Raw genomic sequence first — 70,745 nt, 5'->3', positions numbered from 1 at the left:
AATTTTAATCTTTTAACACATGGGGAATTGGATTGAAATACTTGTTACCAAAATAAGATATTTATTTTATAAATAATTATTTCTATGCTTGCTATTATTCTAGAATAACAGTGTAATAATTATCTTTGATGTGAGTTAAAGTGAAAGAAAATATAAAAATTATATTTTTTATTTTTAATAAAATTATAATAAATAAAATTTGATTTGATGTAAAATAGATTGATTTGATAAATGTTGAGGATAAAGTGGTAATTATATTAATATGTGATATAAGATATAATCTGGAATAAGAGTTGTATTTCATAATATTAAAAAGTTATTCATAAAGTAAACGAGGACTAAGGATATTAAAATTATTAATGTTACGATATTCTTAAGAAAACTATTATTATTATGTTTTGAAATATTAATGAATTGCACACAATTTATATAGAAAATATGAGTTTAATTATTATTACTCATATTTAAAAGGATTTTTTTTATGCAAACAGAGCGATTCCTACGATCAATGTTACGTGAGCCAAGTTAGCCGTCCTTCTCGTACTGCATCACATAATGAGAGCGATATATTATGTTGGGGTCTTTTTCCATTTTTATAAAGAGCGATCCAACTATTTCTTTATCATGTCATTATCATGAGAATTGAGGATCGTACAATTTTTTTTATCTTTTCAGCAATAAAGTAGAAGATTGTTACTAGATATAGGAGATCGTGACCTAACATTTACCATGCCCTAAGGTTGTGCAATCGTGTCACATTCTGATGCACTATTTAGAAGGGAGTAAATAGGTTTTTATTTCTTTTGTAGTTTTTTTTTTTTTTTTGCCTACAGTAATAACTATTTTGTTCCGCTACATGAGATATTAAAAAAGAATAAAAAATGATAAAATAGAATAATAGAATAATATTATACTTAGACCCTTAACTATAGCCCATTTGTATGTATACTTCTTAACTCATTTTTCATGATACATTGATCATTTTAATTATGAATTTTTTTATGAAATACCACTTTCATTAGTTATCCCGTAGATTTGCTTATTAAAAAATAGCCTGTGAATGTCATCCGATCAATTTTAAATTATTTATGGATTATTTGATTGGGTTCTGCCTAGATAAAACCCGAGAGGAGAGACCGATCCACTGATTTTGGTCGAATTATAACCTTGGTTTAATTTATTTTAATTTGATAAGCTTGGATTTCATTTTATACCCTGAGGGTTTTTTTATTTGCATCCAAGTTAAATCTAAATCATAAACATCACTAGCAAGTTAACTACATCTTCATCATGACCGTCATAGCTCTTAAAAAATGTAGTTACTATAGCCTTACAAGAAATTGAAAAACTTAAAAACTCAACAACCACCAAAACACCACTACTAACTTCATCTCTCATTGAACTTAATATACATAAAGTTAAAGCTTGAGATCGGAGAGGTTGCTAGTGGCGTAGAAGTGAGAGAAGAGGGCAAGGGCTATGAAGAGGGACATATGCCAACAACTGGATGAAATTGATATGAGGGAAAAGACGGTGACAGCAAGGTAGAGGAAAGTGGCGATAGATGAGAGAGGGGATGGATTAAGGCAACGATGAGGATGAAGTCACGAGTAAGGATGACAATGACGACAAGAGGCATACAAATGAAGTAAAAAGGGGGAAGAAGAAAAGGAAGAAGAGATGAAGGCTTAATTGATAAAGACAATTTGTTACAACTTATGAACAAATAAGAAAAGTGATGTGATAATCATTACCTTTTATCATATTAAATGGTATTTTCAGTTAATTTTATGAAGTATTATATAATATTAGGTATTATTATCGTTTGCCCCCTACTTAGTATGTATTTATCATTCCACCCCATTTTGGGTTTAATCCTTAAAAATACTGAGTTAAATTTAACTTAATAGCATGCAGTTGACAGAATGTAGAATATTCTATTAATTTTTTTAAAAAAATTAAATACTTATATTACCCCCTCACTTGCTCCTCTTCCCTCCCTCTATTTTTGTCACCTTGTCTCTTATATATATATATATATATATATAATTCTTTCTCTTCTTTTCTCCTCCCCGCCACTGCATTGTCACACCACCGTGCCATGGGGTCAACGTCAATGCCACCTAGATTCATCTTCCTCATCTTTTCTTTCTTTCTTTCTTCTTCTTCTTCTTCTCATTTTCAGTCGATAACGGAAGAGTTCTTAGGGATAATTAGAGAGGAAGAAGAGATTGTGAGGGTAATTTGATCATTTTACACCAACAATTAAGTTAACCAATATACATAATTACCTTTGGTTAACAAATTAATATTATAGTGTTTATGATGATTTAACTCAAAATACAAGGTCCAATAACAAATACTCATAAAATAGAGTGTAAAATATGATAAAAGCAATAAATGGTGATTTAATCAATTTGTTTAGAATACTTTAAAATGAAAAGTGTTGTGTTGGTCATATTTAAATTCTAATCATCTATTTTAAGGAGAGAGAAAAGTATATAAAGTGGCCGTGACAACATAGGGGGTTATTAAGTTTAGAAGGTACCTATCATGATATTAAAGCTCAATCTCATACTATTGCTTTTAACTTTTAACACAGAGTAGGACCCAAAATGAACAACATTTCATTTCATATATGAAGCCAGCCCCATTCTAAAGGAAATAGATCCACAAAAAAGAGGCCCAAATTATTCAAGGTAGGCAGCTTTCTATAAAATATGGCCATATTTCCATATCCCTACTATCCACATAATTTATCTTTCTCAAGCATTTTTCAAAAGAAAAAAAAAATATATATATATATATGTATGTATGTATGTGTGTGTAGCTTTTGCAAGCAATTTCTTCTTTCTGATATATCAGACATTTTCTTGTTTAAACATTACATTTTTTTATGCATTAGATATGCAAATTTTTCAACTCTAGATAAACTCGCATAGCTTATGCACCGAAGGGTTGTTTGGTGAAAGCTTTACTAAATGCTGCATTAATAAATACAATGTCTAATCTAAAAAATATTGTTTGATTTTATGTACTAAATTTAAAAAATAGTATTTTAGAAAACTAGTTCAACTCAGATGTAATCTTTTGACATCTACTTGGTTGAAATAAATGCCAAAAGACTATATATAGCTAATTGTATTCTCTTTCGTGATGGCAGCACCGAGCTCTTCATAGATGAATTTGAAGGTTGTGGGGCTCATCTGAAAGATGCGACAAAACTCATCTTCGGGGAAGTCAGGATGATTGAATCGATCTTTCACCCATAGTTGTTGATGGTGACCGCAACTGCCACAAAAAGGGGAAGGAAAATTCTATGTCTAAATCGAAGACACAACCAACTAAACACTTGTTTACCAAATACAAAAAACCAAACATGCGTTTAATAAATATAGCATTATAAAATAAAATCAATCAAAAAATTCATTTGTTTCTCTAGATACAACATGTAGCAAAACATCAATTTCAAATATAGTATTATGAAATGCAATCAACTAAACAATCCATTTGTTTATCTAGATACAACATCTAAAAAAATATATTTCATAATACATATGTATTTCTAAATATAAAAAAATCAAACAACCTCTGAAGTTATTTTATACTTGTATAGTAATTAAACAACAGCTTATCTAAATACTAGTTTAATTGACAATCATTTTACTCATTCTCTCCATCTCTTTCTTTTCTCTTTTCTCTCCTCTTCATATCTATCTATTACAAAAAAAATATTTTAATTATTTGCTAAAATATCTCTACACCACCATAATAGCCTAAACCGATAAAACTAAACTAATATGAAAATTATTCCACATGAACTTCACAATATCCAAGATAACATAGTAGCAACACTTGATTATAAAAACTATTCCCTTTTCATCTTAAAAAGCTAAAGAAAATAAGATGGACATATTATGTTATATTAGATATTAGGACTTCTAATATTGAGCCTTTAGTTTGTATTTAGACTATCTTTTTTCACAACCATTGTTCGTTGAGCTTTTTAAAAAGATGATTATCACAAGTCCACCATATGAAATTATAATTTATAATTTTTTTAAATATCTTATATTTTGTTTTCGTTATCTTTATATTTTATGGATATTTATTATTCCACATGTGTATATTGCTCTTAATGCCTTAAAAACTACTCTTCGCTAATTTTAACCTAATAGCATCGGGCTCCATTTAATATTGATAAAAAAAAAATTAAAATACGATTCTCGTTTGACTTTAAAGACGATCATATTTCGTACTTTCTATTTCAAAATTTAAAACTTTACTCGGTGTATTAAAGTTATTTTGAAATTATAGTTAATTTAACCTCAACTATATGATAACTATTCGTAGAAAACTAATATTAGGTATTTTTTTAGATATTAAAAATAAAATATAAGAGAGAAACGATAAATATTTATACAATATAGTACACCGAAGTTTTCTCCTTCCCCCCTCCCCTAGCCTTAACGCTAAGCGAAGGGGAGGAGTTCTTTTCTCCGTTGGCACTTGAAGAGTTAACGTTCTTCTCATTCCCCTTCCCCTTCGTATGTGTCTCATCCGCCGACCTTCACTAGGTCTCCGTCCTCCTCTCCCTTAGCCATTTGGCAAGGAGGAGGGGAGTCGTTTTCTTCTTCCTCCTCCCACTTCTTTTTCCTCTTTTGCCCGATGGCCTTCGCTGGTAGCTGGTGCTTCCTGCCTCCCTATCCCATCCTTGTTCTCCTCTTTTTCTCCCTCTTTTGCTCTCAGTTGGCTTTCGTCGTCGGCATCGTTAGTGCTACCCTCTTCCCAGAGCCAAAGCCTGTGCACGAGATCGTCTCTCTCTTTCATCCATTGGAGCCCGCGGTGGCCAACCCTTTCCCACCTCACTGGACTCGGCCTTCACTATGTCATCGCCGACACAACCTCTATTGCCGCCACCTTCACTTATTGAACCACTTTGATGTGAGTTTCCTCACGTCTGATGGTAGAGGTGGTCTTCTTTTTGCCAAGCATTTTTGTTTGTTAGAATTTGTTGCTCTTCGTTTTTGTAAAGCTTGCTCGTTGTGAATTCTCTTTTAGTGGGAGGTTGTTCATACACTGTTTGATATTTTGGCTTAGTCAGCATCATCATTTTATCATTTTTTTTATTGTAGTTCTTGTTACTAGTGTTGCAGGTTTGTATTTCAGGTCTACTATGGTGTTGATTAAGCTATAAAATGTTGAATCACCTTTGCATACGCTACCATTTCAAGTTATTTGATGCTTTTCTTTGTGGCGCTGCTGATTAAGTAGGAGGCTTATTTTTAAGACTATTGTCATATCCCTTTTATTTTTTTGCAAGATAGTTTGATACCGTGCTTTTTTGTGATTTAGGCTATTTGTCAGCCACGTGAATGACTTGTAAAAGGGTTGTCACCCTAATTTTCTTTTCTTTTGTTGTATTTGTGAATCACCGGTCTATAAACTTTATTTCAAAAAAAAAGAGAAAAGAAAATGGATAATAATAAAAAAATGTGAGCCATTTTTATTAATTTATCTAATTATTATTAGATGCAGATATATAATATTCCTAAATACATATAGAAAATGGATGCAAGATCTTTTCACATGGATTATAGCCATCAGACCCTTTTTTTATTTTATTTCATATCAATCCTTGTTTGATTTTTTAAACATGGATAATTGTCTTAATTACAATATAAAACTTATCTATATATTTTTACTACGTGTTGTCATCACAATTATTATATATCTATCAGTGGCTTGCTTAAGAAAAGATGAAGAGCGTTGATTCCAGTCTCAAGATTCCAACATAAGTTAAAAAGATACAACTACGTGGATGCAACTATATAATTTATCAATTAATCGTTGTCGAAGATTAACTTATAGTAAATGAAAACGTGTCAAGAAATGCGATTTGTCAGTACACCAGACCGCTTCCACCACCATATTCCCTCTCTGAGATCTCCACCTCTTCCTTCATCCTTCTTTTTTCAACGAAGTCGATGATGACCGAGGACCCGCCGGGATCCTCGCCGGCCACCGGCGCTGGGGCCGTCCCCCCCGCTTCCTCTAACCCTAATCCTATCCTCCTCCGCCCCCGCCGCGAGCCGTTCGAGCACGGCCTCCTCCCGATCCCTAAGCTCGTCTTCTCCGACGGAACCCTAACCCAAACCCTAGCGCCTATCAAGGAGAAGCTCCTCCACAGGACAATTCCTAATCCCCACCGCGTCGACGCCGCTGCCCTCGCCGACGCGCTCCAGATCCCTCTCGATCACGCCCGCCTCGCCCTCGACACCCTCGCCGCCGTTCTCCCATCCTCCGATCCCGACCTCGCCGACGGGGACGGCTCCGCCGACGTCCGCGACCTCCTCTTGTTTCTCTATATACAGAGTTATAAGCGTCTTGTGGCGCGGGGGCATAAGGATTCGCCGGTGGCCACCGACGTGTGGCCGTCCACGTCAGCGTTTGATGGTTACCTCTCCGCACTCTCGCCGATCCAGGTCGGTTAGGTCAATTTTTGTTCAATTTTGTTCTTTACTTCTTTATAAGACATTTTGACGCAACAGCTGTTTGGAATGTTGATGGCTTCGGCTATACAATCTGTCGGGCTTGATCTGGGTAAACAAATCGTTGTGGAATTATGGGAACTTTATTTTCTAGGAGAAGTAATTATGGACGATGTGAAGAAAGATCATTATTTTCTAGACACAGACAAAACCATGATTGCTTTCAATAATTCATCACTGTCAACATTTTTCTTGCTTCTAGTTGCTTAAGTAACTGTAAAACATATTCCCAATTCTTCGGAAGATTCAAAACTTAACCATCTTAACACTAGGAATCTACCACTTAATTTATCATTGACTGTCTGTAAAAATAGTACACTAAAAGCTCTACTGCCAAATCACAAAAAGTGGAAACCATGGAATTTCTGATCTAGATTGGCCTAAATCTTAATAAACCCCAAATAATCTATTCTACTTTTTGGAACTTTCTAAATGCTTCATCTTGTTTGAAACTTGCATTTGTGCCTCTGATGCAACTAAACTAGCCTAATTGTTCCTATTTAGCCTTGAGATTTGGACGATCAAAGAAATAAGCTGGGGATAAGGTATCCCCGGAGATTCCACTTTCAAACACAGCCTTAAGGTTTGAAAGAGAACAATTTTCTAATGCAAATGTACTACAGAAAAAGGAACAAGAAAACAGACTTCAACACAGGTCATCAGGACTAGGTCATGCCCAATTGATTGTGTAGTATTTATATGTTAAGCAGTTGTCTTTGGCTTCAATCATGGACACCAGAAGAAACATATTTCTTGCAGGAAATGTTAAGGACAGAAAAAGTACCACTCTGGAATAAGGAGAACCACACTGAGAAAGAATAAAGGAGAAGTGAAAGGGAGAGAACATTGAGCTTCAAATCATAAGAGACTGTGAGTAAATGACAGCACTTCTAGGGGCATGAGAGAAAGAAGAGATAAGTAGGAGAACAGGGGAAGATTAGGGGAGAAAAGGCCCTTGTGTCTCAGAGAAGGAAGGGAGCAAAAGAGGGAGATTACAATATGATGGTTCTATAATTTGGGGATGTAGAGAGAGAGAGGAGATGATAAGGGATTTGGATGACTCTATTTTTAGCGGCTAGACAAAAACAAAGAAAAAAAATAGACTACAGGATTCTGTTAGCGGGAAGTCAACCTGCTGAATTTAGACTGCCTGAGGTGTCTATTATGCTCCTTTAGATACACTAGTAGGAAATAACTCTAGCCTTAATGAAGAGTTGTTAGGCTTATTTTTGGAGGCAATTAGGCCTCTATTTCGATGCCTTTATGAGTCAATAAAAGATATATCTCCTCGTTTGGTTCCAAGTGGATCTGTAGTCCAAAGCTGATTCAGTAGCTCAATTTGGTTGGTTGGGACAATCCACACATCTTTGGATATTCAAACCATTAAGTGGCTTACTTAACTGATCTGACAAAACCAAAACTGTTCCAAATTAGATCAAACTGAATTTAAACATATTGCTAATTACTAATTAAAGTTAGAGGTACATTGATGCCTAAGTCACATTATTAGTTTTTAATTATGCACTTTTCTTATTTTTAAGGGAAATCTTCTACTAACACCCTAAGCTTAGTAATTGTGATTACAAGTTAAAAACTTCTTTTTAAGCTATTTTAAACTTTACCTTTTCTGTTTGCCTATAATTCTCATAAGAAATCCTACTCTTACTTTGATTAACAGACCTTAACCTTGATTATGGACTATTTAACTCTTAATTGAAATTACTAAAATACCCTCGAGAGAAATGTTCATGAAAAAGTTTGGTTTTTGTAATGATATTTTAGGCAAGAGTATTTTAGAAGTTAAGAGATAAGGGAAAAGGAGAAGGGCAAATAAGAGTATTTTAGAAGTTAATCTTAGTATCCCTAATAGAACATTCTTATTTTCATCCATTATGTTAGAGATTGTTTTGGTTTAGTTATCCAGTGTCATATAAAAATTATAGACAAAGTAGAGGGCTTGGTTAAAAAAATCTTGAAGACAAGGTGTTTATCACAACATTATTAAAATGTAGGGTTTTGTTTGAAAATTTCCCTGTTTTTAAATCTATCACTATATTGGTTTCAAGTTTCAACTGTTTAATCTCATGGATTGTGCTTTTTAGAACCTTCATTTGCACCCTAGAAATAGATTGCATCTATTAAAAAGATTACTTTCTTTCATCTCATATCTTTTCTATAAATTTGTCTTGTCATTGCACCTTCTTTTTTCATGGTATGCCATGATTTTTTGTTCTGTGGTAGGATTTTTTGGTGGTTCTGATAGATCCAAGGGCTCTGATAGTATTGTTTAGAGTGAATCTGATGTCAGAAAGATAAGAACCATCTGCGGAAGTGGAATACTCTCTAGTGGGATCTAGAAATGATTAGATAAGGGGAGAAACTGTGTGGTAATTTGCTGACCTTCTCTAATAGAGATAATTTCAACCTCTCTTTATTAGGAGAACTGCCAAATTGGATAACTGGAATTTTTCTGTTTTTTTTTTGTTTTATGGTAAATATAGATGATTTTGGCTCAAGTTTCTTAAAAGCTACGCACTCCTCTTAATCATGTAAAATTGCAAATAAATATTCTTCATTGCCTGTTGCTTCTAATGTCTAATGATGGTTACTCATTGCTGAATTGGCCTTTTCTTTAGATCACAATAGAAATGTGCATGATGATTGATGAATGCTTGATAGGGAATTCTACTTGTGATACTCTATGTAAGCATGATGCTTACCTAGAGACTTCCTTAGAGTTCATTGAATATTAATATCAAAATACTTCCATGATTTGAATTGTCAGCTTTTCATCTCAAATCTGCTGACACTAACAAATGTTCTGTATCTTTTTTACATCTTTCTTTAATATTATTGAGTTTTCTATTTTTTTAATTACATTGATTAATTTTGTCGCTGGTTGCAGCTTGTACGCAGTAATAGTCGCCGTTTTATGCCTTCACAAGCAGATGAAGAGGCTCATCAGTTATCATATTTACAAAAGCATATGGCTAATATACTTGGTCTTTTGGCAGATGCTGTTGAAGGCGAGGGCGATGACTCTCTGGTTCGTTTGAATTTTCTGCTTAACCTTTATTTTCTGCCAACGTTCATTCGGATCTGATATTAAATTTATCCATGGCATGCTTTAAATACTTTCCATGTTTTTTGACTTATAATTAATCTGTCCAAACAGCATTTCTCTCTCTCTCTCTCTCTCTCTCTCTCTCTCTCTCTCTATTTTTTTTCCAGAACTTGTATCACGTCTGTATAATGAGAGGAGGAAATTACATTAAATCACAACATTAACTTATCAAAAACTTTCCCTTTCTATTTTATAACCAAACTAGGACTCTTTTAAGTTTTAACTTAAAAATCAACCAAACCCAAGCAATATTCATCTAAAAACAAAGTAAATAGCTAACAATCACGTCTCCTAGATTTTAGGACTTTTAATCAAATAAGACACTTTAAAATCAAATCTAACTTTTAGATAAAAAGTACACCCGAAAATAAAAAATAAATGCAAATCTTATTCTCATCGGGTGTGCCTTTTTACTTGTTATTTCTTGTCATGAATATAGTACGATGATACTATCCAGCAGCACAATGGGATATTCAACGCTTTCATTTGATTTAGTAATGCTCAACCAATGAGTCAGTATCTTGTTTCTTTTCGAAATTTCATTTGTATACTAAATTTATCTTGTATACTACTATTTCCTATTAATGTTCTCAGATTTTGCTGTGTTTTTAAGCGTATTTTGCTAATTTTTTGCTCGTTCATAGGTAGTAACACTGGAAACTTTTGAACACCTTGGGTTCCTCATTCAGTTCTCTGAAGGGGTTTCCTTGACACAAGCAGCCACCTTTTTTGCAAATTCAGATCCAGATATGCCCGCTGCTCCTGTCCCAGCTGCCCAAGTTCATGATTGGGTTTTGCAGAACATTATCGCTTCATTAGAGCACACAGCTGAGAAGGCTACAGCAAAAGAAAGCAGTCCACAGGGAGCGTCAGATTCGGATGTGACTATGGCTGATGCCAGCACAAGTAACACAAAGATCCAGAGCAGTAACTCATCTACTGGTGCTTCTGCCCCCAGTAATCCTGCATATTTGAGAAACCAGACTTTTGTAGAGGGTTTTTCTAAAGCTTCTGTGGTCAAGCAGGCATCTGACATCAAAGGACACTCTATAAAGGTTTGTTGATTCCAATTAAAATCTCGTTAATATACTTTGACTTCATAATGCTGGAGCAGGTTAGCTTTGATGCCTTTTCTGTTTATTTTGCATAAAGTTGTGCATTCTTAATTTGATGGTATCTATCATCTAGTAAGCATTCACGCAGTATTTTGGTTAGACCATCTACTTAGTGTTGATATTACTTCTTTGTGGGGCATATTGTTTTTGAATAAAAGGTAAGCTGATGATCATGAGATCTTTAGCAAGAGAATGAGAAGGACTCATGATGAAATTAATGCCTTTTGAGAGCTCTATTACCATTATATTTCTAAAACTTGGGGTCATTTTTCAATGATCATAGGCTCTGTGTTATGATAATAGCATCTATAGTAATAGGGTGAAGTGGTATACATCTTGCCCTCCCATGGCACTGCATTGACAGGGCATCATACATTGGTCTCATTTGGTGTCAAAGACTCAAAATATTATCCATTGCTCATTTGGTTATCAGAAAGTTCTAATATATAGTGTGCTTAATATTATATCTCCAAATATATTGATATTTGTTTTTTACTTAACTTGCAATGATTACATAATTTAATCATAAAGCTATTTGCTTCATTGTTTTATTAGCGAATGTTAGAATATAAAAAGATAAAAATCACCATTCTCTAACAACTTAAGTTTTTGGAGTAGTTGGTAAGTTATTATAGTTGCAGAGCAAGAGATTCTGAGTTCAAAATCCCCAGACCTATATTATCGATAGTTAAATAAACTCATATAAGTCAAGTTCACCTTTTGAATCTATCAAATGCCTCACACTTGATAGTAAGAGGAGATATTAAAATATAAAAGATAAAGACTGCTACTTTTTAAAGCTTAAGCCCTTGTCATGCAAGCCCCTTTTAAAAACTATTTAATATAATTTATTGATAGGTTTAATATGGGTTTAAAATGGTTGACTTGCATTTATAGTTTACAAATTTAATAATAATATTTTAGTTCTATTTGCATGACACATACTCAATTTTTCTAAAAAGAATAAATTAATAACCACCTCTTATTTCAAATCCTCTCTTATCTATCTATATTTTCCCTCTAGATAAATACTTTTTCCTCCAAAGATTTATCCGCAATAAATTATAGAGAGGTTGCGGGCCTGTGAGCTTTTAAGCTTGTAATAATTCACTTTATTTTTTTAAAAAATTTACAATATTAAGAACTTCTTAAAAAGTTAAAAGAAAAATAATGTAGCCTTAAATGTGAGCTTATAGCCAAAAACAAAGAAAAAATAACAAATTTATGTTATTATTTTGAAAAAAAAACAACATTGGCCTTTCATTATTTTAGAAAAAATTTAAAATATATGTAATTTGTTTTAGCCCGTTTGCGAGCTTAATACACGCTTATGAATTGTCTGTGGGCAATTAAAAAGCTTTTTATTGATAAAAAAATTAATTTTTTTAAATTCTATCATCAAAGTCAAAGGACATTTTGGTCCATTAATTTTTAATTTTTTATATCACCTATCCTCCAAAACCAATATATTTTTTATTTTTTATACATCACATTAAAAGAGATTATTATACTTTAGCCTAGTTCATAATCAAACACCATATTTTTTTAGCTTAGTTTAAGTTACTTAAACCATGACTAAGAAATGGAGTAAACTAGCTATATTTAGGATTTAAACTCAAATCAAATAGACCATAAATTATTAGAGTAGCCATTGAGTTAACAGTTATTGTACTTAGTAGTTGCATTAAAAATAGTTGAATTATTGGCTTATAACAAATTAAATGGCTTTTTCCACATGCTGTAGAACTAAATGATTTTTGAAGTCAATATCTGCTTAGCCACATTAAATTTCATAGCATCATTATGTGAGAACATGGGACTGAGGCGCTAAACGTATCCTACTTTTCCAGCACATGTAAAATTAACAAAACATTTTTGGCTGGAACGAAAGTATGTCATTTCAGCCAGCTTTTGATGCAGTGTCTTGTTTTCTGGAACAACACCTGGGTTTTTCTTTCAAAAACCTTCTATGCTCTTTACTTTTTGATGGACTACTGTTTAACTTTATGTAAAATAATTGTCAATTCTTTTCTGCATAAGAACTTTAGAAATTCTGAGATGTTGAGAACGTGAAATTTGAATCTAGTCTGTTTCTAATCTGAAGATGCTTGTTATGTTGCAGGTTCTGAATTGTCATGATTCAGTAATCTACATATTAGCACCTTTGAAGTATGCCACGGTATATGGGTGCTCTGATGCAACTATCATTCTTGGTGCTATTGGTAAGGTATGTCTGATGGTTGGACCTTCATTGATCTTCCCTTTGATAGATAGTTCGTCTATCTTCTTTCATTTCCTTCCTACATCCCGTATATTTACTAAGTTTTGCAATGTACACACTGAAGTTTTCTACTCCATTGTCCCAATTGTTCTGGTTCATGTTGCCTGGTGCTGATGATTTTGTACTACAATTTTCTCTATAAGGTTTACTGGTGTGGAACAACTATTCCTACATTCAATCATTCAAGCTTTCTTGAGATTCTAACGTTGTACTACTAGATACTGCAATAATGAATCAATTAGACCTTCAACATTGAAAATATTTCTGAGAATATAAAGGGTGACCTTTCTTATGTTTCACCATCTTGCAATGTATAGTTGTATACGTTTGCTTTTGGAGTTCTTAAATACGTTTTTGCTATTAGAACTTTGTTTCTCATACAACTATTATTTATTTCTTCTGGACATTTTTTTCTTTATGAGAAAACTCATGCATGCTATCTTGATGGTTTATATCTTATGGTGATGTGACCTTAAGCAGAGCCCCCAAGTAGTTTGGTTAGGCTCTAATGCATGCAAGATCTAGTAACTTGGTGTAAAAGAATAGGAAAAGTATGGGAAATGATATAAGAAAAAAGCATCTTAGTGAACGAGGTCTTCGCTAAATTGTGTCTGTATTTAGTTTTCTTAAAATAATTATGAAAAAGAATCAAGAGAAATTTATCAAAACCGCTATATCTTTTGTTTTTATTATCATTCACACTCTACCGTATTGATATTTATCATTCGATTTCTATATTTTACTTTTAATTCCTCAAAAACACTTAGAATTAATTTTACCCTAATAGTGGCCAATGAAATAGATAATATTTTGTTACTTTAAAAATAAAAATAGAATACCGAAATACCCCTCATTTGACTTAAAGATTTAGTTATCCATTTATTTTTACCTTAACCTAAAAAATTTATTCAAGAGTATTAGGTCATTTTGCATTTATAATTATCCTAATTCATTTTTATAATAATGATCATTAAGTAAACCAACAGCAAGGTGTTTTTGAGGCATTTGAAGAAAATGCGAAATATTGGAGGGTGTGAAGTAATAAAAGCAAAATATAGGGTGCTTTTGATAAATTTCCCCAAAATCAATATTTGTTTAATTCTTAATAGACCCAATATATCAGAAATATTAAGAGGTGTAAATGGGATATAAAATTTGAGATAAATTAAGTGTTATAGTATATTCGACGTTATCATGATACGAGCATACGACTTTGTCGAACTTGGTTCATTTTAAAATACAACCAATACCTTCTTCATGAAGAAGATCTTTTTTGTAAAAAATTACTATGAAGTAATAAAATTCATAACAGTTTGCAATCAATCCCGTTTGCTCAAGAGGCCAAAAGAAAGTAGGCTTGAAAATGGCTTGGATATTATTTGTCTGATCTGGCTTTGTTGTCCTAGTTCTTTTGGATGTGGATTTAAAATTTCTTACTAATGTTGATTCTAGATCAGCATTCACACCCAGAATAACTTTTCCAGATTTAGATATACAGTGAAGTACTTTATGTAGACATAGATCCACATGTTAGCAGATGTAATGCATTAAAAACAGTGCATTGGGGAAATAGTATACACATTACTCTTCGCAGTGCTATATATTTAGCAAAAATATATTCTTATTCATCCAATATCTGTTTCATATCCATGTTTATAACTAGTAAATACTATTTGCAGCTTATGTATCCACCTAAATTCTTATACAATTGCATGGTGCTGGAAAGGAAAAATGATATGGATATTGATTTATCACTATGGGATCTATATCTATTATCTAGTATGTTTTACCTCTTGAATCAAATTTATAAAGAAAAGAAGAGACCATGAAGCACCAAGTGGAGGGGCTCTAACAGTAGCTTGATATTTCAAGGATAGTGGAAATTTTGAAATGGATTTCTTCCATAGAGAATTACTTTATTTTGTTCTTATATGAGGTTGACCGGATCATGTTTTCTCTTCACTTACACTAGGACTACATTATATATCAATTGATAAGGTGATCCAGTTCTCTAAAGAGCTCCTAAACCAGTATCTGTTCTTGAGTAGTGTGAACACATTTTCTTCTATTATGATCCAGTTATTTTGATTGGTTTCTTTTCACTTAATCAAGTTTGTCCTTTGTTATTTATTTGTCCTTACATGTGGATATCTATCTGTCATGTTCCTTTTTTGCTATTAATTTACCTAAGCTGTAATTTCCTATGCTTTAAATATTCATGATTCTTCCGTGTTTTCAGGCTGTAAAAGTGGAACATTGTGAAAGGGTACAGGTTATCACAGCTGCAAAGCGCATTTGTATTGCCAATTGTCGTGAATGTCTGTTTTTCTTGGGGGTAAATCACCGACCTCTCATTGTCGGGGATAATCATAAGCTGCAAGTAAGTAATTATGTTTTTTCCCTTTCGTCTTGTAAAGTTTCTAAATTATTTGTGCAGTTTTACTTGAATATACTTTTAATTATCAATATTTGTCCTTTTGTTGAATTATTTGTTAGAGAGGAGTAATCTTGTAATAATATAGTGTAATATATCTGAAAGCTTGGATTTTTTTTTTCACTTCACTTCTCAGTATAGAGAACTTTTCAAATAACACCCTATATTTTAGTGACTGTGTGATTGACACTCTGTCTTTGTGCTATTTGTGATCCGACTCCTTGTTGCTTGTCATTTTCTTATGATTACAAAAATGTCCTTAAGAAAATTTTTCTTAAAAACGCATGGACTTTGTTATGGTACTTCCAGTAAGGGTATTATGTAAGTTAAATGAAAGGAAAAAAGGAAGACAATGTATCTTAAGTATTTTAAAATGTAAACTTAGTGTCTTTAACAAAATATTCCTATTTAGAATTTTAGATACTGTTTGTTAAACACTGGTTAGGTTAAAGCCCAAGATGTCATATAAAAATTATAGGCAAAAATGGTTCGAATAACAAAGAACTCAAAGACAGATTTAACCATAAAATCACTAAATTGTAGGGTATTAATTGAAAATCTCCCCACTGTATAAGAGAGGATAACTACTGTGGAATAGTCTTTTTTTTTCCCTTTTTCTTTCATCGAGGTCCATTATAGTAAATTGGTGTGTTGCTGGGATATCTAACAGTAAAGAGAGATTGATCAATTTATGCAGCATACACTAAGATGTCTAGAATATCTAGCTTGGTCCTTGTTTTCCTTTTGATCTATTGCAGAATTGAAGGAAAATGAGAATATGTGTACAGGGAAATATTTGGATATGAACTGTTCCAATGCTGGAATTGTCTGAATTTTATACTCTGATATTTTGTGTGATATAATACTTTAGATAGTAAATTCACGAACTTATGAATATACACTGATTAAATAATTAACTTGCCAGAAATTGCCACTGATGTTTCAGTGAGGCTAAGTTCAACATCTTAAACAAATCTGAATCTGTACTACTTATTAGTTGGCAAGATTGACTTTGTTTTCTTTTACAGGTGGCACCATTTAACACTTATTATGCAAAACTGGGAGAGCATCTGACTCAAGTTGGTGTGGATTCAACCATCAACAGATGGGACCAGCCCTTTGTGCTGGGAATGGTTGATCCCCATGATGCATTATCGCATCCTGCAGGGATTTCTGATTCTCAGGCTGAGTCTGCCACTTGTCTTGATCCTGATCTCTTCACCAACTTTTTGGTATGTTATGGACATTGAGTGCTCATGGGATGGGAAATTCCGTCATTTCTGGTTATACAGTTGCATTTTTTTTCTTCATCCTAGATGTATCTTCTCCTTTTGTTCCCACCAGCAAATTGGTCTTTCTGTTTATTCTTTCAATTATCCTCATTCTCTGCAAAAGGTTAGTTATCATAATGGTTAATGAGAGGTTTCCATTTATCCTTACATAAGAGCCATAATTATCTACAAATTTAGATGCATATATCAATCATTACTGTTGGTCACTGTTAAGGATTTTATGGTGTAAAATATGTTATCCTCTTCCTTTATACTTGTGCAGATCCCTAGCTGGTTTGGGACCGAGTCTCCAGAGTCCACAAAGTATAACCCTTTTCCATTGCCTGAAATATACTGGGCATCCCAAAGGAAAAAGGTATATCTTCTGGAACATTAATGTGCGAGTCCAAGAATATTGGGCTGTCTTCATGTGTAGGAGACTTCTTTATGCTCTATCTTTAGAAATAACTTTCCTACTTACTAAGTTCTAAGTTAACTTGCATAATTGTTTCTTCAATAACTTTAGTGCTGGATATTTTTTGCCTTAATATTTACATTTTTTTCTTCTGAGCTTATCAAATAATAAGTTAATTTTCTGCCGAAGTAAATATTTATCCATCTTTCGTCAATGAATGCTGGTTGTTTTTTTCCTATGCATGCTTCTTGCTTCCATGGTATGACATTGATAATAATTTTCACTCACAGCATTCTATTTTGGATGAGATCCAACAAACTACACGGGAACTACAACTTGATGAGAATCGGAAACGGGATTTGGCATGTGCTCTTCATGTACAATTCAGAGACTGGTTATATGGTAATTATAGCTTTCTGCAGAGTTTCTATCATTCAAATATCTCTAAATGCATGGGGTTTCACCTATCTTCATATAACTTTTGTAGGTTAATATTTATTTACCAATCACGGACATCAGAATTTTTCATCATAAATATACATTGATTAAAGTTCTATAAACTCTGTTAGTGCTTAGATGATTCTGTATTTGGCATGTTTCAACAAAAATTTTGATGTGGTTCAACAGTTTGGCTGAACACTTCAGAAACACACAGAATCATCAATACCTCTTATTTAAATGCAGATATTAATTTGTTGCCCAAAGTCTTGGAGCCATAAACAATTCCCATTTTGCCTGGTGCCATCTAAAATTTAATATGCCAGTTTGTTGCATTAACTATATAAGCAAGCATCCTAAACTTGCAATGAATATTAGTTTGCCTCCATGTACTGAGCTGATTGACAAGATAATTGAACACTTTGTACTTTTTTTTGCCACTTTTTGGCTGTTTCCTTTCTCAATAGCAATGATGGTTCCTTAAGTTCAGAATACAATTGAATAGATAAACCAATCCGTCCCTGAATGAGTACACCTTATTTATATTGTTTTTTCTTATTTCTAGCCTGCATTAGGTTGTTGCACCAAGCTGTCCTCGTAGATGATCTGATATGTTGTTTCCCTTGGCGATTAACTGTATCACCATGCTTTATGGTTGCTTATTTCCTATATATGGAGTTTCACAGTTTCCCAAGGAGCAGGGCTAAGGCCCACAATGTATCCTATTCAAACATCTTCTACCTTTTATCTTTTTCTTATTTTTTACTGATCTTTGATAAATATGATGACCTTTCATTTTCCAAAATAATAAAATCTTTCCTAGAACTAATTAGGCTGAAGAAATGGTTATGCTAAATACCATTTAAGGAAAGATTGCATGTACCCTTTTATTCCTAAAGCTAATTCAGGGATACTTCTCTACCCATCTTATTAAGTCATCAAAGTTTTGACCAGAGAATTTGCACTTTCATGAATAATCTGCTTCTTCTTTTTTTCCAATTTTGCTTCACATGAGCAGAAGATTGACTGAACTGCAATATTACAACATTTTTTTTTCAGCTTCTGGGAACATCCGCCAGCTTTATTGTCTTCAAGGTGATTGAATTGACGGCATTTTTTCAATCCAGAAGTGCAGTTCTACACCCCCAGGCTTCTGTAAACTAAGCCCTTATTTGTTTACTGCCCCATCGCCACACTTTCCATCCAATTGCAGTCAGCGAAGTAACCATTTTTGTATTCTATGACTGGATTTTTGTGTCTTCACAGTTTATAACGGTTGCCAAGAGAAGAAATGTAACTGTTCATACTTTTTGTCATATATTCATTTATTTTGACCGCCTTGGTTATAAGTTCTGCATCTAGATGTGATTTATGAAAGATGCAGGTAGCTATGCTAGGATTATTTTGTATGCTGTGAGGAAATAAATTGCCCTGCTTAGAGTGACCAATTTATGCTTTCTTTTTGTAGGGCATTAACTGTATCAACGTGTTCCAGAAAACGTTATTGATGGATGATGAAATCTATTTTAGATGTTAATCTCCTGTTTATCCAGCCAAAGATTAATTTTTCAGCAGCAACTTATATTGGCTTCTTTTTTGGCTCAAGTCGTATCTCCAAACTGAAAACAGGCAAGAGTGGTGATTAGTGTTTTGCATCCATACCCTTCAAAACCTTTAACAGTGATACTCTTCAAGCTAAAGAGCTAGTTATATACGTACCGGAAATTTAAAAGGTATAAATGCAACCAAATAATACAAGGGATTTCGTAGGGTATGGTATACACGCAGAAGAAAATCCAGTGAACGAGTGAAATACGTAGCAGATATTTTCGACGCAATAAAGTCGGCGCGGACTCTAGGCCAGCAAACGACTACCAGTTTGGCGCAGTGGTCTTCGACGAGCGACAGCTATCCAATACGAAACGAAGCCTTCTTCTCCATCTTCCATTTCCGACCATTTTAAGGATAACGCTACTCTCTCTCTCTCTCTCTCTCTCTCTCTCACAGCCCAAAATGGCGGCAGTCTCTTCGTTGGTGTCACCCAATCTTTACCAAAACCCTAACCCCTGCATCAGAATCCTAAACCCATCGTCTCGACACGCCATAGTAGTCGCCTCCCCACTGAACTCACGACCCTTCGTTTCCCCCTTATCTCTGTCAACCTCTACTCCTCGACATCGTCTTCCGAGGAGAAGCATCTCGATTTCGGCCGTAGCTACGGAGGAGGCCTCTCCGACGGAGGAGGGGGAGGCGGCACGGAGGCTCTACGTGGGCAACATTCCGAGGACGGTGACCAACGAGGAGTTGGCCAAGATCTTTGGAGAACAGGGATCGGTCGAGAAAGCTGAGGTATGATGGTCCTCTTTTCTAGTAACTTGTTGTTATGGATCCAGTTTTGGAACTTAGGAGTTGGGACCTCAAGTGTGATGAGGTAGAAGGAGACAAAATTGGGTTTTTCTTGATTATTCGGAAGAAATTCATATGAAACAACCTACGTTTTGATTATTTTGAGCTGTTTTTTCTTTCTTTCAACAATTTCTTCCCTTCCATCCAGTCTCTTCGATAATGCGGTTTTACCTTGTTCAGCAATGCCGGAAGCTCTTAGATTTGGATTCTTTCAGTGTTTGTGTAGGAGAGGGCAAACGAGATTGTGCAAAACATTTTACGAGATCTCCGTTGAATAGTAAAGAATTTGAAAAGGCTTATAAGCATTGTTATGGTTAGGATTTATTACCAAATTGAATTGGTCTGGAGTTGTTTCAATGGAAGGGCATATATCCCAGATTTATCCCAGTCCTCTCTTAAACGTTTGTGTGCATGTTTGCAGAAACTTTTATTATTTAAAGTTTGCTCACAGAACATTGTACCCAAGTAAACTAGTTCCAAACTTGTTTACAGGACTAAGTGAATTCTCATCCACGTGGATGCCATGTAAGATAATTTGTACACATACAAGAATTGATGTCTAGGTTAACGATTTTTTTAATCTAAATCACTTTTCCTGTGAGCAATTATAGGTGAGCGTAAATAGCAAAGGATAAATATATATATATAAATCGCTCATTGAATTAGCGGTTTACACAACAACCTCTATTTTATCACATGTATCAAAAGTTGCCATTTTGAAAGCAATTTCCTTGGACATGCTTACTTAAATAAGTTTAGAACTCACTTATTTGGGTACAATGTTTAGTTCCATGTATGCACTTTGCATAACACCTTTTATGTTCATGATCATGTTTGTACTATCACATCACATTTGACAGTAGGCTCAAAGTAAATTGCAGAATAGTGGTATAAGTCCTTGTTCTGCAACTTGAACTGTGAAATCCCAAGAAATGACTTGCAGCAATCTGCAGTGAATTTAACAAAGGATCATCTAATGGATTGGCTCAGTAAATTTTGTGATGCAGATTCTGTATTCTACCCGCAGGTTATGTATGACAAGTACTCTGGTAGGAGTCGGCGCTTTGCATTTGTCACCATGAGCACAGTGGAAGATGCAAATGTTGCTACTGAGAAACTTAATGAAACTGTTAGTTGCAACAGTCTACGAAATCTTTCAAATGCTTAATGAATATATTCTAATCTTCATACTAGTAAATGTAACTATCATTTATCAACAGGAGATTGGAGGTAGAAAAATCAAAGTAAATGTAACGGAGAAACCATTGGCAACTCTGGATACCCCCCTTCCCCAATCAGAAGAATCTACTTTTGTTGACAGCCCATACAAGGTTTATGTTGGTAATCTGGCAAAGACAGTGACATCTGATGTGCTTTCCAAATTCTTCTCTGAGAAGGGAAAGGTCCTTAGTGCAAAAGTATCACGAGTTCCTGGAACCTCAAAATCTAGTGGTTTTGGTTTTGTTACATTTTCTTCTGACGAAGATGTGGACGCTGCCATTTTATCATTTAACAACGCTGTAAGTAAACTTTCTTTTACATAAAACTACATTGCATGGATAATTCTGGGTTTTACACATTCCTGTCCTTAATAACAAGTCCATGTGATGCTTTTTTCTGTTCCACATGCTTTAGAACAAGTTGAGATTTTCTTGATGCAAACAAGAAGTGGAATCCTTTAGCATATTGACTGCTAATAAGTATTGAACTGCTTGCAACCTGATAGTTGTTATCCCCTTCTCCTACATTGTTCTCAATTCACTGTTATGTGTCCCTTGACAACTTTTGGACTCCTCACCTTTTGTAATGTTACCTTACTAGAATTAGGTTGTTGAAATAGTTATATTGGCTTCAGTGGACTATTAGGAAACCAGGTGACCTCCCTAAACTGTTCACAATTTCACTGTTTTTTCTCCCTTTTGGACTCCTGTCCATTTGCAATACGTCCCTCCCAGGATAGGCTATTACAGTGTCCCTCTGGTTCCTGTGAGCCACTTTAAGTCAGGCAAACATCTATTTTAGTTCAGCTTAATTCTCAGGTAATATTCAGATATTCGCATTTAGTTACTAGTGATCATACTTTCTTCAGATATATGTCCTCAGTTCCTCTATAGTTGCAAACTGCTTCAAATATGCATATACTACCTGATATCAAAAGTGTAGGGAAAATAAGCCAGGCTTTATAATGGGGTTGTCTTCAGGTGTTGGAAGGGCAGAAGATTCGCGTCAACAAAGCGTAGCGACCAACTAGTGGTCAAGCACTTCGGAGCACTGGAGTCGGCACAACCTTCTGGAAGCTGATCAAATACTGTATCCATGAGATGATAATGTGCTTGTAATTAGGGCAGCTTTTTGAATGAAGTTAGATCATTTCATGAATGTTTCTGTAGGTCCTCACAGAATTTTGAATGCAAATATTGGCTTTTGAGTAGTTAATTATCTCAGCATGCATGGCAACATTTGCAGGCAGTCATACTGTCTAATGAACAAAACTAGCCAATTGTTTGTTGCATCTTTTATGATTCATTCCTTTGCTACGCATCCAATTTGTGCAAGTTTTTGAAACAAAAGAAATACTTGGACTGTACCCTATCAAAATTAATGTAGAATACAAGTGAAAAATAAGACCTTGATTTATGATTACTGCAATTTATAACAAACGTGCCAAGTACAACGAGAGCATGATAAATGCCCTCAAGTATAATCTTGAGCAAGTGTATGCTCAGAGCAGGGACAACAAACAAGGATGCGGTGACAGTGAGGTAGATGATACAGCTTCTTGCTGCAATGGTGGGGCCATCAAGTTACAGCTTCTCTCCAAGGAGAACAAGGATATGAAAGGCTCAATGGCCTGTAAAGTTTGCAAAGTAAATGAAGCATGTATGCTTTTGTTGCCCTGTCGACATCTTTGCTTGTGCAAGGATTGCGAGAATAAGCCGAGTTTCTGCCCTCTTTGTCAGTCCTCAAAGTTAATTGGCATGGAGATCTATATGTAATGCGACACTTGTCTGATGGAAACTGGTTAATCCATCTGTCTATTTTGAAACATTAGTACTTAATGTTGTGAATATACTGGAGAATTTGTTGGCGTTGTCATTGAACTTGACATTAATGGCTGTTTGTAGGTTGACTTGCGCAGTATGTATTGAGTCGAGACTGCTACTGATTTGAAACTTATTTCAAATATCTTGAGGATGGAGGCCCCCAATATCTTCAGGCATGTCTAAATTTTTCATGCGTTGAGCTTAATTCATACAAATCTCTAGTATTTGTCTATCAGTTCACTGTTGAGGGGCTTAATTTTACTGCTGTTAATTGAAGTTCTGGAACTGGAAATGATATTAATTTGTAGATGCATTCCACGATTCAACAACAATCCGGTTTTGCATGACGTAAAAATGAGAAGTTGATTTATGATCCACCTCTCATTAAAGAAAACCTTTGCTAATCATTTTCGAAACCTTTTCAAGGCTACTAATAATCTCAAGGCTATCAGCAATTTGGAGCATCAGACTTGTTTAGCATCTTCTAGCAAACCCTAGAGCTGACTAGACCGTCCAGCTAAAAGTAAATACTTTCCTTCACATTCAATCTGGAAGACAAGCATAAAAAGATCATGTTCAGCAATGTGATCCTCTATCTCAAAGTGAAAGATATCCTCTTTAAGCATGCTCGTTGGACGATAGGGAATGGTGTTTCTATTCTATCCTTATTAACCCCTAGTTACCTTCTACTAATACTGAGAATCTTCAGCTACCCAGCTCTATCAGTCTTAATGGCGGTAGTCTCTTCAAATTGTACCCTCTTCAAGAAAACTAATTGTTATTGTACCCACAAAGAAAAAGTACTAGAGTAATTAAGCCCACAATGATTTGTTACAGTGAAAACTAATTTTGTGAAACAATGAAGTTGTATTTGAAATAATTAAAGTATGTAGAATAATGAAGTTGTATTATGAAATAATTATGTGCAACAACAACTAATTTATAGATATTTTCTAAAATGTTTGCGTACAATAATAAGATTTTTGATATAAAGTCAATATAACTATGGATCACTAACTACGGATTCCATGTTTAATAAACAAAGTATTCATAATTATTAACTATGAAATCCGATATTAATATATATATAGAATCTAAAAGTACCAACAATGAAAATAAGTGAAAGCTAATTTTATGAAACAATAAAGTTGTATTTGAAATAATTAGGAGTATGTAGAATAATGAAGTTGTATTCTGAAATAATTATGTGCAACAACTAACCTATAGATATTTTCTAAAATGTTTGTGTACAATAATAAGATTTTTGATAGAGTCAATATAACTATGGATCACTAACTATGGATTCCATGTTTAATAAACAAAGTATTCACAATTATTAACTATGAAATCCAATATTAATATATATAGAATCCAAAAGTATGAACTATGAAAATCAGTTAGTATACTTAATAACTATAGAATTTATAATTATACTAATACTTAATTTTATAATAACTCTAAACTCAATTTACCAAAATAAGAACCAAACAAGCATAAATCTAAAATAACATATGCATACATAGATACAAAATAGAAGTCCATAGATACAGGATGAGAATTCATATGTACAAAATAAAACTCTAAGAAAATTGGTATGCTTTGATGAGTACTAGAGCTGACGGTGCAGCACATTAGCAGACACTTGATTATTTGCATCAATATGATTGTCCTGATAAGATATTACATTATGCCTCACTTTTCTACATTTTGAGCATCTCTTTCTTTTTATCTTTGCATTCTTGTCTTAGGATGTTATTTTTTTCTCTCATTTTCACCCCAGTCTCACTCTCACTAATGGAGTTAGCAATTTGATATCTGGGATTGCCTCGTCTAGCTATATATTTTTTTTGGTGATATTATTAATAAAATAGAGTCATAGTAAGTTGCTAAATAGCTTTCTTTTGTAAAATAACCATTACAGTAATCATAAGGAAAGAAATAAGTATCGACTAAGTGTAGAATAAGTATAGAGTTAGTATGGAGTTTGTTTTTCTACGGGAGAACTCCTTTCTCATCTTATCTCTTGTTAGCTATTACTAATGAGTATAAAACTAAAAAAGGATAAAAAAAACAACATTTAATATGTTGCTGATGGTGACTTAATCCAGTTATATTTAAATAAAATCTTACTATAACTTACCATCGAAGATATCCTCAAAATTGGTGTAAGAGCAAATTTTGGTATTTTTATAAAAATTTGGGTGAAGCGGTAAAGAAAATTTAGAATAGTTAGTAAGACAAAATTGTAAAAAAAAAAAGTTAATTTATGGTGCAAATCGCCCGAAAGAGTGCAATATTTTTCTTCATCAATAATATCATATGAAAGGAGTGCTAAGCTAACTTTAGTGGGGGAAATACAATTTAGTTCTAACCTATATGGAACTGTCTAATGTTAATTTTAACATATAAAGATGAAAATGCCCTTTTTGTTTTAAAGCATCTAATTAAAAAGTATTTTTTCTTGGGAGAATTATTTTGTCTTGTGCTTATTTACTCTCAATCTTAATCACTTCTACATATTAGATATTACAAATGTTCTAAAACAAGATTATATAAAGAAGGGCATTTGCACTTTAAAGCTGGTCTAGATCTTAGTAATAATAAGATTGGGTTCATGAAGTGAGTACATTCTCTGCACTAAATATGCACACATTTCTATAATAAAGTGCATAAAATTTATATATATTTTACCTACATGAGTTAGGTGACATAAAAAATTTAGCCACTATTCACTCAAAGTTCTTCAAGGCCCATGAGTGAGAATAAGAGTGACAGCAGCCTGCCCAATCTCACCTGGAATAGAACTGACAAACTTGTATGTCTGCCCTTCACACCACCTTCCTATCAAATCCCCAAAAGACCATATTCAATCTAGTTTTCCAAAATTTAAAGAGAGAATTGATTTAAAAGTAATGCAAAAGATAAGGCATAAACTACAGTAAACATAACTAGAGTTGATAGGTACCATTTTTTATAACCAATAAAGTCATAAGATTGACTCCAATTCTAAATAATTATTTGGTGGCTTGGTAGCTTCGCTCAATGGCTCTACTTAGTTAACCGCTTAGCTGTGCGGTTGGCTTGAATATATATTATTTCTTCTCTAGGATAAGATGGGCTTCCAAGCTAATTTATTTACTTATTCGAGAGAAATGAGAATACTAAATGCCGTGCGGTTGAGTAAATTAGAAAATGTCAAATAATTATCTATTGTTAACTTCTCTTTTATCTCTTTAAATTATGAGCAACACCTAAAGAGAATAGACAAAAAGAAAGAGGCAAAAGTAAGTTCTAATGATTATTTTTTCCCATCTAAAATTAAAAAATAAAATAAAAAAAATTACTTTTCTTCTTTTCTTTGGCATATCTAAACACATGAAACACACGAAGAAAAGTAAATATACTCTTCCTTTCCTTTTCAAGCCCCTCAGGAAATCTATGTAGCCAATAGCGTGTTAGTAGTTATATCTAAATAGGATTGCATCTCAATAGTTTAACAGTTGGCGTTAGAGATTTTGACCAAACTAACCCTCTCCAAAATTTTATTTATCGATATGATAGAGACCAAACCTCAAACTTAATATCAAATCTATCTATATATTTTTACCGGCTAGGGTTTCATGTCATCAACCCAATAGTAATACTAAGATGCTCAACTTATCAACACTTTACTTTTAGCTAAAATTGTTAAACAACTTAGTGTTTTTCGTTGATCTAGTCAGCATTTCATCTAGAGCATACCAAAACAAAAATCTAAGGCAAGGAATTAGTAACTTAGGTATATAGATATTATAGATAAAATATTGAACATCACCCATCTATTGGTTTCAACATTGATACGATCACCGGATCGACTCACAGAGACATTAAGCATGATGAATTGAATCTATTTATCTTTTAATTAATTCATGATGTAAGCCTCTAAGATAAATTTAATTAATTCATGTGAGTTTAAGACAAGTCCAATTAAGTATATAAGACTTTAAGATAAGTCTAGTTAAGTCAAGTAAATATTTAATGCAAGTCCAATTAAGCTATGTAAGCCTTTAAAAAAAAATTTAATTCGAGTTGTTTAAGTCTTTAGTACTAGTCCTAATAAGACTTATTGTATCCGGCCTTTGTATATAGAAGAGTTGAGCTCTTTTATTTAATCATCCCAATATTGAGAAATTATTCTAGACTTCGAATTTTTTTTAGAGAGAATGGACTCTTGACCCACGTTATCAACATGGACCATGAGGTTGGTTGGCTTACTACGATGGACCACACTATGGAATTCAAGTTCGAACAGCTAAGTTTGATTTGACAAAATTTTATATAGGAAATTGCTGGATTGGACCTATTTAGCAAAATAGGTTTTTAGGTAACATAGCATGCCCAACCACCACAAGGTCCAACTCGTGTCATTCCACTTGGAAGGCGTGGAGTCATATCAATTGACAGAGCGGACTCGACCATTAGAGTGTTACGTACCAGAAATAGATTGATCCGGATGTAAAAAAATTATAAAAATTTAGGTGATAGTCGCATCACGAGATAAGATTCTGATGGCTCTAGTTTCACCAAAATCAAATATCTAGATAAAAAGATATAAAAAATAAATACACGGAGTTCTTAGCTATTTTAACTCTGTCATTACTTTTTCCGGGTCTTATTCACTTTAAAAACTTGAATATAAAATTAAGCATGTTTTGCCACATCACTAAAAGTCCACCGACTTCCACGCATTCTAATTCAGTGACTTATCGCCTTCACAGTCAAAGAATTGGACAGAAGAGACTTCCAAATATTACTTATGTGAAACTTCCACCTCTAACACTTACCAGTTTACTTAGCTTAAAATAATATAATAACTTTGTACGTAAGCTTTAAAGTGTACAGATATGTAATAAAAATAAATTAATATATAAATAAATAAATAAGTTTAGCAGGGGTAGTTTGGTCAATAGCCCGAAAACAAGAAGCAACTTCATGAGAAAAGACGTGGGCATTATATAATCCAAGCAATGATTGCCACGTACTATTTGCAGTACAATTATTCTGTAAGAAAAGACACGGGCATGCAAGAAGAACATGCCATATATCCACAGAACGAAATACGTCGCATTCTCACCGTGTTTATATATGCATTGATGCATATCAAGTCACTAATTGAGTTACTATATTCTACAATGATGTAATATAAGATATAATTTTAGTAAATTATATTCTACAATGATGTTATTATAGTGTTATACTGTTATTATGAGATAACAAAAAATAATTCTCACGGGGAGCTCAATAAAGTTCTAGCTAAATTAAATAGGTATAAATTATATATATATATATATATAGTTTCTAAAACAAATGAGTCAGGGAGATCATTTGACATTAACATGGCATGACATGGGATCACCTTTTCATTAATTTTCTTTAACGTTTCTACCTACTGGGTTTCAGTTCCTAATTTCAGTGTAGCAACAAGCAAGACACGAGAATGCAACGTCTATCTATCTTTGCTACAAGTCCGCATCGAGTGGCATCACAAACAAATAATCTGCATCAACATGAATTTGTCTTAGCCCGTTCTCTCTCTATCACTCCAGACCTGACGCTCTCCACTGTGATTCTTTGAACCAGACAGATCGATATCAACCATTTGTTTGGCGTTTGGATATTATCCGTCCTCAAGGAGCTCTCATTTATTTAGAAGAAAAGTTTTTGCTTCGAGTTAATTTAGAGTGTTCTTTTTCTCTTAATTGTTGTTTAGAACTTTATGTATAGTTAATTGTCTGACAGGCGTTACATTTTAATCAAAGTATCCCTCTTGAATTGCGTATATATTAATTAATTCAGCGGTTGATTTCAACTTTAGCTGGTTTTTATATATTGGAACTGCTTTATTTCTTGCTTTCCAGATAGCCCAGAGCTATTGATGAGAGATGCATTGGCTAAGAAGACTCATTCATTTAGATCTATGTCTCAAACATCGATCGGAGCACAGGCAAGCTTTTCGGCGAAACCACACCGCTTGAGCAAAGGAGCACCTCAGCAGAAGGGGATGCTGAGCTGATTCAAGAGGAGATAGAGCATCTAATCTTATTAAACATCGTTGCAATGCATGTAAAGCATTATTTTTCTTTATAATAATTATGCTTCAATGTGTCTCACATGTCAGAATTCTTAAATTTTTTAAACTATACTGAAACCGGAATCTAGAAATTGGTAGTGGGCCTAATTTAACTTTGATTTAAAGGTTATCTTCTTTTATTTTGATTTGAAAGCTAGAAAATTGTTATATATGGAGCACTAGCAAGTAAATTTAAAATTAAGTTACTACTATATCTTTGAATTACCTCTTTAAGACTCCACTTAAAAAATTATCTGTCTTTTGGATATCATTATCATTTAGAAAAACTTCTCATGACATAATGTTTTATACCCCCAATATGATTACTTACATATAGACTGTATAAACTATTGCCTTTGTATCACATAAATCTTTTTAATTATATTTTTTCTAATATTTGACTTAATTATCTGAATTTCTCTCTTTTTTCTTGTATGAAATTTATCATGCGACAATCAATTGATATTTTTAACGAAAAACTTAAATGGATATAACTAATAAAAAATATATATTATATCTATAAGTTTTATATAACTAAGAAGGTCAATATGTCATGAAAAATAAATTAGCGAGTCCACAACTTTTTAAGACAACAATTACTGTATCTATTTGTCAAGAAACAAAGTTAAGTTTGAATATTTTAGAATTTCTATTCTAGCTTTACAAACATATAAAGATCAATAATGAGAGAAAGTTGGATTCGAATTTAAAAGTCTAGGATGAGAATTATAAAGGAGTCATTTTATTTCTTATATTTGTAGTGTTAAATGAGAAACTAATATAAATAAATTATTATTATTATTATTTTCCCTCTTCTCTTCACATTAAATGTTGAAATAATATCTTTTGACATTTACTTAATAAAAGTGGATATGAAGATGTTGTATATGAGCATAACCTAGCCCTTAGAAAGAATATTTCTTAGGATACATAAACTTACACTTCATGTGTGTTAGATGTAGCTTTTCTTAATATACTAACTCAGATAACAGTAGAATATCTATTAACTTAACTACCAATTTCAATAGTTATCTTATCTAAATTATTAATCTAAATGGAAATTTCTTAATCTAGGATCAGATGGGAGAATTTCTTTTCTTATCATAAATTTCTATCTGATGTGACCATAATTGTAACAAAGACCTAGTAATAATAGGAGAGAAATCAATTGGATAAAAAATTAATAATAATAACTAATCATAACTACTAGATAATAAATTTAGTATGTATAAAAGAATAGATAAATACAAGAAGACTGAAACCGAAGAAAATTAATTCTACAAGCGACACTATCATTTTTGTCTGGATCCGTAGATTTGGAAAAGGAAATAAAAGAAATAATTAATCATCTTTTTGAAAAATAAATTCTTATGTCCCCCACCCCCCTCTTTTCCATTCCAAATTAATCTATTGCTTAATAAAATCCTAAATCACTTAATACTATACTTAGACCACTAACAATAGTCCAATGCTCAAACCATGAACGTTTTATAAATCATACCTTCCATTTTATCTATTTTATTATTTACACTTTTATTTTAAGAATTTTGTAATCCGATCCATTCTTTTTCTCTGTAATTCTCATTTAATACTATGAGTTAACTTAAAAGGCATTAGAAAATAAGTATTCTGTTATAATATATAAAATAATTTATAAATATTTAAATTATTCATGTCTTCTTCGTTTTTTTTTTTCTCTTCCCAAAATGGAAGAAGAAAGAAAAGGAGGAGGGAGAGGGGAAAGATGATGAAGGGTGATAGCTATGGGGACGGTGAAAAAAATAAGTAGGAAAGATGAAAGAGAAATATGAAAATAAGAGATAATGATGGGGATATTTTAGTAACTTAGTCAATCTTAGTTACTCCAAAAATAACATCAGAATATTAAATAAAAATTAAAAAAACTAAGAGTTCAAATTATAAAATTCTCAAAACTCTGAATGTGAAACATAAAATATATATATAAATAGGTTGTAATTCATAAAAAATCCCTTCACAAAATAACAATTTTGAGAGATAGCGAAATGAGCCAGCCAATTGGCCTGGTGGATAAGGTGCAATGGCAAAATGCCAATGGGTTCTCTACTTAGAAAGATCTGTCCAGTGGGATTTTTTCTTTTTTTTTTTGGGACATTCATGACTATTTTAAGGCTGCTCATATATATTTTTTTTTTAAAAAAAGAAGAAGAAACTTTTATATAAATTATTTTCCGGATAAGCAATACAATTTCTTTTACAAGAAATTAAAATTTTTGTACAAGTTATTAATTCAGTCAGTGATTTATATGTATAAGTCATTAACTGGGTCAACAATTTTTCGAACACATAATATGTTATATTTAAAATTAAAAAATATAGTAAAGGTAAAATATAAATAGTTAATAACTATTTGATGTATGACCGACGAATTGTGACGATCACGCATGTGAAGCAGCTGCAAGTATGCTTGGATTTCCCAGAGCTAGCTACATCATTTCTATACCCTTCTTCCTCTATATAAACACTCCCCAAAACCCCTTTAAATCATCATATCGCAAAGCACATATCTCATACCTCTCTCTCCCTTATCCTATAATAACATCTCGTTTAATTATTAACCCAAAAGAAAAGAATTAAGATGTTGAAGCCTTTGCTACAAGCTCAACACCAACCACCATTCATCTTCTTCTCCTCCTCTTCCTCCTCCTCCGGGTTCCTTCCGTTGGCCTTCCGAATCCCGACCAACACTAGAACCCGGTCGTCGGCCCGGCAACGGAGGAGGACGTTGAGGTTTCATACGATATGTTCGGCCACCGAGGAGTCTCCGGCGGTCATGGCCGCCACGAAAAGCCCGGTGACGGTTAAAGCGGTTTTGACTGTTAAACTGACGGTTGGAGGAGTCTTTGCACACATGGGGCTTACGAGGGGATTAGATGATATTGGTGATTTGCTTGGGAAAAGCCTACTCCTGGAGCTTCTCAGCGATGAGCTTGATCCAAGTAAGTTTGCTAACTATTGTAAGGATACGCATTTATTCAATGAACACATAATAGATCTACCTTGAGATGAGCAGTTTGGCAACAAAAATTGTTAAACTTTATTCTTTTCTTTTCCTTTTCAAATTTTCAACAAAGTTTTATACGCCTACTCCTGTATGTAGGAGTTAAATGGAGTTTAAAATACAAATTTAGAATTTATTTTGCCATGCATTTGAGTATATCTTGAGGTTTGACAAACCTCATATGGAGCTGAAAACAAAATAAGAGTCGTTTCTCTTTAGGTATATATATATATATATATATATGTTAACATAACAGTTATAGAGAGAGTATAAGAAATATATGAAAGAGGTGTCTGAAATAGATTCTTTTTTTATAGTCATAAATAATTGCTCTCTCTCCAAAGGCTAAATATCCCTCATATATAACTATATATAATCAACTTATTATTTTCTACTTGATCACGGTAATATGGTATCAATCGAGTGCATAAACTAGCTATGATAGACTACAAAGAAAATGGTCCAATTGGCAGATAATATTCTTCATGTCACTTAGAAAACATAAAATTTCATCATTTATAATTAGATTGATTCGAGCTCTTAAACCTCTCAGTGAAAAAATCACTCGGTTCTCATATATATAATCAATTCAGAACTTAAAACTCTTACCTAAATTTATCCTAATAGTCTAATATAGATTTTTATTCGCTTCAGTTTTTCGTTTCTTTTAATCTAGGAATATTAATTTCTCACTATATCATACTCGATGAGTCAAATATATTGATAAGATTTACCATCGCAGTTCAAGTTTTTATTACATTTTTCCATCCTTTAATCGTCTTCCTTTTTTCTCTCTCGTATGTACAACAAGTAGAGGAGAGAAAATTATTTTTCTCTTCCCTTTCTCTTCCATTCTTTTTTTCTTTTTTAATAATCTCTCTTCTCTTCTCTTCTCTTCTCTTCTCTTCTCTTCTCTTCTCTTCTCTTCTCCATCGAAACAAGGTGAACTCACACAATCCGGGAGAAGAGAGAGAGAGAGAGAGAGAGAGAGAGTAGATTAGATTGAAGAGCAGATATGGTGGAGATTGGGACGTACAGAAAACTGTGCATAGATCTTGCATCAACATTAAATGCATGAATGCAGGACTACCATCCAAGATGTGTTGTGGACCGAGCTAGCCAGGATCCAAATTCTTTTAATATTAAAAATGCCAAATTTAGACTGTTTTGGTCAAAAACTCCCAAACTTGTACATGCTTTTGCATCCTATTCGTAGCTAGCTTGCATGTGATTAGGCAAATAGCAACCTTTATAACGTTAAGTTGCACTTGCCCAACCAACTATGACAACTTCCAAGTCTTCCAATATTAACAACGGTATTGTCCTCCCTTTTAACCTATTTATACTTTTTATTTTCTACTTTTAATGTTTACAAATCGATCCTTACATTCTAAAATTATTTGAATGTTCTTAGTTCTTTTCTTTTTCTTTTTCTTTTTCCTCTTCTTTTTAGGAGTTAGAATTGTTTTTCATTTTTACTTAATACAATATACCACAAAATAAAAATAAAAATAGGCAAATTAGGCTGAAATGTCCTCACTTCCTCCTTCTTCTTCTTCTGACTCCATTTAGGGCTTACTCCATTGTTTCTTTTCTCCCATGTAAAAGACCTCAAAGCAAGAGAAAAATAGCAAACTAGCTTATGTATAGGTTAGGTATAATATTTTCGGCATACATTTGATAACAAATAGGGTTTGATTTGTAAATATTAAAAAAAATAGAGGTTGTAAATCACAAATAGATTAAAAGGTATGGTGTTAAATATAAATTTCATCTTCCATTTTAGATGTTTGCAATGGACTATTGCCTTTTAAGCTTCTAGCGCTCCAAATATAGAGTCAAGAGCCCGGTGCACTCCAATACATCGGGCTCTATATTTATTATTTATATATATATATTATATTTTAAATCATTTAATAAGTCCTCTTAATGTTATTATTTTTTAGTAAAAAATATATTCTTAGAAAACTCTTATCGATATCTTTATAATAAGATTAATATTCAATAGCTTCAGAAATAATTTTAAATTACTATTATTTTAATTAAAAACATCAAAATTATATTACACGAAATAAAATTAAAACATTTAAAATAACTTAAATAATTTAATATTAGACTAGAGCATTCTAATGGTACTATTTTTATTAAAAATTAATTAATAAAACTAATTATATATATTCAGTTTAATTAATTAGATTTTTTAATAAAGGATACATACATGAATTTAAATTTTCGGATTAAGCTTTTATAAAGCAAAATTGGTATTTCTAAAAAGTAAATAGTATTGGAGCTGGGCTCTAAATTTGGAGCTCCACTGTAGCTGGCTCCAAATTTAAAGTTTTGAAGCTCGGTTGGAGATGCTCTTAAGGAATTTAATTATTTGCAAATGGGAGAAATAAAAGAATACTTTTGTGATAACAAAAAATTATTCTTATGTAAGTAGACGATGAAATATATGGGTGGTAGGAGAGAGAAAAAAAAATGAAAAATTAGGCTGTGAGAGAGAAATTTAAAATAACTTGAGACAAAATAAGGGTAAAACTTTAACTCAGAATAATTTGATATTACTTTATAATTCAGAGTATGAAAACAAATAGAAAGATAAATTTGAAATATGTGGGGCCGGGGATCTCGCTGTATGATGAATCACGAGCGAGATATAGTTGTTAGTTGATCTCTTTGTCACATTTTCAAACAATTCGTCTTCTTTTACCAAACCTTAGATATCGTCCGGTTTTGAAAGATTAAATTAATCTTTCTCATTATTTTTTTGACATGATATGTATCAAAGATATGATATCTGAGGTCTCCAATGCTTCACATTCTTTTTATAGTTGACCTTTTGTTTGTCTTTAAGGATAAAACCTATGAAAATATTCATGCGTTTGATACCATGTTAAAATATAATAATTAATCTAAAAACTTAGATGGTTAGAATATAGTAATTTTTTATCTTTTATATTATAATGGATTCTACCGCTGTCACCTCAAGCCATATATAGATCTATTATTTTGTTTAACTAAATAGCTAAAATATTATTCTTTTCTTCGAGTCTAAGGTTATTGTAAAATGTTCACCGGAAATTTTTCCAACCAAATTAAAACTAAGATATTCTATTCTTGTATTGTAATATATATATATATATATATATATATATGAGTTTAGTTTTAACTGTGATTAATTAGATTTAATTGATCATAAAGTAGCATTGCTAGAAGAGCTCAATGATTTCGACGATAAATACGTATGATATTTTTAATGTTTTCACTTACAATCATGTAAACAACTAGTAATTGAGAGTTTTGAGCGTGTTAATTAAACAGAGACAGGATTGGAGAAGAAGGCGGTGACGGCCTATGCTCGCAGGGGAAAACAAAAGAAAGATGAGGTGAAGTACGAGGCGAGCTTCAAGGTTCCCCCAGGCTTTGGCGACGTGGGTGCGGTGCGGGTGGAGAACGAGCACCACAAGGAGATGTACCTCAAGGACATTGTACTCACCACCGGTGATCAGACCACCGCGCTTACCATCGACTGCCAGTCTTGGTTGCACGCCAAGTTTGATAACCCGGAGAAGAGGATCTTCTTCACCAGCAAGGTTATATACCTCTCTCTCTCACACACACACACTCTCTATCTAGATAGAAGTTTTCTAATTCATCTCTCCCCAACACAGTGCTACTTGCCATCTAAGACACCAGGAGGCCTCCAGAAGTGGAGGAAGAGCGAGCTGCAGGCTATCCGCGGTGACGGCTCCGGGAAGCGTGAGACCTTCGAGAGGATCTACGACTACGATACGTACAATGATCTAGGTGACCCGGACAAGAGTGCTGAATTGGCTCGGCCAGTGCTCGGCGGTAGCAAAGAGTTGCCATATCCGCGGCGTTGCCGGACCGGCCGCCCTAGAAGCAAGAAAGGTGTTGGATTTGGAATGCCTCCATATAGAAGTCGAAGTCCTAAATGAGCTCTATAGTTTTAATCCTATTTATCGCACCTGTTGCTATGTTTGCAGATCCTTTGTCTGAATCAAGAAGCAGCAACATATACATCCCTAGGGACGAGTCCTTCTCAGAGGTGAAGGAAGTGACATTCTCGGCCAAGACGGTGCGGTCAGCGCTCCACGCGGTGGTCCCGTCCATCGAGACAGCCATCGTAGACCGGAAGCTCGGCTTCCCCTACTTCACCGCCATTGATTCGCTGTTCAACGAGGGCGTCACGCTACCAGAGCGCGAGGGTCTTAGCTTCTTCCAAACCGTAATTCCAAGACTTATCAAGGCGTTATCGGACACCACCGAAAACGTTCTCCTCTTCGAAACGCCAGAGATGGTCGACAGTACGTGAACCACCTGATGCTTTCCATTCGATTTTTCTTCTATTGATCATTTTCCCTAGAAAGTAAAGAAACTCACTTTCCGATCCCTCCCTTTTCTTTATTCACAAACAGTAGAAAGTAGAGCAATTTCAGAAAGTCTTGCTCTCACTTCCTCTCAATTGAACAAACCTTCGATTACTAAATTGTCTGGAAACATACTAATGAGCATGCATGCATGCATGCAATAAACATTGCAGGAGACAAGTTTGCGTGGTTTAGAGATGAGGAGTTCTCTCGACAGTGTCTCGCAGGCCTCAACCCATTGAGCATTCAACTAGTTACAGTATGTTCAACGATGCATTTATCAATTACATTTTTGTTTCAAATCAAGCATAAGGTCTAGGAAATATCATTCATTATCTTGTTATGCGTTCCAGGAATTTCCTCTAGTCAGCAAGCTTGATCCTAAAGTTTATGGTCCACCTGAGTCTGGGTTAACCGCACAACTCATTGAACGAGAAATTAAGGGAGTTATGACAGTGAAGGAGGTAAATTAATGGAAGTGCAGTGCATTACTTATCAAGTGATCAGTTATTCTAATTTTTGTTGGTCTAATTCCTTCTTCTCTCTCTCTCTCTCTCTCTCTCTCTCTCTCTCTCTCTCTCTCTCTCTCTCTCTCTCTATATATATATATATATATATATATACAATAATAGGCATTGAAGCAGAAGAGGTTATTCATTCTAGATTACCATGATCTACTACTACCATACGTGCACAAGGTCAGGGAGCTGGAAAATTCCACATTGTACGGATCACGTACAATCTTCTTCCTCACGCCGGACGATACATTGATGCCGATCGCCATCGAGCTCACCCGGCCGGCGTCGCCGACAATGCCTCAGTGGAAGCAGGTCTTCACACACTGCTGGGATTCAACGGGAGCCTGGCTATGGAAGCTTGCAAAGGCCCATGTCTCTGCCCATGACTCTGGCTATCACCAGCTTGTTTGCCACTGGTATATAAGATCCAAAATAATTTACCAAAACATATATAAGCGAAAAAAGATCCAGATCGTGTGCAGTACGTAAGTGTAGCATGCATTACTGAGATTGATGAGTTTGTACAGGCTGAGGACGCACTGCTGCACGGAGCCGTACATCATCGCCGCAAACCGGCAGCTCAGCGCGATGCATCCGATCTACAGACTGCTACATCCTCACTTCCGGTACACGATGGAGATCAACGCGTTGGCGCGCCAGTACCTCATTAGTGCCGGCGGCATCATTGAGACGTGCTTCTCGCCGGGCAAGTACTCGTTGGAGCTCAGCGCCATCGCCTATGCCAAGCAGTGGCGATTCGACATGGAGGCCTTGCCGGCCGACTTGATCCGAAGGTAAATAATGTACAGAACATTGATGAGTCCTCCTTGGACCCTTGATACGTTGTGACTGAAACTTCTTGATGGTCAGGGGAATGGCGGTCGAGGATCCGACGGCGGAGCACGGGCTGCGGCTGATGATAGAGGACTACCCATACGCCAACGACGGCTTGCTGATATGGTCGTCCATCAAGCAGTGGGTCTCCGACTACGTGAGCCACTACTATCCGGCGGCGACCGACGTGTTGGAGGACGGCGAGCTCCAAGCCTGGTGGACTGAGGTCCGGACCAAAGGCCACGCCGACAAGAAGGACGAACCTTGGTGGCCCGAACTGAAGACCCAAGAGGATTTGGTCCACATCCTGACCACAATCATCTGGGTCGTGTCGGGCCACCACGCCGCGGTGAATTTCGGACAATACCATTACGGCGGGTACTTCCCCAACCGGCCGACCATCACCCGGAGGAACATGCCGGTCGAGGACACAACTCTTGAGGAATTCACTGAATTCTTGAATAGGCCTGAGACTGCACTGATGGAGTGCTTTCCCTCGCAAATTCAAGCAACAGTTGTCATGGCAGTACTTGATATACTGTCTACACACTCGCCTGACGAGGAGTATCTCGGAGGGGAGGCCGAGTTGGCCTGGGCGGCCGACCCGGTGATTAATGCGGCCTTTGAGAGGTTCAACGGAAGGATGAGAGAGATAGAAGGCATCATCGATCAACGTAACATCGATCCGAAGTTAATGAATAGGTGCGGCGCCGGCATCATCCCGTATGAGCTCTTGAAGCCTTTCTCTAAACCTGGAGTCACAGGAATGGGCATTCCAAACAGCATCTCCATTTAAAATGGATGATAGAGTGACTTCAGTTAGTATGATGGCTGAGTGATTTTGAACTACTTAATTAAGGGAAAATTTTTCTAAGCAGCTTTTGTGATTATTAATTAGTATCTTCTGTGCATCACCAAGTCTTTCTGCTATAGTTCCCGAATAATTTTCGCCAATTAAACAAGGACATACAATAATATGTTCGCATTACATTATACAACAATTAATATAATCCGCCATCCTCGAACATCTCAAGATTTCCATCTGACAAACCTATGTGACACATAATTTTAAGGACGTCTATCCATGTAGTTTCAAATTCGAATAAAAAGGCTAGAATATCATGAACTATACAATTCATAGTTCTCCAACGACTTAAGTTTTTGAATTTGAAGAACATGATATAATTAGGTTTATTAAAGCTTACCACCGACGAATAGTAGCAGTGAATATTAAAAAGTTGTAGTAACAACAACAAATGGTAGCGTTTGTTGAACTAAACTACTACTTATGAGAAGAATCAGAGCTTTAAAATCATATTACAACCGTCTGTGGTTGGTTATGCTTTCGTAACTCAGATTTTATTTTAGAGAAGACTCGTTGTCAAGGCTATAGCTAACTCATTTGATCTTCCACAATTATGGTGCCTTTAACTGGAAAATCACATTGTGATCTTTCGTTAGGTACATTCATCGTCTCAATTTTTTGTCACATCTTATCTTGTTGTTACAACTATAACCGTTCATAAATGTATTGATATCTGATGCAATCTTTGCAGTAGCATCACCATTTATCTGAACATCCTCGTCTCCGTGGCATAAATTTCTGAAACATATTGCCAAATTTATAGCACTCGTAACCATTTGATATATACTTTCCTTAGTCGAGATAGTATGTTACAGTTATAGAAGTTTTCCTCTTACCTTGACTGAAATATTTTGTCCATTTCATGATCTTCTCCCAGAAAAGGATATCAAAACCAGTGTTCATATTATAATTGCGCATTCCTATCCAAAAACACCACCCAAAAAACTCTTTAATCACATCGATGACAGAAAACTGGTTACTAGCAGCTAATTTGCTAACCCAATCACATTACAAGAAACCTTTCCAACTTCTGGTACCACCATATGCTATCATCAAGATGAGTAAATGGCTCTCGAATTTACTATTTCATTCCTTTCACCATTGACCAAATAATGCAGGATTTAAAACTTCCTCATCTTCTACTAAGCTCTCAGAGAAGCCTCTTGTTTCTGAGATGTTGGCCTGTCTTTGTGTTTGTCCAGCATTGCTGCCAATAACTACTCCTGTAGCTAATAACAATCATCTGGATGAAGAAGCAGAGGGATAGAATTGTGCATGGGTTGTTCTAAAAGAAAGATCAGAAGCATCAAACTCAGAATGCTTTTCAGAACTCGGCTTGTTGTGTTTACCCACTTTCTGGGCAAGGTGGATCAACTTTTCTGTTATCTCCGTCATAGGAGGACGAAATTCAGGCAGCGGCTGCATTTCAGATGTAATACCATTGAAAGTAAGGGACTCGGCCTATGGAAAGCTAAAAGGATCATTACTTTACATCCATTAGACCAAACAGAATACCTCCACAGTCCTCTTACTACTGGACAACTTTCCTACCAGACTAATGATACAAGCAAACCTCAAACTTAGCTTTCACTAATGCCAGCATCCGAAACCATGTCATCAGGAACAAGGAATGGTAGTTCATTTAAAGCATGTTCCGTATTCACTAGTTTTATGCATGAAATTAAAACATAATTAACTATTCTAATTCTTTCAAATTCCATTAGTTCTTCGGATGCAGACCACTTTATGAAATCATTTCTGAGCAGGTCATTCTTACAAGTGTCAATTGGATCACCTAAAGTTTGAGAAAAATGAAAATTTAGCACATGCTCGCATGTTAGGTATGTGATCTTGACCAAGACATGGGAACTTCAAATCCTACCCAACAGATGCACTTTAAGCCCTTGAATTTCCAGGCCATGTTCAGGCTGGAAATATTCCAATACTTGGTCTAGACCTAGATAACACGCACACAGGTCCCAACCATCTCAAGGGTATCTCAGATAAAATTTATCAGCATACATGTTAATGTGGTCATAAAAACTAAGAGAACAGTAGTTAGAAGCTTCAGCCAGAATACCTGGATGCAAAGCAAGATGATGTCAGCCAACCGGGAGAGAGCTTTAGGAGGTATGGTACCTCGAATTTTTGGATCTGTTATTCCTTCCAATGAGTTGAGATCATGGAGACGAGAAGATGCCCAGCTAACCAAAAACAGCTCCTCTTTCTTTCGTGAACTATAGTTATATTGTATAGGGAGTTGGTAAGGAGAAAGTCTTAAAGATGAAAGAATGATTAAAGTATGGTTTGTGATACATGCCTGTCATAAGCCCTTTTACCAATTAGAAGCTCGAGCAGAACTACTCCAAAGCTGTAAACATCACTCTTGGTCTTATCTACTCCAGGAATACAAAGCTCAGGAGCAGCATAACCATTAGAACAAATAAGCATTTCAGAAGCCTGTTTTCAGTTGAAGAAAGCTCAGTGATCACATAAAATGATGAAGCATCACAGTAAAAATAATTATAGAAGGATATAAGAATTATTCTAGCTAAAGATATATTTAGAAATGTATCCGAATCACATCGGTCCGGTGCAGAAGATCTAATCCACGTAACATGGCCCTAGATCAGCAATTGTCCATCTACATTATAATCTTGATTGTATTCAGCATTTGCTCTTTTCCCAGTACATTTCAAATATAGAATTTTGGTAGCAGCAAAGCTAATGCTTTCAGTAGTAAAATGTAGAGGATATCTCAAAGTGTTTTTTCCACCATAAGAAAGCAGAAATTTCCTTCAAACATTTGTCTTAATCATTGGTGATTCAAAGATGCCTATTTGGCCAGTATACCAGCAGCTGATAAAATCTCTTTCGAAAATTTGAGATATCAAATTTGAACATATTAACCACATCAGGTAATTCAGAATAAAATATTGTGTAGTATAAAAGAAGTTGACCAATATTTACCTTTTGGGTATTGCTAACGAGATGACTTAGTACAGTCAATCCACAGTCACTGAGATGTGGCATAAGCTCATTGTCAAGCAAAATGTTGGTTGCTTTAATATTTCCATGAGCAACTGGAGGAGAGCATATCCAATGAATATATCTGTACAAAGACAGAAAGCAAAAAAAAAAAATCATCTTCAAGAACAATGAAAGACAAGGGCATTCATCTCTTATTCTAGACAAATATATTATTGACTTTCAGAAGCAAAAATATAATTGTTAAATTGATTAAATAATTTAAAAGCACTCATATGTTGGTATTTTTGTTTCTTTCATCAAGTTATTTCGTCCAAGTTCCAATAAAGGATAAAGGGAGTAAAAACTGTAGATAATCTCTTAAAGAATTCTCACTGATAATATTGAGTTGTGTTATTAATTGGAGATAAATCTCTTAAAACATAAAAAACTTAAGAAATAATATGCATTTCTAAAGACAACCTTCATCTTGAAATAATTCATACGTACTCTAGAGCATAGGCAACACCAAGAGCAATCCTCACGCGAGCTTTCCATGAAAGAGCCTTAAATTTACCAGAGGTAGGAAACAAAAGATCATCGAGAGATCCACCTTTTGCATACTCGTACACAATAATATGTTGTCCTTGGTCTACACAATATCCTAAAAGGATAGAGATGTTTGGATGCTTTAAGCAAGACATATTCCAAATCACATCCAGAAACTCTTCTTCCTTATACAATGCCAGTTCTCCCATGTCAATTTTCTTGACAGCTAAGATCTGAGAAAAATTTATTCATCAATACCACATAACAGAGCTCAAAGTTATCATGAGACAGTCAATAGCAAATTGCATTACATTATGTCACCATCATGTGAGGATAAAGTAAGAGTCTATTCATAATCTAAGACAATTATAGTTATGGCGCTACAAGTTATGGCAGTACATAGCAAGATTCTAAGTGCAGGTTTCAGAGTCGGCTGCTTAAAAAAGCGATACTTATGGGCCATCCATTTCGGACTATACAGATTGGGGATATAGGAAAACAACATTTCTTTAGTAGGTAAAGTAAAAGTGGGCCATCCACGGTTCAAGATGTATGTCTGCAGTACTGTACTGAACTACCAACTATTGCCCTCAGGGATTTGAGAAGTGAAAAGTGGAACAGAGAGTGACAGAGAAAAGTCACTCTGCAAAGGTTGAGAGGGAGAGTGGATTTAGGAGAAAGGAGGAAGTTGGGAAACAGACTAATCTAATCCATGCATTATCTCCCAAATAAGCAGAAAACATACTACTATCCCAAGTCCTACTTTCCACAATCAAAGAGCCACTTTGAATTGGAATCTTGTAGAATAGCATCCTTTGAGACCATGCACTAACCATTATAGTCATTCCTTCAATAAGCATATATACAAAGAGGATTGCTTAGAAATTCAAGCAGGGCATCGATGAAAAGGTTGTTCTTCATCAAGCCAATCCATGGAAAGCATTGTACCTGACCATCAGGAAATTCAGCTCTGTAAACACGACCAATGAAACCCTCACCAAGAAGGTGTTCCTCACTGTAATTGTCTGTGGCTTTTAAAAGATCTGCAGCTGAGTACAGCTTCAAAGTAAGCAGGTTCCTAGATCTTTTGACAGAACTTCTACACATTCTTTCAGGTTTTAGCTCATATGTTGGAGGAGGTTGTGTACTTGTTGTAGGAGGTGAAACCCTGGGGAACTGGTCTAAGTTCACTAGTGGTACTGCAAAAGAAGCAAAATGATTAAGTGAATGATTTTAAAAGAGAACATATTTGTGAACAAAAACAAAAGATAGGCTGATTCTATAGATTTCCATCAAAAGTGGGAGTTCAAATTATTGTAAATTTTTTGTATTCTGCATATGACAATAAAGAAAATAAAAATCAACATGCTCAGTGTCTGAGCATAATTATGATAAGATTGAGTATTAATAAGGTGTGACAGAGCAACTATGTTATGATATTTTCCACAAGATCGAACACACGGTATCTAGAAATTCTAAAACAGTGATCTTTTCAGGCTCCTCAAAGGCAACCCTATAAAGTTTGCCAAAATACAGTAAGATTTAATAAGAATTATAGACTTGTGCTACTATGGAAATAAGAAAAGCCCTCAAAGGAGAGAAAAGTGTTCAGCTAGAGATGCAATGTAGGGCTTCGCATTACCTGCTGGTCTGATGATTGGAAAAGAATGAACAGAATCAGCACTGCTCTTAGAATGTTCAGACTCATTATGGAATCTGTAGGTATTAATCATGAAAACAGCAGCAGAAATTATGGCTACCACAAATAAAACACCCACCACACTGGCAATTAGTCCTAGCCCTAACTTTTTTTTATGCCAGTTACCAACTTGTAGAGAAGAATAGTCAAAAGAACTTCGTGTAACTTTAGGGGTGTGGGTGACATTTTTGTCAGCTGATGATAGAGGGGACTGAGTGCTCCCATTCATCATATTTGGAGCATATCCAAAACCTGGTTGAAACAAGTTTCCTTTGATCCTGCATAGTTAACAAGGATATCAGATAAAGTTTAAGATAAGGACATTTAGAATGAAAAAAGAAGTAGAGTACTAAGGGAAGGTGCAATTAAGAAACTACAGAATGTTACCTTAGTTGAGGTATGGACTTGAACTGTTTTGGTACATAACCACTGAAATGATTATTTTCAATATCTCTGGAAAGATGAAATCAATTAGCATCACGAAGTGCAAGAGAGGGATGGAAAATATCCAATTACATTGAACTTTGAGTATACATGGCTTACAGAACAACTAGTGGGAGATTTGCTAATAAAGTCACAGATCCTGTGAACTCATTGTTTTGTAAGTAACTACAAAAATGTATTGATATTAGAATAGAAAATTCAAAGACATGCACACTGAAATAATGTTATCATGCTTACACGGAATGAAGGTTCGTCAAGGAACCAAATGAACTTGGAAGATCACCATTAAAGTAATTGAATGACAAGTCCCTAAAATATTATCATGAAACAACTGTAGATTAGAAGGAACTAAAAATATCCAAAAGCAAACTTAGGACAACTTGAAATAACTAAAGAATAAAAAAAAAAACTTCATATTCAAAGGTTCTTTTCAAACAGATTTAACAAAACATGAATATCTATAAGGTATCTCAGAACTTTGTCGTTAGAGCTGCTGCACAACACATACAATGAAATAGTAGCATGGTATCTTACAATGTTTCTAGACTTCGCATGTCCATGAAAACATTGCCAATTGGTCCTGAGAGGGTGTTGCTGCTGATATTCCTGCACCAGAAGGAAAAACTAGATCAGCTCCAAGATTAAACTTCCTCCCAAACCCAAACAGGTAATTGCAGTTAATAAACTCACAAATTCTTGAGAAACTTCAACGAAGCCAACATTGGCGGAATGTTGCCCATGAACTTATTCGTAGCAAAATTCCTACATTCAAACACCACAAACGCCATTAAAAGCCAACAACAGTACCCAAATTAAAAGACGATGAAAAAGATGTAGAAGAACCACACATGTGAGTTGCATTCGGGGGCAATGCAGAAGGAATCTCACCGCCTATGTTGTTGCAACTCACATCCCTACATCATAATCACACAAATACCTAACAAGTACAAAATTAATAAACAAATTTCGAGATCTTAGAAGTGAACTCACAGTTCTTTCAAAGAAAAGAGGGTGGAAATGTTTGAAGGCAAGAACCCACCAACTCCCAAACCTCTGATATTACTGCACTCGACAAAACAAGCCCAAATCAGCTCTTCCAAAACCATCTCTTCAAACAATAAACTGGATAGGATATTAACACGAAACAAGAAGAAATTACACGGAAACGACGGATGAGTTAGAGCAGGAGACACCTCTCCACTGCTCTCCACCGCAGGGGTCTCCTCCGGTTGCTCTCCACCCCGTAAGCTGATGAGGCGCGCTAAAGGAGCCATGCAAGGCTTCGAGAGCTAACACTGGCAACGAATCCAAACCCACAAAGAAGAAGAATAAAATAAGAAACCGTCAAATGCGTTCGCGCTGGTCCGATCAAAGAGTCGATCATGGATGGCCGAATCGATCTGAGGGCCAAGAAATCGCCAGCATCCCAGCCGTCCGATCGAGTATCTTAACTCACTAAATCAAGATTTTAACAGTGGGTACGAGCGGAAATCACCGTCGAGGGGATCGGTTGCGGCCGAGGCGAGGATGACGAAGAAGAAGATGTTTCCCGCGAGGAATAGCGGAAACGCTTCTTTATCTCCAGCCATCTCCTGCTCATATCACGAAAAATTCGCAGAACGATCCAAAAGGTATGGAAGAATTCGAGAAAACCCGAAGAAAATAGTTCAAGAAATGACCTTGGGAGCCAAAAGGAGGAAATTTTCGTCAAATTTAGCTAGCAACTCTAAATCGGAGCGTATTTAAACGATAAAAGAGAGCGAAAAAAAAATGAGAAATCTTTCTCGCAGAGATTCTTAATTAGTTTCTGGTTTAAATAATGAAGTTATTGGAGCGAGGGAAACGGAAAAAAATAGAAAGGGAAACGGTTCTGAAGGAATCTCGATTCCCGTATCTACGCACGTGCCGCCTGCGTGTGCGGAAGTTGGCGCGAAAAGACGACTGCCCTAACGGACGGAACTTAAACTTCGGATTTTTTACATAATTGCCACTGAAAGCTTTTAAAATATATATCATAATTAACAGTAAATTCCTTAAAGTAAATAATTGCCAGTAAAATTTGTTCACTCTTTTAGAATTAGCATTATGGTAAATTTTTGTGCCACCAGAGAGATTTACACATTCAATAAACTTATCATTGGAGATCATGGATCCACCTAATCCTTGGCCAACTCGAGACAGATGAACTAGATGAAGCATTTGTGGATGTAATTGGATCAGTAGTTGAAGTCCTAGGCAATTGCTTTTCTGTATGAGACCGAAGATTTTGTTTCTCCACCATGGAGTTCATGGATTCCTGTCCAACCTTTCCAAAAATTTAAAATAGCAACCAGAAAAGTAACAAGCAATATAAAGTACTTCTAAATGCAAAACTGCAAAGATGATAAAAATAAGAATTCATGTATGACAGCAATCAAAAGACTTACACAAGGATTCTGAATCCCTTGAGGTGAAGTCGAGCATCTAGAATAAAAGATGGCATGCCAATCTGCTTTCCTTTCTTTGTAGAAATAACTGAAGCACATTCGCTCGAGTATCTATACGTATAGATCCTTCGATATCGTCAGAAGATCTAAAATTTCCAGTTTCCTGCAAAGGGAACTTTAGGACAGACAGACTGCAGTTCATCTCTTGACTGTACATTAAGATCATCAGTTCATCTCTTGACTGTACATTAAGATCATAGAAGCACAAATCAGAAGTCTCAGTGCATCTATTTAACAAAGAAAACTGGGAAATTATCATGTTGGTATTCAAACTGGGGGATGCCCATCAGCCTTTCAGCAGCATAAAAGTGAGCAGGTATCGATCCAAAACAATTTGAAGTCAAAGCACACAGCTTAGAATGAACTATACTTGGCTGTGGAGATCCATTCTCCGCGGACAAACACGAGTAAGAAGAGTCTGCATTACACTGTTGAGGACCACAACCAAATTATGTTGGACGGAAAGGAATCCCTGCACCCTCAAAGTTGATCAGATTTGAAAGATTCAAATGGAGGGTTTACAGATTTAAACGAAGGGATGTTTAAGAATCCATAGACAGGATTCTCTAATTCGATCCTCTTATTATTCATTAAGGTAAGATCTGAAATTATTATAACAAAGAAGTTGCAGTAAAGTACACTAAAACAGCGATGAACTTCAAAGAAAAGGTACTAATAGTACATTTCATTCACATATAACCAAATAAGCTTGGAATGAATGGGTAAAGGAAGACAAGCAGCAGACTCTACTGCAAAGTTAAAAGGTTCTGCTAGCAGAACTAGTTCCCCTTATATTCCCAGATACTTGATTCATAAGATAAGAATAATGTGCATCATCCTACTAATGTGTCAATTATTCCTAACATGAATAATGATGGGGAATTGATCTCTTTAAAAAACACCAAAAAACCAAAACTACAGACATTTGAAGAGAAACCAAGAATTACATAAATACAATTGGAATCAGAAGGGTGGAAAGAGCATAAGCTTGGTGATAAAACTTAGATAAGCATTGAAAAAAATAGTGCTATGTTCTTACCAGCTAAAATTCCCATTTTCAAATGGGGAATTTGAAGTTAACGAAGTGGGTCTTCTTCCAACAACTAAAAAGAAGTCCAAGCATATTAAAAAGAGCGTCTTTGGTTCTTCCATAAGCCAAAAATGCACATTACATCATGGCTCCTTACATCCAATGGCACACTGTAACACACTGAAGAGAAAAGTCTAAGTAGAGGGTGTACATTTTAATTCTTCTTTTTTCACATCGGTACATGAGATTCAAACAAGATATTTTGAAAGGCAATTCCAAGCAAGCATGAAGGAATTCTTTCCCTTTCCACTTTATGAAGACAAGAATCGACATTGGGTAATACTTAGAAAGCCATATATGTTAAAAAGAAGGCGAGGATAAAACCTATAATTGTTGACCGAGAATTCCGATGGATGGATGGATTGGATTTGAACTCTTTCCATCTTGGAATCTCCATTGTCGTGGCTGCCGCTCCCCGAGGTGGAGACTGGCGAATGGTAAGCGTGGGCCGGGCGTTGTCTGATTTGATGATGGTTCGGTATTCGGATTCCTGACGTCAGACCCATGTAGATCCGAATTTGATCCCATAACCCGATAGATAGATAGATAGATAGATAGATAGATAGATAGATCCATTTAATACAGTTTAGCCCTTTATGGTAGTTTCAACTTAATATCTTATACACCAACCATTTGTATAGGTACCATCACAGAGGGTTTTTTTAATTTTTTTTAACAAAACCTAAAAGAGGAGATTTGTAGGATCGATTTCATTATAAAAAATACTTAAAATTGCATTTGCTAAAGTTCGACCTAGCAGTTCGGCCTACAAGTGTGTTGGGTAAGAATAGTGACTTAGTAGCTTGGAGGTATAGTTCGACGACATAATGGTATAGCTACACGCAATAGTGAAACCCATCTATAGTTTAATTAACGGGAGAGTTGGCCTATTATCTGATATAATTTTTAGGCCTTTGTATGCCTTTGTATTAAGGGAGAGCTAATCGTAAAATCTATATTTAGCTTGCAAGCTCTTTTATTACCAATATATTTCTTATACTTCAAACTTAAGTATTTAACTCCTCTACAGTCCAGATCAAATTACAACTATTAGATTTTTTTAATTTAAAAATAACAATGTTTTATTGGCCATAATATTTTGCATCTTAATAAAATGCAAACTAACCAAACTACTCATACCTTCTTCAAAGTAAGTTATAAAGGTAATTAAGACTTTTTATGTACCGATTAACAGTTGATTAATAATTACAATTCGATATAAACTATAAGCAAACTAAATACTAATATATATATATATATATGTGTGTGTGTGAAAAAAAATTTAACATAAATTTGATGGGAAATGAAATAACTCACCTATTAAAACTAGTTTCACTTTCTCCTTTTCACTTTATTTCTTAAAAAATGAGTCACTTTATTAAAATGAAAGCATGGATGCTTTCATCAATGTTCGACATAGTTATTCAAAAAAAATAGGATTCCGCTATACTGGAATAATGGCCATAAATAAATAAAGCAATCTACTAGCTTTTCAAAATAATAAAGTGCTCTAATAAAAAATTCTCAAATTTTGAGATGAGTGCTGGGCTAGATGGGTCGGTACATGGGTTGGGCCTCACGTACAGAACCAGATTGCCTTTATCTGCTTATCTATCTTCATCATGCACAGATATTGTACAATAATATCGTAGCAATTATCAAATAATTAATGTTTGCGCGAGCTTAACAGCCCTCAAGTTTTGCTAGCTTGAATCGAGGAACATTAAATCATATGCATAAGATCACAAACACCACCAAGTATGCAAATCTCGGAGAAATTTAGAAGGTTTATTCTTGGTACCTGAACTTATCATCCACTGTTGATATTAATTTACTAGTAATTTGATCAACTTAACAACTGTTTCGTAGCAAAATGTAGGTAATGATTACAAGAATGACATAGATCTCCTCGGCTTGTTGACTGGTGCAGTCCAACGTCGGTACAAGGCTAAACTATCAGAATATTTGGTACAAGTAAACGTGATGCCTATATGGGAATATGGGATACAGTAAAAGGATCAAAGGGAAGAGTAGATGGGAACGCCAGGTATGACGGCTCCGGCGTCGACGATGAAGACATTGCCGGTGACGTACTCTGAGGAGTCGTCGATGAGATAACGAACCACCGACGTCAGTGCTGGATCCGCCGTCCCGTGCGTCCTCAACGGAACGATCTTCATCTCCACATTGGTCAACCATTTCTTCTGCATGAGACCCTCTGTTATCTCAGATTTAAATATGCCTGGACTAATGGAGTTCACTCTTATATTGTACATTCCCAGCTCCAGAGCCATCACCTGTTAGAGTTATGAATGGTTATATTTGAGAAAAGGAAAACTTAGACTAAGAATAAATCACACTTACACTTACACCCTCTGAATATAATTACGATAGACCTCTTCAGTAACTCAGTTAGTACGGTAAAAAGTGAAATTGATTTATATAAGCTCCAGAGTTTTGTGTCACACTCTCTCACTTCAACTAGGACTCTCCCCCTCTCAGTTGATCAAAGATCAATGATGTAAATTTAAACGAGATAAATAAAGATACTACAAAGGAGAATGTGTCAATTCTCTTATCTCATATCGGCTCCTTCTGGCCTCCCATTAATTCTGCTATAAAAAGTACTGTAAGATTGATTCCATTAACGACGTGAGATATTTTCTAAATTTTACGAGTTGAGAGGATATAGTTGCAACAAAAAAATTCAGGAATAATAAAGTGATTATGAAGGAGCTAGTGTAAGAGTAATTTACCATAATTACTATCAATATATTTACTTGTAATTGAATGTAGAGTAGAATAAGAATTGATATCAAAATTACCCTGGTAATGGCGTTGACGCTTGTTTTTGAGGCAGCGTAGCCAATTGCTCCAGGTAATTGCCCACGTTCAAGACCCGCGATAGATGAAATGTTGATCACTGACCCCCTCTGCTTTGCATCTCGCATCAGTTTGCAGACATGCTTCGATACTAGCCATAAGCCAGTTACATTAGTTTTGAAAAGTTTGTTCCATTCCTCTTCAGGCCAATCTAGTGGGGCGTAGATACCACCTGAGACACATGTATATATGCTAGCAGTAAGAAATACTTGTTGCAATTATGCAATCACCAAGAAAACTGAACCCCAGAACTTGATGTCTTCTAGTAACACCCCACCCAAATTAGTGTTAACCAAGTTCAATTTGTGGAACTCTCTGTAAAGCTCTAGACTTCATTCATTATATGTTTACCTTTATTAATAGAGTTTAAGGATTTATAGAGCTTTTGACCGCTGTAGCTCTGCACACCAAACAATATACTTAAAGTAGGTAAGTTGCAAACATATTAAACTCGCCAGTTCGGTTTTAGTCCATTTTTGTCTATTATTTAACATAAATTGCTTTTTCTATGGATACTCGTGCAAGCCGCTTAATAATTCAGCAATTTCTATTGTAGCCCTCTAATTTGTCAAAGATTATAAAAATCATAAATTGAGTTAGTTTTTATTTAATAAATTATTTACCTCGAAAACAATTCTTCTAAATATATCTTCATGGCAACATTCAAAGTTACCAACTGGAGTAAATAATGTAATATTAGGTTTATTTTAAAGGTGTCGATGAAACCTTTTCTATTTTTATTAAAAATTAATTAATAAAACTAATTATATATTCAGTTTAATTAATTAAATTATTTAATAAAGGATACAAATAAAATTAAAATTATTGAATATAATAATTATTAAATAAATTTAAACTTTTTTAAAATTTTAAAATAAAATAGAGTAGTAAGCTAGGTTTTTTGGTGAAGCTCCAAATTTAAATGCAGTGTTGCTAGCTTCAATAATTCAAAATTTGGATCCAGCAACAGAGCCAGATTGGCTGCTGGAGTTGCCGAGAGAAAATGATGGATCACATGGTACTATAGGATAGGAGTAGAGAAATCAATAAAAAAAAAAAAAATCAAACCCATCATTCTTGCAGGTACGGAAGCAAGACATCTTGAGCCATCTCAACTTAAAAGTCAAAAAAATTTCATACGACGCCCTCGATTAAACATATTTGCAGTTCCAACCCTATGTCATTATTTACATAAAACACCCACCCTTTCCGCAAGATAAGCACTACCCTAGCTCAGGTGGTCTGGTTCATAAAGAAGCGAATATCTATTACTCCATTTCCGTAAGCTTCATAATTGTAGCTACCTAAGCCAGAACACAACGGTAAGTTCTCTCGGAGACTCTGACTAAAGATATGGTTTTTTTTTCATTTTACTATTATTAAGGAGATTTTGACTAAACTAATCATATACTAATTTATTTTTACTGAAATAGACTACTTTTTAAATTTATTATCAAATAGAGTTTAATTGACTGTAACCCTAATAAAGGTATTAAACTAATAAATTAAAATTTTATTTGATACTAAGTTTAAGAGATAGTAAATTTCAGTAAAAAAAATTTTATTTTTTCGTCAAACACTCGTTATTAAGCTCAAATCACTAAACGAGATTTTATAAAAAAAAACTATTTGAAAATAGTCAAAGTCGCCCCTAAGTATGGTCCTGTATGCAAATTGCTCCAAAGATACGAGATTATATCAAGAGACTAAATTTCGAGTAGTCAAAATAGTCAAAATTTCCCTAAAATTGTTTAAACTCGGTGCATCAAGAATTCACCTCTCACCCCCGCGTTGTTCACTAGGGCATCGATCCGGCCAAATGATCCCCACGCCGTCGCGGCCGCCGCCTCGATCTCCCCGCTCCCGGCGCTGACGTCGAGCTCGACGGCGACGGCTTGGACGGGTGACGCGGACCCTCCCGATCCGTTGATCTGATCGCAGAGCGACCTCAGCCGGTCGATCCTCCGAGCCGCCGCCACAATCCGGCATCCGGCGGCTGCGAGGTCGAGACAGATCTCACGGCCGATGCCGGAGGAGGCGCCGGTCACCATCACCACCTTACCTTCCAGCTTCGGGTCCATATCTCTCTATCTCTCTCTTTGTCTGTCTTGAAGCTTCTAGAACTTTATCGATGCTCTTCGAACCCCGACGATACTAAGTAAAGAGGCGGAGTGAAGCCGAGTATTTATAGATGCAGAGTAGCGCCATGTCTCACTTGATACGAACTTTCCGCATATAAAATTTTATGCGGACAGAAGAAATGGATTGGTTTAAACGGTGGAAGGAAGATGGCGGTAAGTATGCGGATGCGGTGCGCCTCTTGGTTTTAACCACGTCAGCAATTACGTATCTGAGATCATGCCGCTTACGTCATTTAACGCAGCACGTAGTATGGCTTGCATCGCTGCGGAGTAGCTGGCGCGCGAGAGCACACGGGTTTGGTCCAGTCGATAGATATAGATTCAAATTTAAACTTGTCGATATATTTTTACATTTAAATTTAAATCTTTTCAAAACTAAGTCTTTGCTTATTTAAGAACCTCCTTTTTAAGAAATAGATTTAAATTGCACTCAGCGAAACATATTCTTTCATAGTTCTTATCACTTACCAAGTTGGGAACCATATATAAAGAGCTCTCTTACAGCATCTCTAACGCTTGGGGCTCCAAATATGGAGCCAAAACTGGAGCAAAAGCCCGGTTAAAATAATATTATAATATATATTATTATATTAATTATTTTAAATTACTTAATAGATTATCTTAGTGTTATTATGTTTTAATAAAAAATATATTGTTAAAAAACTCTCATCGAGATTTTTAAAATAAGAGTAATATTCAATAGTTTCAGAAGTAATTTTAAATTACTAATTTTTTAATTAAGCGCCTTCATGTTTGATGTATTTCATATCTAATGTATTTTAATTTTCAATATTTACATTGGGGATAATTTTGAGTAATTATATTTTAGGATACATAATTTATTAGACTCATTTTTATAAATAATAAAAAAATTTAAATTTAAATTACCTTAAAAATAATTTAATATTAGACTCATTTTTATAAATAATAAAAATTTTAAATTTTAAATTAACTCAAAAATAATTTAAAGGTCTCGATGAGACATTTCCAATGGTATTATTTTTGTTAAAAACCGATTACTAAACTAATTATATACTCAGTTTAAATAACTAAATTATTTAATAAAGGATATAAATAGAATTAAATTATTGAATATAATAATTATTGGGTAATTTTATCATTTTTAAAAAGTTGAAATGACAAATGGAGCCCGGCTTTATTTTCATGGTGGGGCTCCAAATTTGGAGCCCCACGATTCCTAACTCCAAATTTGGAGCTAGGTTTAGAGCCCCATTTAAAATTTTAAATTCCGTCTGTATCTTTTATTAAATAATCTAATTAATTAAACTAAATGTATAATTAGTTTTACTAATCAATTTTTAACAAAAATAGTACAATTAGAATGCTCTCATCGAGATCTTTAAAATGAGTCTAATATTAAATTATTTAAGTTATTTAAAAAATTTTATTTTTATTTCGTGTAATATAATTTTGATGTTTTTAATTAAAAAAATAGTAATTTAAAATTATTAGTGAAACTATTGAATATTAGTCTTATTATAAAGACATCGATGAGAGTTTTATAACCATATATTTTTTATTAAATAATAATAATATTAAGAGGTCTTATTAAATGATATATATATATAATATATATATATATTAATTAAATAATAAATATAAAGCCCGATGTATTGGAGCGTACCGAGCTCTTAACTCTATATTTGGAGCCTTTGGAGTCTTTGGGCTCCAAATATAGAGCCCTCCCTTGAAGATGCACTTAGAGCCACATTGGAGCTCAATCGGACTCCAAATTTAGAATTTAGAGCTCGGTTGGAGTTGGTCTTAACACAGCTGATTTGCTTTCAAAGCAATTGGAGATATTACTCTTAAAATTTTGAAATATCGTATATTTTTTTAATAAACTTCAAAATATAGACTTATTTTATAGAGAAAGCCTCCAAACTTGTATTAATATCTAAAATACTTTCATTATAGAGATTTATAAAGAATAATTATACTAAAACCCTGTGAACTATAACTCATTTCTTAATGCACCCCTTTTTATCTTTTTCTTTAACATATTAAATGACCATTCTACCCTCATTTTCTCTCTTTTTATTTCTTCCAAAATAAAAGTAAAATAATTCTTAAAAAACTTAACATTGATAGTGTGATATTCATAAATTATTTTTCAATGTAAATAACTAACAAAATAAGTATTTCAGAGTTTTTCTATAGTTAAATCCTTTTTAGAGATTAAAAATAAGATAAGAAGGCGTATATTTAGAAACTAAGCTCTATAAATTTAGCAAATGATTAGATTTGAACTAACACCGTGAGAATATTCTATTAAGTAAAGATATTAATAGTATTTTAGTTATCTTTTTAGTATAGTTAACTTAACCAAATGCTTGGTTAAGTTTACTAACAGACTTAACAATAAGATATTTTCTGTACATATTCGCTAAATTATAGGACTCGATTTATAAATAGTAAAAATATAAGGTGTAAACAATAATTTCGTTAAAAGACATAGTATTATATACAAATTTTTCTAATATAAATTAAAAGAATATAATGGAATTTGATCTTATATCTATATCTAGGAACAATGTTTTGCAAGTTGGCATGTTAAATGTATATGCTAGCCAACTTTGTAGTTGGCAAATACAAGTTGGGCTCTTGCTCTCTCTGCCACTCGTCTTCTTTTCCATAAGCAACAAGATAAGAGCATGCAGAGCATCTGGAGGTTCATTAGTCACACTATCAGACAGTGTTTATTATCCTTTTTCTTTTAACAAGTTAGTAAATTCATTGCATCTTATATGGATAAAATTATCTTATTAATTTATATTTCTAGTTCTAGTTAAATGTATGACTCTTTCTTAAAAATTATAGTTTTAATAGAAGGTTTAAATTATTTATAAATTTATATTTCTTTTTTTTTCACATATAAGACAGAATGACTAATTAAACCTTAATTAAAAGTACTAAAATATAATTTAATATTAAAAAATTTTAATTTACTAATAGTATAATACTCTATAAGGCCAGTAGGATAGAGTTTAGTTAGGGCTATCCAATATCGAATGCTAGTAACACTGGTATTTAGTGAGATATAGTACATAATAATTATATGCAAAATAAGTAATTATAACATTAGATTATAGTCTTGATTCATTTTATTATCATCCCTCATTAGTTTAAAGTAAATCACTCATTCATTGTCCTTGATTTAATCTTATTCTGATTCAGCTCAACCATCAGCAGATTGAGTCACTGCTGCTGATCAGCAATTCATACATATTCATATAATCCATTTGATTCATCCAGCTTCAATCCGATTCAGATTTAAAACAAACAGCCGAGGTCTGGTTATTTTGAACTGCTTGCGAAATAGATCATATTTGTAGTCTCTGAATCAAGCATAAACTTTGACGATATTAAATGCATGATGGAATACTTTTAAATTTATCATTTTGATTCAGATATGATCATATGATAGATTTGACTTTAATTTGAAAATTATCTTTTGGAAATATGAGAGAATAGATTTGAAAAGGGGATTAGGGAACATTACCATTCTTGATTAGAAAAAAAAATCAAATTATCCTATTCTAAATTAGAAACAAAATTTAAATTATTATACACATAAGTTCAGTTATAATTTTACTCTTAATTTAATAAAACTTATTGTAAAATGCTTCCTCCACTCTCATTTGTCAGCAAGGGTATAAACAACGAGCTGAGCTTGATCGAGCCTAGCTCTAATCAAGCTTGGATTGAAATTAATTCCTGCTTGTCTTTGTGATCGAGCTTGATGGTTAATATTAGTTTGATATTACTTATATATATATTCGACCTGATTCGATCGAGCTTGCTCGGGATCAAGCTTGGCTTGAATTTAATTTCGAACCTAGCTTTAATGATCAAGCTCGGCTCATCCTATTTTCGAGTCAAGCTTCGTCGAGCATTATCGAGCCGAGCTCGAGCAGACGTGATTATTTTGATAGCCCTATCTCATATCACTCATCTATCTTATTTACACTACTATTCTAGATTACAAGAAAATATTATAATACTTTACTCTAAATTAATGGTGCATTTTTAAACCTAAGAATTAAAATAAATAAATTAATTAATTAGTGCGATTTGATTTTTAATCTTAAAAGTTATAAATTATATAGATAATGCAAGACAGCTAAGTTTCATTAGTTGAGTGACAATTTTATTATATTCCCGACCAAACAAAGGAATCTTCTGGCATGTTTGACTCCAAGAGTGAAAGTGCAACATGTGGGGGCCTCCATGTAAATGTTTTATAATTAAGAGGGTTTAATAAAAAAAAAAAGACTAGTTTTTGACAAAAGTAGTCCTGTTTTAGTTTATTTTTACTGAAATATGTTACTCCTCAAACATATTACCAAATATGATCTAATTCACTTTAACTCTAATAAAAATGTTAAATTAATTAATATTTTATATCTAAGTAAAAATACTAATCAGTTCAATATTTTTTATCTGATCCTAAAATGTTGCATTGATCAGCATTTTTATATATAATAATTTCTTTAACTTAATCTTTTAGTAGTCAAGAAAAAAATTGCTTGGCAATTAAAATACTGAACTGATTAGTATTTTTAAAAGTATTAATTAATTTAATATTTTTATTAGGATTATAGTGAATGATATCTTGTTTGATAATAAGTCTCAGTGAGAGATAGACAATTTTAAAAATTAAAAATTAAAATTCTAATTCGGTCAAAAACTCAAAAAAAGACGAGCTTTCCTGATCGCTAGCAGGTATTATTTTAATCCTCTTCTTTTTTCGTACACCAAACTTTGTCGTCGTCGACTTGGAAAGGAGGAGTATTTGGCTATTTGCTGAGCATATTTGAAAAGAAAAAGACGAGTATTTGCTTATTTTAATAAGTTTATTTTGTTTTGATAGATTGTAAGCGGTAGGCTCCGATTATATATTATACAAAGAGATTAGTCATCTTTTATATATAGATTGAATCTTAAGTAATTAAATTATAATCTTTGTCATAGGTTAGTAGAATCTAACCATTGAGCTATAACGCTATCCTATTTATGTAATAAAGAAGAGTCTTTTTTTTTCATTTGAGAAATTACATGTGAAACTTTCTATATTTGAAAATCATATGTTACTCTAATTCTGGTGTTGTTAATATATTTAAGACTATAGTTATGTTCTTTGAGCACAATTTTGATGCAGACTGATCAATGCGAGTTAGTTCGAGTGTGTCTGAAAAGAAATATAAGAGTGTAGGATTTAAGCTAGCTCAATTAGAAGTGTGCAACGCATGAGATCAAATACATTGATGCACACCAAACAAAGCGATTGATCGATTTGAATGAGATCATTTCATATCCAAGCCCAACCCTAAGATATGTTGAAGAACAACCTAAAAGCAACATGTCTTTGCTAATTTTACACAAAGATATAGGTATCCTTGATAAATAGTAGAAGTAATATTTTAAAATATTTGGTTAGAATGTAGATTTACTTTAGTACTAATAGATACATGGAAATATCCGATCATTTGGATCTCTTCAATTCTACTAGAGTTGGTACTAGGTATTTTTCCTTATGACCAAAGAAGTCACGGGATTAATTCTAACACCAGATAATTATTGTGAAGAAAACTATTTTGTAGTTTGGTGGCTTAGCTTAACAACTTTGACTCCGTTGATGACTCAGCAGTGTAGTCTCGACGACGTTTAGTTAGGAGTAATTATTTGACAACGTATATTAGATTGCTCACTATATTGGCTAAAGCTTGGTAAGACCTAAATATTTCTATATCTAGAGAGATTGATTATTTATTCAATCCATATATAGCCATCGAGCTCATGATAATAAAAATGAAAGAAAAAAAGCACTATATTAATGGGTCAGATCTTTTGAACAAGGTTTTATATTCAAAGATCCAACCATAGGGATCTAAGGAACAATTTGATCTCTTATAAATTTAGATAAAACAAAAAATTCAATAGGCTTTTACAATTTTATTACATTTAATTTTTTAACTTATAATAATATATTCTAATGTGCACTTTATTTTAAAAAAATAATACATTAATTACAGAAAATATATGCACTTATTATTATATGTTAAATCGAAAAACTAATTTTAGAATCAGGTAGCCAAAACAACCTATCAATAAATTACATGTAGCCAAACCACTTATTAATTACATATAAATGAAAATATTTTATTTTCTTAATAAGTTTGGTATAAATCTTGGATTCGAATTATTCTTTCAAATTTTGAATCTCTACTATTAGTTTTCTACTTTTCTATGTTTATCTCGTTTGTGTTATTTTGGCAAAATTATGATTTTTGCTCTATTACATTATTTTATATTGCTGAAAGATTGAAACTTGGGTTTAAAAAGATTGAATAAAATGATTGAAGATGTAATCTAGGTTATTTTACATTTTTGCTGGTTCTTAGTATTTTTATCAGAAAATCAACGAGAAAGCTGTCGGCGTTCAATATTTACATGCTCGCCGTATCATATTTATATGATACGATAGAGTGTGAATGATAATAAGAACAAAATATCCGATAATACTTTTGATACATTTCTCTACATAGTATTGCCTAACTTTTTCTTTTATTTCTTCTAGGTAAGTATGAAGATATTATCAAAGATATTTTCAGTGGATATCCATGTCACCTCTCATGCAAGAAATATGATGTTAGCAACTCAGTTTCCAATCTTCTCCCATGTGTAAATGATTGTGAGGATGAGGTCATTAGAGTGCAAAAAGATCTCAAGACCATTCCTACCACCAGGCCCTAAACTTTTCCCAAGCACACAGAAAGGATGAACACCCAAAATTGTTCACAGTGAGTATATTGAAGCCAGTGATCCACACCTGCTATGCCATCTGGGGAGATCACTCATCTCATTCTCTTCCCCCAAGTAAAAAATGGAAGCCTTGTTGTGTTCAGAATACCCACATTGTTTTACAAGGAAATTAACCACAGTAGCAATCTCTTGCACTTTAATATTAGTTTGCAACTTAGTCTAGACTATACAGAGGTTAATTAAGTGCTTAAATCTTAAAAAATATAATCTGAATGATTAGCCAAGTCTAAGGCATCAATGTTTCTTTTAATGGGTCTGCAAAAAAAAAAAAAAAATTGGGTTACTTTGAGTGAGAGCCATTGGTGGGAAAAGCACAGGATGGTGGTATAGGATTCCTTTTGTGATTAGTCACTTTCATGCACCCTTTTTTTCTGTTGAATAGGCTAGTTTCCCAAGAAACAAAGGTGACACCACTGCCATGATAGCACAATCATTTACTCATCCACATAGTATTATACTATGAATCACACCAACAGTAACCACTACCACTGATTAGATCTCTCTCTAGTTCAAAATAGTTCAAAAGTGAAAAAGAAAAGTATGGGTATATAATAAGATGCAAAAAGATTAATGCAAAATTTTAACATCAATCTAGAATGCAAGTAAATGGATTTAACTGCTTTGGGACAGAGAATTGGATTTAAGAGAAAAGGATCATGAGGTGTCCCAATCTCTCTATGTGATTTGGCTGCATCTCCAGTACAGAGTAGGATTGGTTTTATGTACTGCTGCTACTACTCCCTTTATTTTTGCCCCCCTTTGTTCTTGAGATTCCCCCCCTCTCCAGTAATGCTGATGCAAGAGAAGCCACACCAATCTCCCCTTCTTTCTTATCCATCCTCAGATCTCATCAAATTAATATCTCCAAAAGTTACAAAGTAGAGGAATACAATTTCCAAGAGCTCCTTTTGAATGTTCCTACAGAAAGCAATTACTTGTACAAACTAACAAAGAAAAATGATGGTAAACAAAACAGAGGATTTAGCTCATCAATTACTGGAAAAGACTTAAATTTTTTTTTTAGCTGGTAGAGAACGATTTTTTGAGCTGGAGAAATTTTTGAGTGCTCTGCTCTGATACCACCAAAATGTTAATATAAAGTTAAAAGTGTTTATGTGACTAAGCTCGATTCTTATGCTAATGGAAAAGGAGCCATCCATGTACAAAGGGAGTAATTATCTCTTCCAAAGGAGTGGCGTTTTCGTTATTTAGTTCAACAAGGGTGGTCATTGTGTGGCCTAACCCATTTATAAGGCATGGAGTGAGGATCACCAACATTGAGTTGCTGGAGTTCATGGCGCACCACTCTCATCTAACATCTCTGCATTCTTTGTATGGCCTCAAGGTGAAATCTCCATATCCAAGATCCACGTCAGACAAGCTCAAGTCTCTTCTCCATGCCTACATCATCCAACACATGAGCCATCTAGTCCGAGCCATGGGAAGCGTGAAGTCCATGATCACTGAGCTGCTCAACAAGAAGGCCATGACCTCCACCACCATGTACGGCACCAAGTTGAGATGGAGGAAGAAGAAGAAGACGAAGAAGTTTGCTTCCATAAGCATGCACTTCAACTGGTCCTCGTCGCATGTCATGCCGATGTCGGATCCCCCGACCGACGATCAAATGTACTACGATTCGACGTGGAATTCGATGATATCCACCAAAGAATGCGACGAAGACATCGAGCCGCCGCTCTCGGGATACCTCCGTTGGCTCGAGGAGAAGAACGCCGACGACGACGAGGGGAGCGAGATCGATAGGCTCGCGGAGAAGTTCATCGCGAGATGCCATGAGAAGTTTAGGCTGGAGAAGCAAGAGTCATATAGGCGGTACCAGGAGATGCTGGCTAGAAGCATGTAAGGATATGGTCTTAAAATTAGTTTGCATTTGGTGTCAATTGGGAGGTCTTTAGTTCGGTGTTAATGGATTTAAGAGTATGGTGAGGTTTATTGGGTTACGTAGCTTAGTTTCTCTTCTTGCATGTTTGCTTCTTCTAGGTGAATAACACTATTTGTATACCTTCCAAATGATCTCCCTCCCTCCCTCCCTCCCTCTCTCTCTCTCTCTCTCTCTCTCTTTCTCTCAATGAATGGTTCTGGATTAAGAATTGCTGTTTTTCTCCAAAAAAAATTGATAAGAAAGAAAGATAGATAAGCATCCAAGATGCTTCTTTTATTCTCTTTATATAATATACTTTAATGTGAGTGAGAGAGAGAGAGAGAAGGAGAGACTCTTTATTCCAAATGGCTCCACAGCTTCAAAAGAACTGAAGGCCTGAAGGGAGACAACGACTTTGGCAGGAAGCTGTCGACTCTCCTTTTGCTGCCCCATTTGGTTTTGGACTTTGTCATCCTTTGGATTGGGATCTAAAGAGGAAGACAGTACGCCAACAATGGGTGGTCCAGAGCTCAGGATATGCTTTTTTACGTATACATAAGCTTTGGACCAGTTCTTGGAACTCCAAATGTTTCGTGTCTCGGATCAAATACTTCCGTACATCAAGTGCATAACAATAGAATGTATACAAATATGTTTGTTAGTTGCATTATATATATATATATATATATATATATATATACTTTAATAGGTGATTTCTGACGTGGAACTTTTTGACTGTAGCTTTGAGAAAATTAAAGGAGAGGATTAATCTTACAGTAAAAAGAATATAATTGTTATTTTCTATAGGCTTGAGTTTTTAAAATAATGGCGATTTAGTTAGCTTAGTATTTGAGTATATGTACAGTCGTCTTGAATTTGAATCTTGCAGAAATTATCTTGCAATTTAAATATTAGAGATTTTATCAAAAACACTTTAGGGTTTAGCTTTATTATCGTTCACACCCTATCGTATGAATATTTATCATTCAACTTACATTTATTTAAAATATCATAAAATAACCTTAATACCTTAATGCATTAATATATATTTTTTTTGAGAAAAAAAATGTCATTGAATAACCTTGTATCAGTTTTTTTAGGTTAGAGTAAGAATATACGAAAAAAAAAGATTTTAAAGTCAAAATAGTGTATTTTGGGTATTTCAATTTCTAGTTCCAAAATTAATAGAAATGTTCTCTATTTCCTTGGTTATTGTTAGGGCATAAATTAGCTTATAGTGTTTTTGAGGTACTAAAATTAAAATACAAGGGTTGAATGATAACTAGGTATAACCGAATCAGATTCGGTCAGATATATACAAAGACCGATGTTGTGCACTAGCCTAAGGTATATTTGCGGTGATGGTAGGCGGTATGTTCGGTGGTGAATTAGTGAAGATGATGAGATTTTAGATGATGAAAGTAGAAGGATAATGATAAATGGCATGAGGTATATCGATGATTTAGAAAGAAAAAAGCGGGATAAGATGGTCGTTTATAAAAAATAAAAGAGATTGATATATGAGCAGACAGGAGCTAGCCAACGGCTACTGTTTGAAGAAGATGAAAGAAAATGGTTAACCCTATTTGACTTGGTGGATTAGTAGTAGTCGAGGACGAAGGGAATGACATCAGCTTAATGATGTCAACCTTGGATCAAATGAGAAGATTGAGAGAGATGAGAGATAGAAGAAGATAAAAAATATCAATATTTTTTAATATTCTTCCATCATATCGTAATAAGTGCCCTCCACATATTTAGAGACTAACATAAAATTTAAAAATATTCAAATTAATCCTAACATAAAATGACCTCGGCTTCGAACGTTCTAACATTTTGTCAAAACTTCAAATTTGTACTATCAGATTTTGGCACTGAAATACCGTTAAACAAAAGCTACTCTCATATTAACACGTTAGAATGTCAATAGGCGACGAAGGCTGCTCTCATGTTTGGTCATTTGAACTTATGTACATATTGGGAATATTGAATCCCGAGTACATGAATTCAGAACTTGACTAGATCCATACATAGGGATGCAAATGAAACTTAGCTTGGCCTAGAAGCAAGCAAGCTCTTCGACATTAACTTCAATAATAGGATCGATCTCCTCTTTTTTTTTTATAGACTTCAAATTACTTTTTAATAATTTATAATTAAAATTTTAATAGATGGAATGCCAAAGATATCCTTAACTAATAAATATATATACAAATAAGAGTAAGATTACTATTATCCGTTTATAATTAAAATGATCAAATTTTAAACTAATTATCTTTGATATGTATCCAATTATCTATACAAAAATGAAGGATATTAAAATAATGTTTCACGCCATCCATAACCAAGTCTTTTTTAGGAGTATGTGCAAATAAGACCTTATTTATTTTAGGAGTAAAATAAAATAATAAATTCTAGAATAAATATTATTTTTGCTATTTTTAAAATAAAATCTTTATTTTAGAAATAATTATTCTTAAATTCATTTATATTATGAAATAAGAGTCTAATAATTACCTATTATGTGATATTTACTTATATTATGAAAAAAAAGTGTTTTAACTTTTTATAGAATTACTATAAGTATTTTCAGATTTGATATATAATAGGTTGATGAGATAGATATCGAGCATAAATTAATAATTGAATTAGTGTATGATATAAAATATAATTTTGATGAATAATATTTATATTTTAGAATGAAATTATTATGGTATTTAGTTAGATTAATGAGTTATATTCTTATTTTTTTTAAAAATCATTCATAAAGTTAACAGGGCTAAGAGATTATATATATATATATATATATACCAAGCTCGATCAAGTGGTGCTGCTTTGGCTCGAAAGAAATTAATTTTGAGGCTAAGCTAAAAAAATTCAAGCAAATTGATCAATTTCAATTTGGGGCTATTTTAAGTTGGCTTGTGCTTAGCTCGAATAGGAGCCGAGCTATGATCGAGGCTTATGGAGACCAACCAGCTCGAGCGATTAATTGACAGGCCGCCCAACCTCCGGACCCGGAAGGTCCGGAACTCACAAAGTCTTTAGCGTCGGAAAAATTCTCCTATAAATTGCGTCCGAGTCCGCCTTTCCCTTCCTTTCTCTCTTTCGTTTCAAACCCTCCCTATCCACGCTTCTCTTGCCTTCGTCTTTCTACTAACAGTCTCTCTTCTTTGACGCCTCGAACCTTCGATCAAATCCGCCGCCCGCTTCTCGAGGCATCTCATGTCTGCGATGGTTAGGAGAGATGCTCATGAAAGAGACTGATCTCGGCGCCGTTGCTGAGAATTTGGGTTAGTCGTGGAGAAACCGCTGTTCTTGCTGCTGTTTTGAGTTGATTGCAGCGGTTTCTAGGGTTTGATACCGCTGTTTTTTTGGGAGAAAGATTATATGGAGTGTGGTCCCAGCGGTGAGTGGCATCGATCTTTCTCTAATCTTGATGGGGTTTTCTTGCGACTTAATGCGTGTGTTCTTGGAAAGATGTCATCTTGTTTTTTTTTTTTCTTCTGTTTTTGGTGCCTGTGCGAAATGTTGCGTGGGAATCAACAAATTTGAGTGTTGCAATTATGATTTTGGATGTTGATTTGGCTTTCATAATTGCCTGCAGGAACTGATGATGATCTTCCACCATCACATCATAACAGGAGCAGAAGAGGAGGCCGTGTTCCTGGAAATGGAAGACCGATTGTTGATGCTGCTTCATACCTTAGGGTAGAAGATGATATTGAGACCCAAATTCGTCGGCTTGAGCGAGAAGCATACTCTTCAGTTCTCCGTGCATTTAAGGCTCAGTCTGATACCATCACTTGGGTATTCATCACCATATTTCTCTAACTCAAACAGTATTGGTTCTCTTTTCTTGAGTTTGCTGTGCTAGTATTGATCATAAGTTGGCTACTTCATGAAACAAAAACTTTTAGGAGCAGGAAGGTCTGATAACTGATCTTAGAAATGAACTGGGAGTAACTGGCCAGGAACACAAAGAGTTCTTAAGCAGGGTCAACTCTGAGGACATTATCCGGAGAATAAGGTTTTTCATGAATAAACTGATCTATGCACAGCAGTAAATTGGTAATTCCAAACATTTTTCTTCATGAATTTCTTGTCTTTAATGCAAACTTTTATTTTTAAATTGATCAGGGAATGGAGACGGACAGGTGGGATTCAAACAGGTGTGGTTAATGTTTCTCAACCCACACATGATACCATAGCACGTCCCACTGTATCTGCTTCTCGCAAGAGGCAGAGAAATTCTCAGCATATACCTTCTCTACCTTTTGGTGCACCATCTCCAATCATGCGTCGGCAACATGCTGTCTCTATGAAGCCATCATTATCAGCTGCAAGAGAAGGAGCTCCACCAGGATCAAGAGAGAAGAAACTTAGAACAGTAAGTTATTTATCTGAAATTCGAGCCTTGTTGTACATTTGTGAAAAAGAAAAGAAAAAACTGAAACTTACGTGAATACTTAGATATATTATGATACATATTGAAAAACGTAAGAAATGCCATAGGAGATAGAATTTATCATACGTTATCGATAATAATATGTGAAAACTAAAGCATGAAAAAAAAATAATCACAAATATAAAAGCTTTTACGTGGAAAAATCTCCCAAACCGGGTAAAACGTTTTTACAGAGAAAAATCCCAAACTGGGTAAATTATCACGGATTAAAACTCGGATCGTAATCGATCACTAAATCCTATAGCAGTCAACAAGAAGCTTACAAATCACTTGCCGATTTTCACGACTCAATCAATAACAATTTTGCTCGCTAGACTTCGCGATGCATTACTTCCCGTGATAAGTTTTCAAACCTCAGTGACCCTTTAGGTTGATCCTTCCGTCTTAGTGACTCTCGAGACGTAGTTCTTTCAGATCTGATGTAAATGAGTTGAGATGAAAACAATTCTAATAACCTCCAAAAAATGATCTCAATATGATTGTCAGTTGCTTTTTTACTTTATGGACCTTTCTCCTAGGGTTAGATTAAATATTTTTTTTATATTTTTAGAGATAAGATAAATATCTCTTCAAAGATTTTCCACGAATTTTCTTAGAGATAAGATAAATAGAGATAAAGCCAAATCTAATTCAATTCAGGTCACATAATTCTAGAAATGACAAATTATGTGGGTGTATTCAAATGCAACCCGAGTATGCTCGAACACGATGACTTAAAGTGTGAATGCGCTGGTGACCGACCAAATATAAAATTCTATATGTGTGAACATCATCTCTGTATGTGTGAATAGCTACAGAATGTATTCGAACGGTCAAAACAAGCTCTCTATATGTGCAAACACGATGTGAACGACTGTAGGCTGCGTTTGAACAAGCCTAAAGTGCATTTGAACACCGTGATTAAATAGTTGAATATAAGGTGCCTGTTCCTATGTTTTTAGATTAAATTTTGTACTTCTTCCACCATCATGACACCATTTAAACGCTTCAATAACGATTCTAAAAATGTTTCGACTTTGACTTTAAAATTAATCTTCTATTTTAATATTTTTTATCAAATATCTCATATACATATAATCTAGACACATTATATGAATATAAATTATGTTTTGAAATATAATTTACCAATTACATACGTATAAATAAACCTAACAATTTGCTAACTCATCCATGGTAGGCATTTTCTTTTTTCTTTGCTTTTATAGCTGGTTGTCTTTATCCCTTTCCAGGATCAGACACTGTCAAGTACATCTTTGATGAAATCCATGCAGTGTCCTTCTGCAGGGTCCAAGCAGTTCCAATCAGGAATTCTGCAACTGAGCCTCCTAAACCATTGCAATATCATCCACTGATTGGCCGTAAAGTGATGACAAGGTGGCCAGATGATAATAACTTTTATGAGGCATAATAACTAATTACAATCCAGTTGAGGTGTGCTTGGTTGCATAGTATGATTTTTATTCCCATGCACTGGGTTCAGCCAAACTTAAACGTCTTTTTAATCACTAATAGGGTCTGCATGATCTGGTTTACGACATAAACACAAAGAATGAGATGTGGGAATGGGTAAATCTCAAAGAGGTGAATCAATTTTCTGTGCCAGAGCTAATTAGAATAACTCAGTGTTAGTTTCCTTTTGTTTCTTGTTAGATGATACCTTGCTAATTCTATTCTATACACACGTCATTAGCTAGAAAATACATTGCTATTTGGAGATTCTGTTTACTTAAGTGGAAAATCATATAATTACTATGAATAAGAAAGTATTTGGAGAAATCAGCCCAAAAGAAATAGGTTAATGCTTGCTGATTTAGGTTATTATATATGCAAGGTGATATTATTTTACAAAGTAGTTAAAAGGAATTCTTTGAAAAAATTGTAATGGAAATTGTTTCTGAAACAAACCTTTTAGATTGGAATAAGTCAATAAACCAGCTAGCTGTAGTGCATGGTACTGAGTAGCTATGCTCTTGCTATCTATTACCTTGAATTTTTCTCTCTTATTATTTTATAGTTAGTAGACATTGAACTGTTCACAGATTTGCATGCATCTTTGAGCTATACTATATGGAGGAAAAATATTTAAGGCATTTATATAATGGGATATTCGCACATGGGAGAGGGTGCTAGATTCTAGGAGCATGCATTTTAAGTGCTACTTGAATTGTATCGGTAATCACCAAAGTTATTTTGGATAATATAGCCTTCAGGTGGCAACCTCTTTGTATATCTATCTTCCTTGGAAGCTTGGAGGATGTTATGAAGCTCTTTTTTCTCTTACTATTTTGGTTTAGCTTGCTCAATCCATTTATTGGAATGGTATCATTTATATCATCCATGCAGCTTTCTGTTCTCAGTTAGTTCTTCCCCTTTAAGTCTATGACGGAATATTGGTTTTAAACGGGAAGGGGCAGTATATGTAATTGAGGAGGTGCGAGATACAGATTACAACATAATAATAATTGTCTATTTAAAATTTGTAATACTATCAGAGATAGTATTAGTTATTCTTTTTAAAAGGCTTCATATTTATGACTCCAAAAGTTGAATAGTGATTGATGAAGACAATCTGCTAATGATACAGGCCCCTTGTGCTCCGTCTGACAAATTGAATGACTGCAGATTTATCTTGAAGACATCAGATGGGAGGGTGAGGAACCAGGTATTGATCATCGGTCTGATCAGGGTGCACCACCACGAGGGGTTAAAAAGTCTACAGGTCGTGGTGGCATCACTAATGGTGCAAGAAGGGGAAGAGGATCTTTTACAAATCAGTTCAAGAAGAATTTCCCTCCAACACGAAAAGGGATTGGGAAAGATGTTGGTGACATTGAAATACTTCACACAGATGCACTTTTAAAGGAGGTCTGGATTAGAGAAACTTAGTAAGTGGTGAACGGTTTGTTCTATTTGAGATTTATATATCAAATCTCTTTTATTGTGTTGCTAAGCAGGTAAATAGGGTTTGTGATGCAAGTCATCCTGATCCTCTTGAGATTGATAAGGCAAAGAAAGTGCTGAAGGTAACAAAGTACAATTCATAATCTCATGTTGAAGAGACTAGTAAAATTAATGATCTAATATACAGAGCTGCTTGTACCCATGCAGGAGCATGAGCAATCATTGATTGATGCAATTTCAAGGCTTGCTGATGCATCTGACGGTGAAAGTGGTAAATATTAACTCACCATTTCTCTACCCAATTTTGCCTGTTACGTTTTCTGGAATCTGGACATCAGGAGTACTGTTATGTAAGAAGAGTGTATGTTACTTTTGTCGTCAAAATTATATGTGGAAATTTCAGCTATAGTTAAATGAGAAGTCATGTTCTGTATGTCATTAATGTGAAAGTAGGATATGCATCTTCTGATGGCACGCGACACATGATGCTGAAAAAAATGGTATCGTTACCTTTTCTTGCTTTTCTTTATCAACATTATGGAACTTGTTCACAGATGTTCTTCTGTAGGGTGAAATGAAGAAATTTCGTTTTCTAATTTCTGATGCTTTTTGTTTATGCACTACTAAATATGTTACGTGAATCAACTGATACACATCAAATGAATCTATTTCACTACAATATGGGCTGCAGTAATTTTATGTGGATAAGAGTCAGAAAAATGTTTCCTAGTAGAATAGTACTTCCTTACAACAGATTGTAACATTTTTTTTTTATTCCAAATGAAGGAGAAGATGATGAGCGCCAGTTCTCACGTGTCCCATCCATCTACCTAGACCAATGATGGAAGAACCAACTCTATGCTGGGAATCTGCATGGAGTCATCTATGAGGATGACGGCAGAGATGGCTCTAGTGGCCATCACAGGATTGGTGTTGCATCTGAGTACCAGCATAAAGGTGATGATTATGACATTTAATTCATGGAACCAAGGATTGCCAGCTTCTACATTCAAGATAGGAACCCTCTGTTTATAGATGCAGTCACCAATATTTATTCCTCAACACTAGAACTATGCCAGCTCATTTACTGTAGTTGAAAGATATCTCTGGCCTGGGGTTTGGTCTCCTTGAAGCCCCATCAAAGAAGTTTACTAGAAGGACCAATATCCTTTGTAAATTTGTTCCTGTGCAAGCGATGTAAATTGTTTTGAAATGGCTTCCAATTCTTTATTTTCCATAGTTGTTTGAAGATGCCATTCTTTTTTCTATAGTTGGTGAGAAAAAGTCGTCTAGTTGAAGATGGTACCACCTCATGAACCGCGTTCCTGATTTTGAAGAGCTGCATATTCCAAATAATTGCATGATGGCTAGATATTCTTCATTTCATACATGCTTTTGTGCTTGTGCTTGTGCTTGTGCTTGTGTATGCAGGAGGAACAGAATTGCCTACTTGTTTTACTGCACTCCTATTGATAATGCTATGATATTGTGGGCCTATTGATTATTCTTTGAAAAGCTGGCCCTTTTTTAGGGGTTAAAAAAAAAAGAAA

General features: G+C 34.3%; 7 protein-coding genes and 1 long non-coding RNA gene across 11 annotated transcripts; 5 read left to right on the top strand and 3 right to left on the bottom strand.

Moving 5' to 3' along the window:
- The first annotated feature begins 5,902 nt into the window (after nt 1-5,902).
- LOC140766600 (uncharacterized) lies at nt 5,903-19,166 on the top strand. The gene is made up of 9 exons (XM_073106029.1): nt 5,903-6,485; nt 9,457-9,597; nt 10,320-10,730; nt 12,913-13,017; nt 15,311-15,451; nt 16,534-16,737; nt 17,060-17,152; nt 17,482-17,593; nt 18,689-19,166. The coding sequence occupies exons 1-9, from the start codon at nt 5,988-5,990 to the stop codon at nt 18,730-18,732; spliced, it is 1,749 nt and encodes a 582-aa protein (XP_072962130.1). The 5' UTR covers nt 5,903-5,987; the 3' UTR covers nt 18,733-19,166.
- A 334-nt stretch (nt 19,167-19,500) lies between these two features.
- On the top strand, nt 19,501-22,547 carry LOC140766601 (small ribosomal subunit protein cS22). Its single transcript, XM_073106030.1, has 4 exons — nt 19,501-19,978; nt 21,063-21,164; nt 21,256-21,555; nt 22,237-22,547. Exons 1-4 carry the CDS (start codon nt 19,643-19,645, stop codon nt 22,273-22,275), a joined length of 777 nt encoding a protein of 258 aa, XP_072962131.1. The 5' UTR covers nt 19,501-19,642; the 3' UTR covers nt 22,276-22,547.
- A 9,164-nt stretch (nt 22,548-31,711) lies between these two features.
- LOC140766774 (linoleate 13S-lipoxygenase 2-1, chloroplastic) lies at nt 31,712-38,851 on the top strand. Its single transcript, XM_073106413.1, has 9 exons — nt 31,712-32,166; nt 35,553-35,824; nt 35,903-36,143; nt 36,239-36,559; nt 36,796-36,881; nt 36,976-37,086; nt 37,255-37,556; nt 37,668-37,934; nt 38,011-38,851. The coding sequence occupies exons 1-9, from the start codon at nt 31,806-31,808 to the stop codon at nt 38,768-38,770; spliced, it is 2,721 nt and encodes a 906-aa protein (XP_072962514.1). The 5' UTR covers nt 31,712-31,805; the 3' UTR covers nt 38,771-38,851.
- A 936-nt stretch (nt 38,852-39,787) lies between these two features.
- Nucleotides 39,788-46,087, bottom strand: LOC140766843 (protein STRUBBELIG-RECEPTOR FAMILY 8-like). The gene is made up of 16 exons (XM_073106504.1): nt 45,972-46,087; nt 45,658-45,819; nt 45,489-45,560; nt 45,347-45,412; nt 45,189-45,260; nt 45,033-45,104; nt 44,736-44,807; nt 44,598-44,663; nt 44,442-44,507; nt 43,998-44,332; nt 43,304-43,554; nt 42,317-42,588; nt 41,810-41,951; nt 41,160-41,299; nt 40,920-41,076; nt 39,788-40,258 (listed from the first exon to the last, which is right to left on the bottom strand). The coding sequence occupies exons 1-16, from the start codon at nt 46,085-46,087 to the stop codon at nt 40,079-40,081; spliced, it is 2,241 nt and encodes a 746-aa protein (XP_072962605.1). The 3' UTR covers nt 39,788-40,078.
- Nucleotides 46,088-46,935: 848 nt separating this feature from the next.
- On the bottom strand, nt 46,936-48,476 carry LOC140767807 (uncharacterized). 2 transcript variants are annotated; one of them, XR_012105624.1, is made up of 3 exons: nt 48,399-48,476; nt 48,024-48,194; nt 46,936-47,087 (listed from the first exon to the last, which is right to left on the bottom strand). It is a non-coding gene; the product is annotated as an uncharacterized lncRNA (long non-coding RNA). The 2 variants fall into 2 exon arrangements; XR_012105623.1 differs by lacking the exon at nt 46,936-47,087 and adding an exon at nt 47,282-47,456.
- Nucleotides 48,477-49,881: 1,405 nt separating this feature from the next.
- LOC140767187 (uncharacterized) lies at nt 49,882-53,120 on the bottom strand. Its single transcript, XM_073107013.1, has 3 exons — nt 52,735-53,120; nt 50,900-51,129; nt 49,882-50,371 (listed from the first exon to the last, which is right to left on the bottom strand). Exons 1-3 carry the CDS (start codon nt 53,036-53,038, stop codon nt 50,093-50,095), a joined length of 813 nt encoding a protein of 270 aa, XP_072963114.1. The 5' UTR covers nt 53,039-53,120; the 3' UTR covers nt 49,882-50,092.
- An 8,118-nt stretch (nt 53,121-61,238) lies between these two features.
- On the top strand, nt 61,239-62,085 carry LOC140767507 (uncharacterized). Its single transcript, XM_073107439.1, has one exon. The coding sequence runs from the start codon at nt 61,239-61,241 to the stop codon at nt 61,806-61,808; it is 570 nt and encodes a 189-aa protein (XP_072963540.1). The 3' UTR covers nt 61,809-62,085.
- A 2,826-nt stretch (nt 62,086-64,911) lies between these two features.
- Nucleotides 64,912-70,444, top strand: LOC140767500 (protein EMSY-LIKE 3-like). 3 transcript variants are annotated; one of them, XM_073107431.1, is made up of 8 exons: nt 64,913-65,235; nt 65,434-65,636; nt 65,753-65,856; nt 65,967-66,216; nt 68,917-69,159; nt 69,249-69,317; nt 69,403-69,466; nt 69,982-70,444. In XM_073107431.1, the coding sequence occupies exons 1-8, from the start codon at nt 65,217-65,219 to the stop codon at nt 70,035-70,037; spliced, it is 1,008 nt and encodes a 335-aa protein (XP_072963532.1). In that variant the 5' UTR covers nt 64,913-65,216; the 3' UTR covers nt 70,038-70,444. The 3 variants fall into 3 exon arrangements, 2 of the variants coding, with proteins under 2 accessions (XP_072963532.1, XP_072963531.1); XM_073107430.1 differs by having other exon boundaries at nt 65,747-65,856; XR_012105584.1 differs by lacking the exon at nt 69,982-70,444 and having other exon boundaries at nt 64,912-65,235; nt 65,747-65,856; nt 68,879-69,159.
- The last annotated feature ends 301 nt before the right edge of the window (nt 70,445-70,745 follow it).

Source organism: Typha angustifolia, chromosome 9, assembly GCF_048772165.1.
Source record: "Typha angustifolia cultivar Huaian chromosome 9, ASM4877216v1, whole genome shotgun sequence".
Lineage (NCBI taxonomy): Eukaryota > Viridiplantae > Streptophyta > Magnoliopsida > Poales > Typhaceae > Typha > Typha angustifolia.
The sequence above is the reverse complement of the archived record's forward strand: the minus strand, read 5'-3'. Positions and strand labels throughout refer to the sequence as shown.

Excerpts from the sequence above, each read along its gene's own strand:
- LOC140766601 (XM_073106030.1), top strand. The coding sequence starts at position 19,643 with ATGGCGGCAGTCTCTTCGTTGGTGTCACCCAATCTTTACCAAAACCCT. Across the intron at positions 21,165-21,255 it reads CTGAGAAACTTAATGAAACT|GAGATTGGAGGTAGAAAAAT; the intron begins GTTAGTTGCAAC and ends ATTTATCAACAG. Across the intron at positions 21,556-22,236 it reads TTTTATCATTTAACAACGCT|GTGTTGGAAGGGCAGAAGAT; the intron begins GTAAGTAAACTT and ends GGTTGTCTTCAG.
- LOC140766774 (XM_073106413.1), top strand. The coding sequence starts at position 31,806 with ATGTTGAAGCCTTTGCTACAAGCTCAACACCAACCACCATTCATCTTC. Across the intron at positions 32,167-35,552 it reads CAGCGATGAGCTTGATCCAA|AGACAGGATTGGAGAAGAAG; the intron begins GTAAGTTTGCTA and ends TTAATTAAACAG. Across the intron at positions 36,882-36,975 it reads TGAGCATTCAACTAGTTACA|GAATTTCCTCTAGTCAGCAA; the intron begins GTATGTTCAACG and ends TATGCGTTCCAG.
- LOC140766843 (XM_073106504.1), bottom strand. The coding sequence starts at position 46,087 with ATGGCTGGAGATAAAGAAGCGTTTCCGCTATTCCTCGCGGGAAACATC. Across the intron at positions 44,808-45,032 it reads ATGCGAAGTCTAGAAACATT|GGACTTGTCATTCAATTACT; the intron begins GTAAGATACCAT and ends ATAATATTTTAG. Across the intron at positions 44,664-44,735 it reads TTGACGAACCTTCATTCCGT|TTACTTACAAAACAATGAGT; the intron begins GTAAGCATGATA and ends ACATTTTTGTAG.
- LOC140767500 (XM_073107430.1), top strand. Across the intron at positions 69,318-69,402 it reads AGGCAAAGAAAGTGCTGAAG|GAGCATGAGCAATCATTGAT; the intron begins GTAACAAAGTAC and ends GTACCCATGCAG. Across the intron at positions 69,467-69,981 it reads TGCATCTGACGGTGAAAGTG|GAGAAGATGATGAGCGCCAG; the intron begins GTAAATATTAAC and ends TTCCAAATGAAG.
- LOC140767507 (XM_073107439.1), top strand. The coding sequence starts at position 61,239 with ATGGCGCACCACTCTCATCTAACATCTCTGCATTCTTTGTATGGCCTC.
- LOC140766600 (XM_073106029.1), top strand. The coding sequence starts at position 5,988 with ATGATGACCGAGGACCCGCCGGGATCCTCGCCGGCCACCGGCGCTGGG. Across the intron at positions 15,452-16,533 it reads GGGATAATCATAAGCTGCAA|GTGGCACCATTTAACACTTA; the intron begins GTAAGTAATTAT and ends TTTCTTTTACAG. Across the intron at positions 17,153-17,481 it reads GGGCATCCCAAAGGAAAAAG|CATTCTATTTTGGATGAGAT; the intron begins GTATATCTTCTG and ends TTTCACTCACAG.
- LOC140767187 (XM_073107013.1), bottom strand. The coding sequence starts at position 53,038 with ATGGACCCGAAGCTGGAAGGTAAGGTGGTGATGGTGACCGGCGCCTCC. Across the intron at positions 51,130-52,734 it reads GAACAACGCGGGGGTGAGAG|GTGGTATCTACGCCCCACTA; the intron begins GTGAATTCTTGA and ends CATGTGTCTCAG. Across the intron at positions 50,372-50,899 it reads GCGTCAACGCCATTACCAGG|GTGATGGCTCTGGAGCTGGG; the intron begins GTAATTTTGATA and ends TAACTCTAACAG.